The sequence below is a fragment of the Sander vitreus genome, chromosome 16, assembly GCF_031162955.1.
Source record: "Sander vitreus isolate 19-12246 chromosome 16, sanVit1, whole genome shotgun sequence".
NCBI lineage: Eukaryota > Metazoa > Chordata > Actinopteri > Perciformes > Percidae > Sander > Sander vitreus.
This window is the reverse complement of record NC_135870.1, coordinates 6,293,318-6,365,406: the sequence shown is the minus strand read 5'-3', so window position 1 is coordinate 6,365,406 and position 72,089 is coordinate 6,293,318. Positions and strand designations below refer to the sequence as shown.

Here is a 72,089-nt window from a genome sequence, read left to right as displayed (position 1 = left end):
CAGTCGCAAGATGGGCCGGCAAGAGTCTGTTGAGGAGCTTGACAAGGAAAAGCTTAAGTCTAAGATGGTTGTAAAGAGACAGGACTGGTCAGAGAGGAGGGAGTCTTTACAGAAGCAAGATGCCCTGCGTGAATCTGACTCATCCCCCTTGTGTGGTGATGACAGGGATGAAACTTTTCTGGTCCGAGGCCAAAACAAAACCCAGAGCATCCCAGACTCTGGCCCTAAGGAGGCCAAAGCTGCTAGCACAACCCTCAAAGATGTGCTATATAAGAAACTTAACACACGTGTCTCTGAGGGCATCGCTGAAACATCTGGCGGCTGCTGTGAAAGTGACGGAGGACTCAGATCAACTCTCTGCTCTATTCACCCCGAGTGGCAGCACTCCAGACAGGGTAAAGATAACATGAAGCCAGACAGATTGGACTTCAAAGCTCCCAACATTGAGTTCACTAGGAAGAGGCTGTCGTTTGAAGAACGAGAAGACTGCATGTGTCGGTTGTCCTCCAGCATCCACGAGAACCTGCACTTTGGCTCCACCAGGTCTAAGAGCCTCCAGCTGGACACGGCCATGTCTCATGAGCACATGAAAACAGGGCTGGGAAGTGTTCACTCCAGCCCGGAAGGTCTGTCCCCCAAGCTTTTCTCCGGTAGAGGAGAGAGCGCTGTGGAAAAACTACAGCTCATCTCCTCCGCAGAGTCTCCGCTTCGAAAGACATCTTCTGAATATAAACTTGAAGGACGTCACGTCTCCTCTCTCAAACCTCTGGAAGGCACCCTGGATATTGGTCTGCTCTCAGGGCCCAGAGTCTCGAAAACAGAAACCTGTTTATCTAAGATGGCGGAGAACACAAGCGACGGTGTTGCTTTGAGTCCTCCAATTTGGCTCCAGACCCCTGCTGAGAGACAAATAACCATCCCCCAACTGAAAACTACAGACAAGCTGAAGAGCCCCCTGACTTGTTCGACAAGCCCTGAAGCTGTTTCTTATCTAAATAGCATAGTTGCCTCCAAAGATCAGTCAAATAATGCTGCCACAGAGGTGAAAATCAGTACAACTAGTGAGAAAACACAGGATAGACATAGTGAATCAGTAAAGGCTCAAACCAGTAAAGTAGAGGCCTCAAGCTTTACTGTTAAACAAGAGAGCAGGACGGGTATAAAGTCCACTTCCTCACTGGCTCATGAACACAGAGGCCCTCGACACAGCTCCCACTTCTCCTCCTGTGGAAAAACACCCTCCATACGGGAAGTCAGCAATGAAGATCAGGAGGATGAAGTGGAGCAGGAAGTCACACCACACACTACATCACCATATACCGACAGCTGCAAGACAGTAGTCTCTTTGACTTCAGCAAAGCTGGAGGTGGACATTAAAACTGCAGAGACTCCGGCTACAGCTGCCAGCGAACCATTACCTGTGTCACCAAAGCAGAGTATAAACTGTGGTTTGGATACAAGTCAGCATCAGAGCTGTGAGAGAAAAACAGCTACTGCACAGAGCTCAAACCTGACCTCTGTTACTGAAGTGACTGTACAGAACAACTCTGCATCTGTACGCGTTTCAGAGAACAAGCTTTCTAAACAGCAGCCGTTGACCATCTGCTCTTCAAATACAGAAACGCAGGCTTCTATCACATCTGCTTATGTGCACGGAAATAAAACCTGCGGTTTAAAATCAGAAGATCGGGACTGCTCGGAAAGATCTGTTCGTAACGGTGTGCAATCTAACAGATTAGCTGTGAAAGTGGTCAGTGATACAGGCAGCTCAGGCTCAAAGGAGGACATCAACACCTGTGTCGCATTTGCTAAAGTGGAGGCAAACCCAAAAGTGGAGCAGAAGAGAGAAGTTTCTACAGTAAACATGGTCGCCTCATTAAATAATGTTACACTGAGCGTAAATCAAAAGGATGACGCTGTTGGTGCAATAGATAGTAGTAGCATGTTGCTGCAGAAAAAAGAGGATCCCATCTCACCAAAGACAAAGAATAAAGACAATGTGAAACATTCAGAGCAGCAATCAAAAAACTATCCAGCTGAAAAAGCACAACACAAATCATCTGATTCAGAATACTTCACCAATAAAAAAGATGAAACAGTTATCAGTGTGAAAGAAAACGCTGCAAAACAGAAATGTTCATCCTCAGCAAATGCAAATGAAAATGTGTGGATTCCCAAAAGTAAGTCAAGGCCTGACCCACAGCCTGTACCACACACCGCTGTGAAGACGGAGACAAAAGCGCTTGAAGTGAAATCTCAGAGTGCGGCTCCTCCTGTCCCAGCAGTCAAGGGCAGTCCAAATTCAAAACAAAGAGATCTGTCTAAAGAATCTGCACTCACCACTTCAAACATTCAAGTAACCCATGACTCTAAACTGAAAGAAGCCTCGTTGCCATCCAAGCTGGAGGAATCTGTGCAGCTGACACATTCTACCACTCTTGCTGACGTGAAGCAAAGAGAATCCCAGCTCAAAAGCTCTGTAGCAACCTCAGCTCATACAGTTAAAGAAAACACAGACTCAAAGCTAAAATCACCCTCTCCTAAAACTGCCCCTTCATCGTCAACTCTAAAAACTTCTGTAGCTCCAACGCCAGTTATTAAACAAAGTCTTGATGCCAGACATAAAGACCCCTCACCCAAAAATCAAGCCCCGGTCGTTGGAAACAACCATGGCTCAAAACCAAAAGAAGTTGCTTTATCTCTTACTGCACCTCAACATCTGCTGCCATCAGATGTTCCCTCCCAGCCTGATCCGCCACCAGTGCTGCCGAAACCTGCAGTGAAAAAAGAAACCCCGAGCAGTGGCGTCCTCTCAGGCAGGATCTCCAGCTGTGCACCCCAGGAGACTGTCGTCAAGGTATCCAAGGAAAACCCCAAGTCTGAAACGCTCAAAACGGACAGTCACAAGGGCCCGGATACCAAAACCACTACCCCTGATAAACAGGTGTCCTCCAGCAAGAAGGAGCCGGCTGAGAGGAAGAAAAAAGAGGCTGTTCAAGAGGTCACGTCTGCACAGAAAAACACAAAAAACGCATCCAGAGCTGCTGCCTCTGACAGAGACACTGGCAGGAAACAGCAGAAGGAGTCGCCACGTAGTTCTAGTAACAAAAAGTAAGGAGGGAAGTTAAAATAATGTCCGACATTGTCGCTCCAGAGAATCCACATGTAATATAATGAAAGAAAATGGTTTGTGCAAACATCATCATGCCTTCTTTTTTTTTTGAGGACCGGGCAAGCTGTTACATGCTGGTAGAGAGGTGTGTGTGTGTGTGTGTGTGTGTGTGTGTGTGTGTGTGTGTGTGTGTGTGTGTGTGTGTGTGTGTGTGTGTGTTTAATAAGATGACGTATGACAACACGTGTAGATGTTTCTAGGTCTGAATGTAGGCAATCATTTGCTGATAATTTCTGGTAGTTTTTACATCAAGAGGAATGTTTGGAAGTTTTGTTTCTGCTTTGTGCAATCAGTATGTCAGAGGCAGCAGGGAGGAGCCTTACACAGGTTGGGATGTACTGTAGAGTCAGTGCCATAAATAATTTTTAATTGCACTCTTACTTCTAGACTCGGAGGACCTAAAGTCTTTTAATGCAGAAGACCACTCAATTTTGCTCAGCAATTCAGTTCAGTGTAATCTGATTATTGTTATGTTGGGTTTTTGTGCAGTGGTACACAGAGGGAATGCCCTGTGCGTTTCACCTTAAACTTAACCTAAAATCCTCTCACGGTTCTAGAAATCATAAATTAGTGAAGGGGCCTTAAAATCATGGGAAATAAAAAACTTGCTGTTCTTAGCAAGGTGTGGTGTTTATTCACATTCCTCTGACATCTGTACATATATTTTTGATTTTTATGTAATATGGTGTAAATATGATAACACTGTAAAACTGGGATTCATGGGCTTCCATGATTGTCATTTGTATTATATGTATAGATTTTGCAATGCCATTTGTTTGTATGCTCAATATTAAGAGTATCTGCTTGATAACTCTGTGGTCTAAAGTAAGCTACTGTGATGTATCTCGTCAAAGACATCCTCTTCTTTGTGACATGTTCCAAAATGAACTTGTCAAGAGAGAAGAAAAGGCATCAGGGGGTAACTGGGCTTTTCTAAAAATGTAGCATTATATAAGAAAACTGTGAGGGCTGTCAGCTTTTCCCAAGAATGTCTTTATTGTTGATGTGTTTGCTGGCTGACCACAGTTTAAAGGGATAGTACACTTTTAAAGTGAGGTTGTATGAGTCAGTGTATTACTTACAGTAGATGGCGGTCAGCACGCCCCCAGTTTGAGACACTGGAAGCTAAGCAATGTAGTGCTGTGTACAGGGAGAGCAGCAAAACGTATTTCAAGACGCCCAAAAAAAAAGGACCACCTAAAAAAATCAATATTATTTAAGTGTACACTATATTTAGAATATTTTCAGTGCTTTACCTAGCCGTCAAACAGCGCATTTACGACAGGGAACTGAAGCTGTTACATCACTCTCTTCAAAGCCACCAGACTCCTTTGACAAAAACAGTAATTGTACCTCTGTAGTTGCTGGTCTACTGCTGCCTTGATCGGTTAGTTTGTGTTTTTGTTATTGTGTTTTAGAGGGTTAGGAACTAAGAAAACTAACTAACTAACTAAGGAAGCGGTAGACCAGCAACTCTATGCGAGGTAAAATGTTTTTTGTCAAAGAAGTCTGGTAGCTTTGAAAAGACCATAGATGTATACAACAGCTTCATTTCCCCGATGTTAAGGGCTGTCTGACAGCAAGGTAAAGCAGGGAAAGTAAGGTTCTAATATAATGCTCTTTTTAGGTGTCTTAATAAAATGTTTTGCTGTGTGGCCCTGTCCACAGCTTAGCTTCTGATAGACTATGGATGTGTAACTTATACAACCCCACTTCAAAACATCCAAACTATCCCTTTAGAGAGTGTACAATATGAACTATTGTGTTTGATTAATGAGATGAACCAGGTGTTCGGTTTGCCAGTAATTACTGCAGTAGGTTTCTGAAGGCTTTGGGCATCACCCTGGTTATGTCCACGTCTGTGCAGAGTGATGTAAGATCAATCTCGTGAGTAAGATAAGGTTACAAGTACACAGAGAGCTTCACCGTCAGGGTTTCAATGTCAGGTTTTAGGTCTCAGTGTTGTTTAAGTCGTGTGTGTGTGTGTGTGAGTGTTTCGATGTTTTAAAGGACTCATCATAATGAGCAGCAGCTGGCTTAAAGCTTCACCTGGATAAAGATTTTATACAATGAATCCTGATTATTCGCATTGCATAGTTCATGTGCACAACACACATTTGATGTTAAATACTTGGTACTATACATATAGTCGTATATCTGCATTCACTTTTTGCAATTTACTTGCACGCGCGCACACACACACACACACACACACACACACACACACACACACACACACACACACACACACGTGTTTCTATACGGTAGATGCCTTTAAATTGCAAACCCTAAATGACAACCAGGAGGTAGCCTAGGACATTAGGTAATGCAGTATTTTCTCTGTTGTGCTGGCTATGTAAAAACCATACTCTTGTCTACTACGTATACTCTTATGTTGATGAGTTAAACATGACACAGAATAAAGTTTATCTAAATAGCATACTGTATCCCAGAAGAAAACTGAAACGTGAGATTGATTGCAGAGATTTTAATGTTAAAGTAGTCTGTTTACTCGCATTAGATAGTTAATGTATTGCTAAAGTAATGTGAGAGAACAAATGCACCTTAATGTTTGCCAATATTCAGTTCAAAGGGTGAGAAGAAGAGTGAAAGTGGAACTGATAATGGTTTATGAATTCCCCTCTCATCCTGACTTCAGATTTAAATGAATCACTGAATTTTATTTGAACAAACTGAACTTACTTTTTCCCCCTGTGACAACTCAAAGCACATTCAATGTTTGTTTACAAAGCATCATGGATGTATATTTTGTATATTGTTGATTTGCCAAATCTATGTTCTGTGTCAACGATAATGTTTATAGTAATGTGAGACTTTGCTCCCTGCCTCCAGGATGTTTAATAAGAACATTTGTTTGAGCTGTAATCAGTGTCTTTTCACATGTCAGGTTCTTCTTTCTCTTTTCAGTTCTCTTTTTTCTTTCTTTCTCTGTGCAAAACTAGTATTAGATGAACTTGCTTTCTATGGTTTGTCTTTTAGAATATGTGCAATAAAAGTGTTTTGAGTTTTGTATTTTGCCCAAGGAAAGCTCTATGGATGTCATAGATGTTGTATATTAAAACAGATATTTATACTTCTAATGTTACGTAATACTGAAAATAAAATGGAATTATAAATTAATCTTTTCAGTCCTCTTTTGATACATGGCATGGTCTGCTTAGATTAACCTAAATTTGATATTTTGTCAAATGAAACCAAACAAAGATCAATGATAACTTTAATTTACAAGTCCATAATTTCTGAATGAAAACAAATTTTTATCAGTCAGCTTTTTTGGCCAAGTAACACGTGTGAACACGTACAAGGAATTTGACTCAGGCTTTTTGTTGCTCTAAGTGTACATACAGAGAAAGATATACAGCTAAAAACAAGGACAGCAGGCTGAACAAAGGTAAACATTTAACTACTATAAACATTTGACTACCGTGTACAGATATTCATTTGCATGTTGTACGAAAGGAATCATGTCATTTCGTACTAATTATATGCAAAAAATAAAAAGTATTTAAATGTATTTATTTATATTAATTGTATTTACTTTGATTTAAATGAAGCAGTTTTGTCATATAAATTCCTATTTTGCCTATAATAAATACTAAAATACACAGTTCCATTTAGAGAACTTTCTAGGAAATTGCATACCTGTGTTAAAAAAAAAAAAGCATTACCCAAATGACTTCCACTGAAATCTGAGCCACACTGAGATTCCTAGAAGGTCCAGAGGGCTGATAGATTTATTATCTGCATAGAGAGGATAACATGTCTCAAAGACATGGTGGTGCAGTGTACTGCCAACGGGGGGCAGTATCCTTCCATCTGTGTGGTGCAGCGCTTACTGCTCAAAGGTCCTCTGTTATGCAACATCTAAAATAGAGATACAGAGAACAAATGTGGTGTAGCGTACGGTATCCTCCCAAGATTAGAATGAATCTGATAAAGCTGCATATAGATACTATACTTTATACAGATTACTAGTTGTCACCTCCAAAGTAATACACAGGATATTAATCTGCATTACTGCGGTGTACTTTAAAGTAAAATTCTGAATATTCATGAGTAGAAATTGTATTCCTGTAAAAAATTATACTTATTACAGGTGTGTTATGTTGAAACTGGAATATTTTTTAATATCTTTGGTTTGATCAGATAAGCCTCAGAGAATCTCTGTTGATGTTCAGTAACTGTCTTTTAAAAACATGATTACAGTGTTAATGATACAGGTGGATCAGTGTCCTCACAGACTGGTTACTAAGCAAAATTATTAAATAGATGAATGAATCCTCTTAGGGTTTGGGAATGGGTGTAACAGTTGGGAGAGGGGGGGTGTTGCAGCAGCGAGAAGCTCCTTGGGCAAAAAAAGAACATTGTGACTAATTTATTATCATTAATTGGCCTTATGTTTCAGATTTAAGTTGTTTTTAAGCAGGGAGGAATTTCCTCTCCGCAAAGAAATCTGTCTGTCTCATGTTTCAGCGCAGCTGTAGGCCTGTAAAAAAATGTAACCATGTTCCACTAATCTATGGACTGTATATCAAAATACCAATTGTCTCCATTATTTATCTCACCTCCTAAGACTGACATAAGGGCACAGAAAAATGCCAAAACCCCTTTCCCATATGCCTTTGAAGCATGACAGTATATTTTATGTTTTAGAAGGAAGTTAATCCTCTCACTACAAACCATCCCTATTCCCTTTGTTGCCACCTTTCATTAGAGTGAGTCCGTGTGGATCATGGTCTCATGTGGAAGTTTTCAGCTTGTCCACCACTTGAACACTCCCACTCAACATTGACCCTTTTTAATTTCACTTAAAAATAAAAGTGTTATTGCAGAAATAATGGATTGTGAGGATAATAAAATGTATCTTCATTGTCCATCTGATTGCTTCCAGAGGGCGGAAGCTGGCTGGTTTGTAATCTATTTTAGAAAGACTGATCAATACTAATGATGTGACCAGCTGTGTGCAGTGTAATCAATAAGGTGTGTGCATATGAGTACACAGAGACACACGTGTATATTGTAGGGAGAAACCGCAAGAGAGAAACAAAACAAGGGGGCTAGCTGATGTTTAGTAGGTGTAATGTTTACCATGTTCACTGTCTTAGTTTAGCTTGTTAGCATGCTAATATTTGTTAATTCGCACTAGACACAAAGCACAGTTGAGGGTGCTGGGATTGCACTTTGTTTTGCAGGTATTTGGTTGTCGGACAAATGAACATTTTGACCTGATGGTGGTGCTAGATGAAAAGTTAAGAGATCACCAAAGTGAGTAGGATTCATCCTCTGGACACCCTGAATGTCAATTTCCACATATTTCCACAACTCTTAAACCAAAAGTGTTAACATCAAGGTGGCGCTAGAGGAAAAATCTGGGGATCACCGGAGTCACTAGAAAGCATCCTCTGGGGACCATGATTGTCTGTATTAAAATGTGTGCCTATCCATGTTGTAGATATAGAGATATTTTACTGGATAAGTGACTATTTTGACATGCTGGTGGCACTAAAGGGGAAAAAAAGGGGATCAGCAAAATAATTAAGATTCATCCTCTGGGTACCATGAATGTCTGCACCAAATGTCATGGCAATCCATCCAATAGTTATCAAGGACATTTCACTATGAAGTTAAAATGCCAACCACACGCTGGTGCCACAGGGCAAAGTCAGGATCTTTAAAGTCGGCAGGCTTCTCCCTCTGGGGACCATGAATGTCGGTACCAGATTTCATGCCAATCCATCCCATAGTTGTTATATTGGGATATTGTATTTAATTCAGGGTCAAAGTGTTGAACCAACAATGTTGACAGTATGTACTGTAGCTGTGGTAAATCTAACATCCGATTTTACTATTGTACTGTATGTGTCTTTAAGAAGTTTTTGGTATTTAGACAACAAGAGAGAAAAGTGAATCTTATAAGTAAAGAAGTTGAGACGTTGAAATCTGTGGTGGGAAGATTGCTTGTTCACATGCAATCTCAAACACACAGATAAATCCACTCTGGCCTGTATTAACTCTTGGTGCTGGAATTTGTTAAAGTACATTCTGTGACTTGGGGGGAAGCCAAACTCCAGCCCAGCTCTCATATCTCATGTTGCAACTAATGGCTTCTGGCCGAGTTTTAGTCCTCAAGCCACAGGCCCATCACGCACATGGGGAGAGGCAAGCTTATTGTGTACGAGAGGGTTCAATCTCGTGTTAGAAATGTATGAAAAAATACTACTTTAGTGTTATGGTTTCTGTTTTTCACTTTCTGTATTGTTACTTATTCCTGTTCTGCATTTTTTTTCCTGACATGAATTCCACTTTCCTGGCTTTGCTCATTAAAGCTGCTGTAAGACATGTAATCTTGTGGTTATAATTAAGGTATACGTCAGCTGCTTCCTTAAGTAGGAGAAACACAGCCACAGTGCAAACATCCTTGATGATTACGCAACTGTTCAAACTGTCATGTATGACCTGTAGCTAACCAGTCCACCATGCGACTTATTTACTGTTGTAACATATTTCACTGTGTTGACAAAGTCCTTTCTGCAAAGTTATATGAATGATGCAATGTAAACACAAGTAAAAGTGTGTGTTTGTGTGGGTGTGGGTGGATGGATGGCAGCTGGTTGAGTGTCGGTGAGTGAAAGTGCACAATATCGAGATTGTGAACAGTCTTGAATACCAATAACAGAATATTATTTTCAGAATTCATGGAATTGCTCGTCGTGTTGCAACGATAAAATAAACACTCGATTATTACTGAATCTCATGTGATGAAATGCTCAGTTTGAAATAGATTCTGTGACCTGAAAAGCTTCTTTAGAGACTCCTTGTGTGGCAAAAAAAACAAAAAGCACGTTGATTAAAACCTTCGAGGCCTGTATAGTTACAGCGAAATGAGAGGATGATGATGATGTATGACTGCATGACATTGTGGTTTTAGTGTATGCTGCTAAATGGTGGGTGTTCCAACTAACTATGTACTGTATATACAAAATTGTGCTGGGTCATCATTGTCTATAAGTTTATGTGCTTTGTGACTGTGCTTGTGTCGCTGGTTTAGTTGTTAGTTATATAATGACTTAATCTCTATAAACAGACATGAGATATTGCTGTTTGTTTTTTATGTGTGGACTAGAGGTGCTGCAGGAAAGAAGAAACAGTGCCAGACCTCTGTGAAATCCATTCAGTCACATTAAAACTGTACTTTTTATTGTTATTCATTCAGTCATTCCCGAAGATTTTCTCACAACTAAAAGAAAAAGTCTAAATCGATGCAGCAGAACAAGACATATCTTTTTTTATTCCATGCATTCTCCTTCGTCAAAGCCTGCTGCCTATATTACCCACAATGCAGCCTGACCGCTGACAGTTCTGTTGGAGATTGGAGGTGTTATGCTTGTAGCAACTAATGTAGCCTTGAGTCGCTAGCCTCCAACAGAGATGAAGAGCTACAGAGGTCTGGTAAACACTTCTTTCTCCACCCCAGATTTGTTTTTACTTTCAAACTTGTAGTCTTAAGCCCCAACCAACGCTGACTCAAGGGACATCATTTGAGGAAGATTATTGGACACGCAGCTCCGTCTGGAGCCACAAAAGGCTTCAAGAAACTATTTTCATATTTGCAGAAGTACTCCCCAAGACCTGGAAACAGGCTTTGATGTGTAAAATCAGTTGAGTTCCCCTTTAATTTACTCTTACTAGCTTTTTAAAGAGCTTTCAACCACATCTCACAGTCTCCATTAGTGAATTAAAGTAGGCTCAGTTGTCATGGATTTGGCTCAACTGTTAGATTGTTAGATGCGTTTTAAAGCTACCAAAAAAGCTAGTTAATGTACCGTAATTAAACTGATATTAAAGTTACTCTGTGGAGTTTTTGACCACCAGTAGTGAGTCCCTGGTTATATGGCTCTCAGATGATCAACAAGTTTATATTCTGCTCAGACTTTGTCAATCATCACTTGCTGCTTTATTTCTGTTTGTCATTCGTCATGATTAGATTTGAACTTTGCCTCTTACACAACTCTTGTGTCAGGACATCATTGTTTGAAATGGCAAGAAGAGAGGCGCACAAGGCAGTCATTTTAAACAGGCTGGTTCTGCTTTATAGATTTATTACTTTTCAAATCACGGTTGAATCCTAGGGACGTTGCGTAACACCAAATTACTGCAATCAGTAATTGCAAATAAAAAGAAACCAAATTGCAAGCTTGTCTGTGACCATCAAGGACAAGTGGGTTTAGTGAATGGATGGATGGGTAAAAAAAAAAGTTTTCATTCAGGCCAAGCATAACTCTAACCAAACTTTAAATGACCTTAACGAGGCAGTGGTGTAATATAACTGAGTACATTTACTCAAGTACTGTATTATAACATTTGTTATTCTGAAATGGTTTATTCAGCATGATGAGTACATTTACTTTTGGTACTTTAGTTATATTTTGATGCTAAAACTTGTTTTACTTTTAATTAAACGTAAAATAATCGAAGAATCGCAGACTCCACCTTTAAGTAAAAAATGTAATGCAGGACTTTTATTTGTAACAGATTATCTCACACTGTGATATTGCTACTTTAACTAATGTAAAAGATCTAAGTACTTCTACCACCGCCGAGTTTGAGTGACATTTGTAATAGGAGGTGTTATATATGTAATAATGCATTGATGTATTTGCAGTAAAAGTTGTGCTTTTCTCAGCATTTCTCCAGAACTGTATGTAACAAAGATCATCAGGACAACAAGTATGACAAATGATAGCAGAAGGATACAGACAAATACAAATGTAAGTGTACTTTTAAGTTATATACAACATCAAACTGCTGGTCTGTGTGAGTAAATAACTTTATATACAGCTGAACGATTATTGCTCTTCTCTGGATTTGTTCCTTTTGCTGTTATATTTACAGGTACCTGTGGAGGGGAAAAGGTCTAAAGGTAGCGGAGGAAGAGGGACAGCGGTTATAGAAGATATATGAAAGAGGATGAAGAGGAGGATGGGGGAGGAGAAGATCCCTCAGCCAGACACAGGTCTGGGGTCTGGGCTCAGGAGACTGACACAACGGCGGTGTGGTCCCACACCGAGCGCATTATTGAGCGTCTGAGAGGGATTTAAGCTTCAGGGCTTAACACAGATCAGGCGCTGAATCTCCGCCTCAGGAGAACAGGACTGGAGTCTGAGCCACCATTAATGAGGCAGCTGCACATGCTGGGGGAGACACGTTAACAGTGTCTCAAATGAAAGCAGTATATCTAAAGCTAATAGTAGGACATACTGTATATTGACTACTACACTGGAGTGGCACAATTAAAGTACAATTAAGCACAATTTTGAGGCACTTGTACTTGACTTGAGTATTTTTATTTTGATGCTTCTTTATGCTACATCTCAGATGGCAATATTCTACTTTTTACTGCACTACATTTATCTTACATGTGCAGTTACTAGTTGATTAAGAATTTTCAATTTGAAGTTGTTGAAATTGGCTCCATCTCAAATATTACAACAGTAAAATGCTGCTTTAACATCAAAGAGTAATTTCAGCAGTGGTTCTTAAAACTAGGCCATCTACGTGAGTGGAGAGCTGCAGTTATTTGATTGTCATAGTTATCATGGTCCTATGACTGTAGAAACTGAGCAAATGGCTGCAGTGTTCCCTATCGCTGCAAAAGGGAAAAATCGTACAAGAACCAGAATGCATTGTCAACCAAATTAAACTACAAAATGTGTTCTTTGTACATGCCCTCTAGAATGAAACACAAAAGTCTGATATGATAATAAAGGTATATTCTGTCTAAAGACGTCCCTTACTTTTGATACGTTAATAACATTTTGCTGATAATACCTCTGTAATTTGACTACAGCCAGAGTTGAAATTCCGGACTTTTACTTTTAATTTAGTATTCTTGCATGGAGGTGTTGCTACTTTACTTCACAAAAGCATCAGAATACTTCTTCCACTACTGATGAAAACAAGCTCTGTGTCTGAACCACTCGTTCTCTCTATCACTGCTCCCTATATTATAGACACTAAATAGTCTAGGGAGCAGTAAATAAAAATGATGATTCATCGTCATTCATAACATTAATTATTATAATTACCTTCACCAAGGAGGTCATGTTTTCGGCTTGTTTGTGTTTTTGTTGGTTTGCTTGTCTATCAGCAGGATTACTGAAAATGTACTGGCTAGATTTTCATGAAACCTGTTGGAAGCGTGTATCATGGGCTAATGGAGAACCAGGGGAGAGCCCATTAAAGTTTGGAGCGGATCCAAATTACAGGGCAGATACACTAGTTGTTTTTTTTTTCACTTTCGTTAACATCGTGAGATATGGCATTTGTGCTTCATGTGGTGTCGGAATAATCTGAAAAATGAGTTCCCGACTGGGAAAAATCACACTGCATTAACACTGAGATAGAACTTGCCTTGGCGGAGGTCTGCACTCTCCTAATTCAAATTATTTCCCTTTGTAAGTGCAAAAACAAAACAAACGCGGTCTCTGGGTTTAAAGTTTCTGAAACGTTTTGACCTGTCACGCATTGCTGCAATGGCCCTGCTCCAATAGAAACTTAAACTAGACTTTGAACTCCCCAATGAGCTGTTGTATTTACATGGACATGCTCATATTGAACATCTAAAAAGACACTATTACTGAACTGTTTCAATCCAAAGTCAGCGAAGGGTCAGAAAAATATTTTGCCAAAAATTCTCAGTGCCCTTAAAAACAGATAGTTAAAAAGTAAATAAATAAAAATAATTCTAACTTTACACTTTCTACTTTGTATAGGACCTGCTGAGTGAAGGGAACAAATGAGCGTTATGTAAACACATTCCCTGCACGCACAGCCCAAACCGCCACAGCTGGCTGAATTTGCGTAAGAGGCCCTGGCACAGACTGTGTATGCCATCCGGGTTTGTAGATCACTGGAAATCTGCTTTGGTTCAGTCCTGTGTCACAGGCACCAACTGCATGGTACTGCAACGGATGGATTAACATAAGTGCAGGATTGAGGTTGTCCCAGATCACTAGAGAATCATAAGAGACTTTTTGTCCCAAATTTCCAAAAGCATTCATGAAACTTTTAAGGGGTTGTCTAAAGGTTATGCGCTAGATTATAATATTAACTTACATTTTTCTAAACGAGAACCCAACTGATGCCATAAGGGTCTGCTGGACAAGGAGTATTTCATTTAAAACAGTATGTTTCCATTAAGGTCAGTGCGACTGTACTTTATGTAAAAGGATGAAAGCTACTGCATTTGTCAGAATGGGATACGAGAGGATACTTTTATAGTCAAAACAGATGAAAAACGTTTTTTTTTTTATTATATTTTTTACAATTAAAAGAAACATCAAGGATAATGTGTTTTTCATACTACAGGTAGGCTAACCTATGGAGTTTCTGTGAGCAAGTCACTGTAGGACCATATAGTTGTTACAGCTGCTTGAAGAGGTGCACTGGCTGGCCATGTAGAGGAAACTATAGCAATAGGTGGATGTACATTTAAAAAGTAAATATTACTGAAGCTCTCTCAGAACAAAGTTAAAGGAAAAGTTTAGTTTGGGAAATAATGTTATAGGTTTTCTTACAGAGAGGTAGATGAGAAGATCGATACTGCTCTAATCTCTCCAGCAGTTAGCTTAGCATAAACACTGGAAACAGGGGAAAACACCTAGCCTGGCTCTGTCTAAAGGTTATTCACCTCATTCAGTAACACTTTATATCTCATTTCACTGGCTAATAACTAGTTTCTGCAATAACATATCACCACAACTTTACATTTCAGTTTTTGTACAAATTAGGCTAGCCGTTTCTGTTTCCTGTCTGCTTAGCTAAGCTAATCGTCTGCTGGCTCTAGCTACAGTTAGCCTAGCGCACAGACATGAGAGTGGCATTGATGTTCTAAGCTAACTTTTAGCAAAAAGCAAATAAGCGTATTCCCCATGTCAAAGTATTCTTTTAATGATGCTGTCACGTTTCACTAGAGCGGAACTCAGAAGCAGACCAGGACAAGGTGAGTTGAATAAAGGTGAGTATTTATTGAGAGACTTAAATGTGGAAACCGGAGAATCCAGGTGACGGAGCAGGCAGTGGAGGTGAGTAGGTGGGAGGGAATTAGCAGATCCAATGTTGTTTCTGAAGCAACAGATGACCAAGCAGAGGTGGCGTGAATATCCCGGGAGAGTAATGTTCATGGCTAACGATCCGGCAGGGAATGGATGTCAGGTCAGAGCTTAAGAAGTGGAGAGGTGATGATCAGGACCAGGTATGCAGGTAGCTGATGAGATGCAGGTGTGGGTAGTTGAGAGATCTCCCGCCTTGCTTCGTCACCAGGCAACCAAACGGTGCGTTCAGGAAACTCAGGAAAACAGAATACAGGCAACTCAGACAGAAAATAGACAGTGGGATTCATGACAGCACCCCCCCTCCGACGAACGCCACTGGGCAGACTACCCGGAGCGCCAGGATGGAGGCGGTAGAAGTCACGAAGGAGGTCATCATCAAGGATTTGACGCCGAGGAATCCAACTCCTCTGCTCAGGACCATAACCCTCCCAGTCCACGAGATACTGGAAACCCCGACCCCGCCATCTGGAATCCATGATGCGGCGCACCGTGTAGACAGGACCACCTCTGATCATCCGAGGAGGACGAGGAGGAGGCAACAGAGGACTGAGGAGGCAGGAGACATGAAAGGCGGGATGGACTCTGAGCGTCTTGGGCAATTTGAGTCTAACCACAGCAGGATTAATGACCTTCTCCACCACAAAACGGACCAATGAACTTAGGTGCCAGTTTTCTTGACTCTGTCCGCAGAGGAAGATCCCGTGTAGCCAACCAGACCTTATCTCCGACGGCATAAGCGGGAGCTGGGATACGGCGACGATTAGCCTGGAGCTGATACCGGTCAGAAACTCTAAGGAGGGCCTTTCTGGCCCGATGCCAGGTCCGGTGGCAACGTCGAATGTTGGCTTGGACAGAGGGAACCGAGAGATCCTTTTCCTGAGAAGGGAACGAGGGAGGTTGGTAGCCGTAAAGGCACTGGAAGGGAGACATCCCAGTGGCAGATGTGGGGAGAGTATTATGGGCATACTTGACCCATGGCAACTGAGAGGCCCAAGAGGTGGGGTTGGAGGAGACAAGGCAGAAAAGCGTGGACTCCATCTTCTGGTTGGCTCTTTCAGGCTGACCATTAGATTGGGGGTGAAATCCAGACGTGAGAATGACTGTAGCTCCAATGGCCAAGCATTTCCAGACAGCTGAGGTAAACTGAGGACCACGGTCGGAAACAATGTCACTGGGCAGACCCTGAAAACTTCCCTAACAAGGATTTCGGACGTCTCAGTGGCAGAGGGAAGTTTGGAGATGGGCACAAAGTGGGCAAACTTGCTGAATCTGTCCACAATAGTCAGAATGACAGTGTTCCCATCAGAAGAGGGCAACCCAGTGACAAAGTCCAAGGCCAGATGCGACCATGGGCACCGGGGAACAGGTAGGGGGTGAAGAAGTCCAGAGCTGGGCCAATTGGTACTCTTATTCTGTTCACAAACTGGACAGGCAGCAACAAACCTCCGGGTATCTTCTCCCATGGCAGGCCACCAAAATCGTCTGCATAGTGACGCCATAGTTCGCTGGGACAATATGGCGCCAACCCCCACATCAGATGCGTCCACTTCCACGACAAACTGACGGGAAGTGTCAGGTTGAGAGAGAATAGGGGCGTTGGTGAATCGGCTCTTCAACTCCAGGAATGCTCGGTCCGCCTCAGGATTCCAACAGAAGGTTCTGGTGCTAGAAGTCAGGGCAGTTAATGGAGCGGCCACACGGCTGTAATCACGGATGAATCTATGATAGAAATTCGCAAACCCCAGGAACCTCTGGAGCTGCAATCTCGTACCGGGCTGGGGCCAATCAAGAACCGCCCTAACCTTCTCTTGGTCCATCTTAATCTCTCCCTTGGAGATGATGTATCTGAGGAAGGATGTGGTGTGGGCATGAAAGTCACACTTCTCTGCTTTCACAAACAGGTGGTTCTCCAATAATCGCTGCAGGACCTGCTTGACATGCTGGATGTGGCTGGAAAGCTCCTTGGAGAAAATAAGAATGTCATCCAGGTAAACAAACACAAAACAACCGATCATATCTCTCAGAACGTCATTCACCATACTCTGGAACACTGCTGGAGCATTGGTCAGTCCAAACGGTATCACTTGGTATTCGAAATGTCCCATAGGTGTATTGAACCCCGTCAACCACTCGTCCCCCTCTCTGATACGGACCAGATGATAAGCATCGCGTAAATCAAGCTTAGTGAACACAGTAGCACCCTGCAAGGAGTCAAAAGCAGAGTTCATCAAGGGCAGGGGATACTTGTTTTTGACAGTGATATCAATCAATACAAGGTTGAAGAGAGCCATCATTTTTACTCACGCAAAAGAATCTAGCTCACAGGGGTGATGACGAGGGACGAATGAGACCGGCAGCTAGAGACTCCGTTATGTAGGTCTCCATGGCTTCACGTTCAGGTTGAGAGATACTGTATAAACGTCCCTTGGGATAGGCAGCTCCAGGGATCAGATTTATAGCACAGTCATATGTCGGTGGGGAGGAAGTGACAGAGCCCTCTGCTTGCTGAACACTTCACCCAATTCGTGATAGGTTTCAGGAACTAGGGACAAGTCTGGGGAAGCAGAATCAATGACATTCAATACTCCAACTAGTTACCTTGCCAGTCACCCAATCGAACGTGGGACTGTGTTCCCTCAGCCAGGGGTAACCAAGAACCAGGGGGGCACGGGGAGATGGCAGAATGAAGAAGGAGATGAGCTCTGAATGATTACCTGACAGTAGCATTTTAACAGGTTCAGTCCTCATAGTGATACGTGCCAGAAGTCTGCCGTTAAGAGTGGTAGCTTTTATTGCTTCTGGTAATTGCTCTTTGGAAAGCCCCAGCTGTTCCACCAAGTCGGCATCCATTCCTCCCAAACTTAGCGAGTCAGGCAGTTTAACGGGTGCTGGGGACAAGCGGAGATGTAATGCCCCGAGTTACCACAGTAGAGGCAGCTGTTGGTCTCACGTCTACGTTGGCGCTCCTCCTTGGTTAACCCATGCCGCCCCACTTGCATGGGTTGAGGATCAGAAGGCAGAAACTCCTTTAATCTCGTGTGGTGAAGAATGATCAGCTCGTTCTGGTCTATTCCCCGACTTGGATGGTAACAAAGTAGATGATAGGTTGGAAGAACCCCATCGCTTCTCCCTCCTTCTCGCTCGGATTCTGTTATCCACCCGAATAGATAACGCTATCAAACTGTCCAGGTCACTAGGCTCAGGATAAGAAATCAGTTCATCTTTAACTTGCTCCGACAACCCCTGATAAAAATCCGCTTGTAGTGATGCCTCATTCCACCCACTCTCCACAGCCAATGTTCTGAATTCAATTACAAACTCTGCTACACTGCGGGCTCCTTGGCGAAGAGAAAACAGACGATTAGCTGCGTCCTTACCTCGGACTGGATGGTCAAACAGCTTCCTCATCTCTGCCGTGAACTCCTGGTAAGACGGCATACAGGTGTCCTGTCGTTCCCATAAGGCTGAAGCCCAATCCAGAGCTCTTCCACGCAGCAGTTCAATTACAAAGGCTATCCTGGCCTTGTCTGTGGCGTAAGAGTTGGGCTGCAGGTCAAAAACTAATCCACACTGCATGAGAAATGAACGACATCTTCCCAAATCCCCCTCATACTTATCTGGTGTCGGAACCTTGGGGTCACGGAAGGAAACAGCTCCAGAAGCGGCAGGCGAGGGGGGTGAAACAGGTGGTGGATTATCAGCCGGCAAACTGAGCTGAGCCTGGATACTCAGACTGGCAGAAAGGTTCCGAACTGAAGACACTATCTCCTGTAGCGCCGTGCTGTGTTGTCCCAACATATTCCCTTGTTGGGAAATGGCATGGCGAACGGAGTCCAGGTCCGCTGGGTTCATCTTTGGCCGGATCGTTCTGTCACTTTTCACTAGAGCGGAACCCAGAAGCAGACCAGGACAAGGTGAGTTGAATAAAGGTGAGTATTTATTGAGAGACTTAAATGTGGAAGCAGGAGAATCCAGGTGACGGAGCAGGCAGTGGAGGTGAGTAGGTGGGAGGGAATGAGCAGATCCAATGTTGTTTCTGAAGCAACAGATGACCAGGCAGAGGTGGCGTGAATATCCCGGGAGAGTAATGTTCATGGCTAACGATCCGGGAGGAAGGGCGCAGAAGTACAGCAGTAGCTCAGTCCGTAGGGACTTGGTTTGGGAACTGGAGGGTAGCCAGTTCAAGTGACGAGCTCGTGAACACAGTGGCGCATTTAGCAGCTAAAGAGACAGCTATTTCCCTGATACCAAAAAAAGAGCTAAAAGAGAGTAAATATTGAAGTTACATCCACCAGGTGACCACAAACACGTCTCCAATTGTTGTAAATATGGTACATTCCATTCTGTAAAAACTCTGAACAAAGCGTCTTAAATTGTAACACTATTTTGTTTCCTTAAGATTTATCTGCGTGAACCAACCTTGAACCAATCCTACTTTCCTTTGGAGCCTCTTTCTTATTTTTCTATTCTCACGTCATCTAAGTGAATGGAGCGATTGTTAGAAAGTGCAAATATATCCATAAGTGTCTCATTAAACTGTTACAACATTGTGAACTGAAGCCAGTAGATGATAGGATTCCAACCACAAAACAATCGTGATCAGATTGTTTTCCTAACACCAAATGAATGAAAATGTTGCTCCGCATTTGCTCGAAGTGCAAATAAGCAACTTTGCCAACAAGTTTGTCATATCAACTTAAAAGATGAGGATGTGTCAATGTTGTGTTCAGGTTTAAGGATACAAACACTGTGTTTCCATTAGAAAGAGTAAATGTAAACAGAGTACCTTAAACTTATGTTTGTTTTACAGCAGAGTATATGCAAATGTGTGTTGGTTGCTGGAGAGAGTAAAAAAATTCTGCTTTGCACATAATTAGGAGAATTCACTGTGATGAGGAAATAAGAGCTAATTTACCAGAAGCACTCACCTTGGCATGAATATGAGGGAAAGTCATGCTCTAACAGGTACAGGCAGGCACTGATTAGTGGGTAATGTACTTATTTCAGTAAGTGGAGTAAAGCGCTTCACTGTATAATTGGAATAGACTAGATTTGTCTCACTTGGTCTGCCAGCACAGCACCGCATTAACAGTCACAGGAACACGTAGCTTACAGCTGCTCGTTGCATCAACTCAGGATGTAGAATCCACGCAACAATGAGCTACTGTTAGGAACCTGTGGGAAAATACAGCAAATGAAACACCTTTGTATGATTTACAGTCACATTTGTGTTGAGCTGGTGTTTTATATTGTGTGGTTTGTTGGTTGTGTTTGATAAAGTGGTTTCTTGATTCCAATCTTCTAGAAGCATGGCATGTTTAAAAACTCTATAGAGATGTTGGGATAGTTGACATCGCTTCTTCTAATGGCTTTTTTGTCTCTTTGAGTCCTTGAGTATGTTTTGCTGGTTGTAGAAGTTTTCAGATCCTTTACCTAAATAATAGCCATATCACAATGTAAAAATACTTAAATTATACTATGATCCCTGCATTCAACATTTTCAAGTATTAGCTCAAAAATGTATTGTATTAAATATTGATCATTGGATTGTTGATACTATTTTATAAGGTCAAATGTTTTGTATGTAAAATCTTAATCTGCAAAGTAACTTTTAACTGTCAGTTTAATGTAGTGGAGTAACATGTAAAATATATTCCTCTGAAGTGTTGTGGAGTAGAAGTGTGAAGTGACAGAACAGTATGGTTTGTATGTATGCCAAGCATTATCATACATTTTTACATCCAAGTCCCACTTGTTCTGTGTGTCAGAGATTATCTAGAATTAAAATGGCTTTCTGTCTGTGTACCGATATTGAGCAAGACCGAACTGAAGTGATTCTTTAAAGCGAAAGTGGGCAAATCTGCTGTTGGCAGATTTCTCTCACTGTGGAGACTAGTGTTGACGGCCTAGTCAAGCTGCAGATGTTCACAGATTATAAGCTTGTGCAATAATCAGCTTGGTGGAGACGTGTACACTCTCTCATTACTAGTGGCCCAGTGTGACAGACAGAGATGCAAAGATCTTTGTCCTTATTCTTTGGAAGCTCTACAAGTGTACTTTTTTTTTTTTTTTTTTTAAATCTACTGTGTAAAAGAAAGCAAAGTAGAGGAAAATAAGTGCAGTTTTGTAAACACACAGATCAAAAGCAAACATTGAGCCATTTCCAATGGATCATTTCAACACATCTCATGCTTGTAGAATCACCAGAAGCAAGCAGGTCACAAGTGAGTGCCAGACAAATATGACTTCACAAAGAGCCTTATTCAAAAAGACCAGAGGGAATTTCCCTCTAGAATAAGGACACTAGACCTCTGGAGCCACATATTGGAGTAGTCAAAACAGGAAGCGGGCTGGTGCTTGGTAAGGGTCAATAGCTCAATAATTTAGCTGGACACATTCTGAATAAAGCAATGTTGGACATAAGGTGCAAGCTTAGGTCTTTGCAAGACCAAAGGAGACAGGTGCACCACACCATGCCAACTACCATTACTCATCAAAAACTAAATGAATGCATTGGAGATTGCATAATGTAAAATAGTTCCTATTTTTGGACTTCTTTTTCATTTTGTGATAGGGATAGAGACATACAATTTCTTTGCCTGTATCGGTCTCTGAGGCCTAAATTCAGCTGAGGAGATGTGAAATTGAGGTCATGATTGGACCCAGAGAGCGAGCTGCTATATTTTTTATATCACTTCCTAGAGTGATAAAATGCCTCTGAGTGATGTTCACAAATGTCAGTCACCCTGGCAGAAGACTGCACTGCTGAATTAATATTACATGTTAAACAATGCTTGGATTTTATGGGTGCACACTCAGTCTGAGCCTCCAGTCATGTAGGCCTGTCCTGGCCTGCATGCTGAAGCCAGGCTACACACTAACTGAGCTTTCTAGTATGAGACCATGAGCATGAGGTACAAGCTTTTGTCTTTGCAAGCCCAAAGGAGACAGGTTGAAAACTATCATAACTCAATAAAAATTGAGCTGACACAGTGTAGATTGCATAATACTGTAAACGAGTTTCTGTTTTTGCATTCATCCCTTAAAAGTGAAGCTTTACAAATCTGCAAGAGGACTATTATTACCAATTCCTCCTGTGCCAGTGAACGTCCAGGGAATCAACATTGAGATGGTGAAATCCTACAAGTTCTTTGGACAGCTCAGACTCTATCTGCTGAGGAGACTCAGGTATTTTGGAAAGCAGTGAGCACTCCTGAGGACCTTTTATCACTCTGTGGTGGCATCAGCCATCTTTTATGGAGTGGTCTGACAGGTAGAGAATTGTTGTCCAGATGTTTCATTAACGGGTTAACAAATGTAAACTAACATTAGCAAACATGATGTTACGTTTAACGGCAAGTTACCTGGACAATTGAATGTACTGATTTCAAATGCCAAACATTACTATGCAAACAAAAAATTACCCTATTTCTGGTGTCAGAGAAGCAGGTATCTTTTTGGTGCTCAAAGCAATACTATGTAACTTTTCCGTCTTCGGTCCCCCTACAGGTTGTCTCATTGGAACTACAGCTCACGCCTCCCGCCGCTTCGGTCCCCCTACAGGTTGTTTCATTGGAACTATAGCCGCGTGAGCTGTTGTTCCAATGAGACAACCTGTAGGGGGACCAAAGTGGTAAAAGTTACATAGTGTTGCTTTAAGAAGGCAAGTTCTGGGGCGCCCAGGGAGCTCAGTTGGTAGAGCGCCTGCCCATGTCTACAGGTTTATTCCTCGACGCAGAGGCCCAGGGTTTGAATTGACCTGCGGCAATTTCCTGCATGTCTTCCCCCCCTCTTTCCCCTTTCATATCTAAGCTGTCCTTGTGATTTTGATTAAGGATTAAAGGTGGAAATGCCCAAAAAATGATCTTAAAAAAAAAGAAAAAAGGCCACCTCTGTCCTGTGATGCCCCCTTGATTCAGCAGAGGTGGTGGGAGAAGGGAGAATGATGGCTAAGCTATCATCCCTGATGGAGAACATGTCCCACTACATGCAGCAGGACACTCTGACAGCACTGAGCAGCATCTTCAGCAACAGGCGGCTTCACACGCGCTGTGTGAAGGAGAGATACCGCAGGTCCTTCCTTCCTGCTGCGTTCAGACTTTACAATCAACACTGCTCCAAGTAGACCACACATCCCATAATTGACAATTCACAAATGTGCAATATCAATATTTACCCTGCACAGTTTTGTGAACTCAACCTTTCAGTCTGTTTACTTATTATATTTAGCTTTTTACTGTTGGCATATTTAATATATCTGACATTTTTACTGATACTTTTGTTATTGCACAATCCCCTTCATTGCTGTAACTCTGCAAATGTCCCCGCTGAGGGACTAATCTTAATAGATAGTAAATTGATGATTAATTATGAAAGTGGCATGTGATGCAGGAACAAATCCAAAACAAATTTGGAGGGCGGGCTATGGAGCACTACATGAACCAAATTAGCTGCAAGCATTTCTAAATACTTAATGCAAGGTTACTTTCCTGAGCTATTATTGGAGAGCAGGGAAAAAGCATGAAATTGGTGATCTAATACGAAACGGATGGACAGCAGGAATAGAAGCCAGAGGTTATTATGCCTTTTAAAACATATCCTTTCATTCTAATGTGTGAATAATCTGAACATGGAGGCATCCTCAAAATATACAACCTGCAAGCAAGGGCACAATATCCTTTGGTCTTTAAGAAAGATGAAGCTAATGTATGGCAGCTAGATACAGTATGTTTAGATGGTACAATATGTTTTTTAAAGCATTTATTTTAAAAGCTTGCATTAAAAGCCGTGAATGAATAGTAAAGGTTACATCTGTAATGCCACAGTCTATTTTAGATTCACCCTCAGATTGCAGGAAGCACTTTTCTTTAATGGATGACTCATGCTGCTACTTGTTGACAAGAACATGGTGCAATTCTCCCAGAGGAGTTGTACTGAAAAGCCTCCCACTCACATTATCCATGTTAGGGTTCAATCAATGACCAGGTAATCAAATAAGGTAAATGCCATTCTTGCCCTCCCGTGCACATATTCTTTTTGTTATGTTTTTAATACAAACCCCAATTCCAATGTTCACCAGCAAGCCAGTAGTCTGGATCAAAGGAAGTACATTTCCAGGATAATTACCTGACGTGTCCCTGAGATGTCCCTCACCTTCCGCGCTGTGTGTGGCCGTTCTCAAAATCCCTTCGCTTCAGGAAACAACTACCATCTTCGAGCTAGCATTTGGATTGTGCAACAAGGCTGGCCTGCTTGGTTCATTCAGGGAATGATTGTAAAGATTTACAAAGAATATGTTTACGGCAGTTACTATCTAACTGCGACGTTTTGGGGCTGATATGAGAGAATTGCTGTTGACGAAGTACACACTGCACTGAGTGTTTAACCATGTATCCAGCTAGTTTAAAAAGCTCACCATACTGTTTTGTGTGAACAGTTAACTTCATTTAATATTTTATGAGGCGATTTCCTTTGCGGGGTCCAAATGTTCCACCAAAACAAGTTCCTTCCCGAGACTATTTTGCAGAGCCACCGCTGCTGCATTCGGAGCTTTGCGCCACCCAAGACGATTGTGATTGGTTTAAAGAAATGCAAACAACCCAGAGCATATTTTTCTCCTATCCTCAAATGTATGTGTGTATGTGGGTTTATGGGAGCTATTTGGCTGAAAACAGCTGCCTACTCCATCTGGAAATGACACTGCGGGGAGAGTGAACCAAATAAAGTTATGGACCGTAAAACCAAAACAGTAAACTGAAAGACTCTAAAACACTTTGTAGAGCTGAGGGGAACTGTATTGCCCCCATTTTTACAGACTAAGCATGAAAGTAACATTAACATGCACTTTTGAAAGCTGTGCAGTTCAAAAGTATAACATATTGTAATGAATGTTGTGCTAAGATCAAATAACAGAGAGCACAGTTCCAGAGGAGAGATAAGATATAATCATGTGGAGTTGAGGAGGTCTTAATATTAGAATTTGGCAGATAGAGGGCTGAAGAAACAGGATGTCTGATTCTAAACAGGGACTGAAACCCCTCAACAAACCCATACCACACCAAATCAGATATGGTGCTGTCCCAAGAGAGGAGCCAATCAGAGGCAGTTACCATGGCCATGGGTCTTTTAAAGCACAAAAACTAAATGTGTTTGTAAACACTGAGTTGGCCTTAGGGGTCCAAAAAATCAAGAAAACTCCAGGCCATGTAAAGGGAAGGGATTAATCATAGATATTATGTGAATGTATATTTCATATTTAATTTGGTTCAGTTTATTAGTTTATCAGTATTAAAGCCATTCCCTAGCCTGACAAGCCAGACCCACATCAAGATGTTGGGTCTGGGAACTCACCATCGGCAGGGCTCAATCCGAGGGGCGAGAAAAACGGTTGCCTTTCAAATTCCCTTTGCAATCATAGCCAACCAGAGCAACGCTAGTTGATAGATTAAACTTTTGCCGTATCCGGTCGGCAAAACTTCAAACACATCTTCCTTTTTTAAGAATGATTTCAGTGCTTAACTCCAAGTCTTCCAGAGTCACGGCCAAAGCCGATTCAAAAGACCGCTGTTTGCCAGCAGCAGCAGCCATCTTCTTTCTTTTCAAGTAGCAGGGAATTCACGCAGAACCGTCGCAACTCTGCCGTCCTTATGTTAAGCCCGCCCACCAACTCTATACATAATGTGACTGGCCTGACCAGAATTTGTTTTTTCCAGCTCTCAAGCCAACGGAGCTAGACTGTGCTAGACTGACCCTGGCTGCCGCTAGGGTGCGTCTAGATTTCAAGGCTAGCCATTCCCCGCACTACAGACACATTAAAATGTACAACTTTGTTTTGTTTATGTTAAAGTGTTTAACAAATGCAAGCAGAAAAGAATAATCTGATGTAGTCACGACACAATTAGATTCCAAAACAAAATGACTGACTTCTTTCTCATTATGCGGTAGGGATAGAGACATACAATGTCTTTGCCTGCAGCGGTCTCAGAGGCCTAAACTTACCTGGGGAGATGTGAAATTGGTGTCATGATCAGACCCAGAGAGAGATATTTTTATGTCACTTCCCAGAGTGATAAAATGCCTCCGAGCGTTGTTCATAAATGTCAGTCATGGCAGAAGACTGCAAAGCTGAATTAATATTACATGTCAAACTGTGTTCAGATTTGATGGGTTTGCACACTCTGTCTGAGCCTCCAGGTATATAGGCTTGTCCTGGCCTGCACACTGACGCCAGACTACACACTAAGTGAGCTTACTAGTATTAGATATTTAGTACATTTATTTTAGTTCAGAGCATGTTTAATGGATGGCATTACTTGAGCTTGCAATTTTGTCCACAGAGCACAATGTTTTTGCAAATTATGATAACATTTTAGCTGTCTTTAGTTTATTTCACATGAAAAATCTTAGTTTTTCTAACTATCAGGAACTAATTTGACAAAATCCAACCTCAGATGTAACAAACCAACTTCTTTGCAAATATGTTAATGTCATGGAGGTAGGGACTTTCTGAACTTGTTCATGTTTCTTGTAATGACGCCAATGATAATTTATTTAATTTCATTTAATTAATAACTCTCACAATTTCCCAGATACCTAGGGGATTTCTTCCCATTGTTTGTTTCGCCGGACAAACAGTCCAAAACCCCAAATAATATTCAATTTACAATCAAATACAACAGAGAAAAGCAACATATGCTCACATTTTAAAAGCAGAAACTAGAAGCTGAAACACGTTCTATAGGTTCTAACTAATATTGAGACAAGAAGCGCTCTGTGGGGCCTCTCTGCTCACAGCTTTTTTATGATGCCAGATGGTCTGCCTTATACACAATGCAGCACCCTCTCCATCATCTTGTCCTGCACACTGATACCAAAGCTTGTGATGGGAACTGGATGTGTAGTCCAGATGAAAGTAGCAGGTCATTTCTCAGACTGTTGCTTTAACTGGTCTCTAGAGCCCAGACCCTCTCTTTCAGTGCTGCATTCAAAGCCTTGCTTCTCTGTTCAGTTGTTCGTCCTTCTGCCATCTTCTTGAGGTGTTTTGAGTCTCTTGCCATCTGCTGTCCAAGTCAGGCCAAATGTATGTTAAAGCCCCTTTTGCCTTCTTGTGTCATAAAATATAGGACTGTATAGCGAGAGAGGTTGTATTCCTTTAAACAGAAGATAGTATGGGTGTAACAGATGATAAATACTACGGTTATCTCTGACCTTGGACTCAGCATATTTATTATCTTGACTCTCAAGCAGCAACATTAGAACCTACCTTTCAGATCATATTAATGTCACCTTCATCAGATATTTCCATGTTGAATACACACGGTATTAGATGCAAGCGTGTGCTTTAATTTGATTGTGAAACAAGAACGTTTCTGATTAAACTATAAATGTAAAATTAGTGTTTAGTGTGAGTAGTAAAGGACTGTTTTGCAATACTGTCAAAAGTGCCCTGGAGGGATTTGCCCATTCTTTATTCCTCTTGTCAGCATTTGTCTCTGAATTTTCTTCATTCTAAAAAAAAATATGTGATGCTGTGTATTACTCTTACCTTCTCCTGGCTAATTAACTATTAATTTTACATCACCCTTGAAATAAACTAAAACTAAGCACAAGTCAGTAATCTCCATGTTTTTTATGCTATAAAACATCCGTGACATTGACCTGTGGGGATAAACATCACAACAGCAGAATGTAAGAGATGATACCATAATTCTGCTGCTTTCTGTCTTTCACTACCATATGTCCCATTTTTAATAAAATTTAAAATATTAGACTAGCATGCGTTGATTGCATAGGCTACATTATAATTTTAGTGTTGAATATTGACAGAACTTAACACAATTATTCACATAAAAAAACTGCAGAATAAGTCAATAAGAGTGCAGTCTTTCCAACAACGTATCTCACAATCTGACTGAAAATGTAACAGCGAACCTGCAGTGCCAGTGGCAGAGTAATGGATGAGCATCTACCAAGAAATTCAATTTGCAGCCAAATCTTACAGCCCCCCTCATGTAATTCAAATCAACACTTTAAAACCCTCGCTGTGTGTTGATGACGAATTTGAAACGCAGGTGAGAAATAGCTGGACGGATCAGCAGAACAGTGTCTGACCTGTGCTGAGGACATGATCCATAACAATGTTTATTGCTTTTGCTGACAACTTCATATTCTTCTTAATTGCAAAGCAATCTGCTAAAGCAATTCTAAACGGTCAAATTGCCCCCTCAAGGTTCCGAGCAGTGTTGTGCTTTTAACGCTTGTCCAAGGCTGACTGGCAATTGCAGAAACTAATATAACTGTAAAAGACCTTATTAAAGGAGTCTACAGCCATGCTAGTGGCTCTGTGAGGCTGTACTTAGGGACAGCAGTGCTTTGAGCTGAATGGTAATGTCAGCATGATAACAGGCTTTCAATGACATTGTTAACATGCTATTTAACAGGTAAATACCTTGTTCAGTATTTACTGAAAAGAGAAACATGGGACTCTTCCAGATGATGTAACAATCTTCTAGGTTTCTGAGAAATTCTTATGTCTGTAATTTTTGGTGTGGTGGCTTGGAGAAGAGGCCAGTCAGAGGCGCGAATCAGAGTGGTAGTTGTCGTTACAGTTTGGAACAAAACACAACGCCATAGTTGCTGAATTGACCCTGGATTTCATTTTTCTCAACATTGTCGTCTTTAGTTCCCATCGGCAGTTAGAATTTTAAGCTCTGTGGATGGATGTTTCTTGCCAAAATGCGTCTTGGAAGTCATAGTTAACACCTACATCTAAGTTTCCACAGGTCTATTAAAAAAAAAAAAAACTGATTATTTCAGTTTTAATTACAGAGATCTTAATCTTTTTTTACTGATGATCCAGTTGAGAGAGTTTCATGTCCATCCAAGCTGAGATACATTTGTCTGGACCAAAATGAACCGACATTTCACTAAAAATCTAAAATATCAACCTCATGGTGGCGCTAGAGGAAAAGTGAGGAGATTACCAAAGTCATTAGGCTCTCTGGTGATCATGAATGTCTGTACGAACTTTCATAGCAATCCACCTGATAGTATAGATAGAGATTTCAGTCCGGACCAACTGTCAGAGATTTCCATGGCGTTGCTAAAAAATAGCCGTTATTATCAAATAGTCTTGACCATGAGGGATCATTGTGTTGGCCAGCTTTCTTATGACAGTAAAGAGATTTCAACCAAATGAATCGCTAGTGAACAAAAAGATTAAGAGCTAAATTGTTTCTTAAGGCCAAGCCAATCATATGAAATTATCATCCGCGGTGGTTTTGTAACTGTATTATTAATGTCAAAAGGAAAAGCTCATACTGGGACAAAGTGTCTTTCCCATTCTCTGACCGATGGTATGACAGGGTAACACAGTGGGATCACTCTTTTCTGCCCTTTATTCATCCAATCTCTGTGAATTATTTCCTCCCTCACAGGGAGAGCGTCGTGGCAAGCACATCAAACAACATTACGCTTTTAGAGCAAGCCAAGGGTATATTTACTCTCCTCGGAGACATATTTAATTTGCCTTGTTGCCCTGGTAACGTGAATCTCACAAAGAGTGGCTGTGGCGTTGCCTGTAATTACAGAACAGGCCTTTTCATCTGAGGCTTTAATCTGAAAAATGAATACACTCAGGCTGTCAGGCGGGCCCTGTGGCAACTCTCACATGGCCTTGGACACCATGAAATAGCAGCCAGAGGAATAAGGACTCATTATTGCTCTTGAACCTGTGAACTTGTGAATTGAGCATTAAGTATGATTTTAAAATAACGAGCAATAGGGCAATTGATGTCACTATTTCCTGTGGGGTAATAGAGAAAACACAACATTTTGACAAGAAAAGTAAATGAGCAACTGAAGGGTTGCTGGAAGCAAACAGCTGTATTTGTCTCACATTGGAGGGAAAAATAAATAATTCAAGCCAGGAGAGGCACCGTAAGCATGCTAACATGCTCACAATAGCAACGCTAAGCAGGTATATTTATTATGTTCAACATTTTAGTTAAGTCTGTTGGCATGTACAGTAATAATTTTCTAATTACTGTAGCACTAAACACAAAGTACAGCTGATGGGAATAGCACTAGTTTTGGACATAGATCACAGTATTGGTCAAAGTGAAATTTTGACCTGATGATGGCACTAAAAGAAAAGTTAAGAGATCACCAACATTATTAAAATTCATCTTGAGGGGAACATGAATGTGTTTACCAAAGTTTGTGCAAACATATGCAGTAAGATGTTAAGAACACTTTGACCTTCTGGTAGCGCTAAAGACAAAAATTGGAGGATCACCAAATTAGAGATTCGTCCTCTCAGCACCAAATGTTCAGTCAGTTGTATTCATTTTATGGAAATCAAGCTAGCAGTTGTTCAGATGTTTCAGTCTAGACCAAAGTGGTGGACCGACCGACCGGCTAAAGAGACAGACATTGCCGCAAGCATGGCTAAAACTGTAAGAGAGGTAAAGAAAGAGACAGATACACAGAGAAAGCAAGAGAAGACACAGGGTCAGGCATGTAGGAGGAGTATTTAGATTCCACCCAACAAGAAGCATGTCTCGTCTCTTGGAATGGTTTCAAGCCCAAGTGCTCTAAATGAGAGGGCCCTGGAGCAAGGTTTCAATCTCTGCAAGCGAAATCACTGGCCTGTGCTCATCAGCCATAAACATGTCATTGCTGAACTAGGTCACTGTTCTCTGTGCGCGCACATCAAACTGGGGGGGCCTCCAGAGCAACGTTAGCTGGCACAATGACTTTTTCTGTGCTGTACCTCCACATGATGTGGCCCATTTTTTTCCTCTTTTGTTTATGTGACATGTCAGCGCCTCTTGCTCCCACAGCATGCGGTAAAGATGGGGGAGACGTGGACTAAAAAGCGCTCCAGACAGTCAAGCATTAACAAGGGAGGGGAAGAGGCAGAAAAAGAGAGGGAATAAAAGAGAAAGAGAGGAAGTGTGTGTGTATATGATGGCGAGAATAAAAAGAGAAGTTCAGTGGAACTGCCACAGGAAGTCTTGAGGTTTTAAATGTTTCTCTAAATGAAAAGTCCTTACTAAATGAATGTCTCTACATCCAAAAGACTGTAAGATGACCAGCAACATAAACCTGTTCTACATGATGGACTAATCAATTGATCTTTTGGTTAAAGAGGGACGTCTCTAAACAGAAGGCTACCCTGATGCAAAGGAAAAATAAGAAAGAAAGACAGAATAAGAGAAAAATAAACATATCCAAACACTCACTTTAGATGACAGTTATTTGTGTCACTGATTTACCAGAAGTTTCCTCTACAGCTTGCCAACATTATTCATTAATCACCTTGCAGTGCTTTGTTCCAAGACGTCTTGTTAATGCAAGGCAGAAGTTACTGGATTTTTGGACAGTGTTCAGCTGACATGTGGCAGTCGACAAACCTGTTTTCGTCTTTACTCCTTTTTTTAGTTGAGAGCAGTTTTTTTGTGAATTATTTACATGAATATTAAATATTTAAGTGCTATGTATTGAAGGAATAGTGACGTTTATTTTCGGATAGGACAAGATAAGAGCGATACCTACTTTACATTTCTTTAAACTGCAAAAAACATAAAAATAAGCAAATTTCCCAAATGATGCACCATTCCTTTAAGCTTTGCAACATTAAAATATCTTCTATACAATAACGCATTCCTGCAGAGTGTCAACCTTTGGAATCATTACAGCACATTTAATGTGGATGCTGTGGTTGTCATACAGTATTTGACTTCTATGCACTAATCTATCACAGTGCATTAGTGTTAACCGCAGATAACATCATCAGTAAAAAAATAATCTTCTGGATGCACTTACCGTTGTACTGTTGTGGTCAAAACCCGACTAATCTACAATATGTTCTTTAAAACATGTAGGAATTCTTAGGCCAGAACAACACTTGAACTGTGGCTAATATTGAAAATGAATGATTGATCGACTAGTCCAGAGAAGAGGGTGATTGTCCGCTGCATCTGATGAGTTAATGGTTGAGTAGAGAGTTCTTTCATATTAGAGGAATGTTGTTACTGACGAGCACACAAGCAAGCCTGTGCCCCGTGTCAAAGAAACTGAAGAGGATTCTTTGAATTGCAGGATGTGGAATTAGAAGCAGGAAATCATCAAGCAGAGAGAAATGTTGCACTAATGAAGACTAATTCTCAACAATGTGAATTACTCTTTGTGAGTGACGATGAGTGGAAACCACAGATTGATAGAATCAAGCGTTTAAAGTTGGAATCATTTTAGAATATCCTATCTAAAGCTATAACATTACTATTATTCATGCATATGTTTGATATGCAAAGAATATACAAGAATTCCAATGTTGTGGAGTTGATTCAATGAAGCATGCGGTGGAGGAAAAAGTATTCAGATCCTTTACTTGAGTAAAAGTACTAATACCACACTGTGAAAATACTCCACTACAAGTAAAACACCTGCATTCAAAACCTTACTGAAGTAAACGTAGGAATCAGGAAAATGTATGAAAAGTAAAAGTACTCATTGTGCAGTAAAATGTTCCTTGTTCCTTGGTCATTGTTTTACTATTATATCTGATGTTTTTGGACAGTGTAGTTTAATCTACAGCAATGCATCATATTCTATAAGATCACCATATGTTTGTATCCTGTGAGAACCACGTATCTCTAAAAAGTGAACTTTTCATGGTGTCAGAAAAACAGTCCTGTATTTAGCTTTGTGACGATGCATTTTCCAGCTGATCCAAGAGGCTTTTTAGAGACTTTATTTGGCTTAAGAAGTAGGGGAATTTTCTCAACACATAAAGGAATACTTCATCCTTCAGTTTATCACAAACATTCAGCATCAACACATTTGGAGATACAGGGTTTTCAGGACAGGAAAGGGATGAAAAAAGTACCTAAACTAAAGCTGTCAGACAAATGTAGTCCTATAGCGTAAAAAGTACCATATTTTCCTCTGATGTGTAGTGGAGTAGAAGTATAAAGTTGCATAAAAGTGAAATACTTAAGTAAGTAAAGTAACTCATCGCTCATTAATATCTAAATAACACATATTTAATGCATGCTGATGCAAAATATGCCATTATAAATAGGTAATTACTAGTTACTATACATATTTCTGCCCACTAGGTTGAGATGAGATGCTTAAGTCTGCATTTATGTTAACTCCAAGATATAAGGTATTGAGAGGGTTTTCATCGCATTCCTTTCATTGGATAATGGGCACTTCTATATAAACGTATAATGAAATACGGAACACGCAAGTGAGCAATGCAGCGGAAAGGTTTCTAGAGTATTCATGTGGCGATGGGGAACCAAAGCATGAGGAGGAAGTATCTTTTTTTCCTTTTTGGTTTTGTTTAAATATGCGTTGGTGGGTGATGCATTTCACAACTTCATCTTATGTTAGTGAGCATTATGGGGTTACCCATGTGAAAATTCTCAGCTTGCTCACAAAAGTAAAAGAATCAGTGAATAGAGAAAGAGAGAGAGGGGATAAAGCGCTGGGAGCCGGAGAGCTCTACACACTAAAGTTAGCCATTATTAAAGCCTTGAAATCACTGCATAGATTAATGGTTTAAGGGGCCCAATCCACGCAGAATGAATTCTTTAAAAGTAGGTCCCACTGTTATAACATGAAAGGAACCCTCTGGTATGTACCTGGAGCTTTAATTCGGCGTCTGAGAGCACATACTGTACACTCCTTAACGCCCCAAAGCAAAACCATTTTGACAGGTGTAATTTTTTATTTGTTTTGCACTAGACTTTCATCTTAACATGTTACAAATTATCAAAGAACTTCTACATGCTTACACATATGAAGTAATATTGCTCATATTAAATTTATGTTTGTATTCATGTAACCCTGTGACGTTTACTTTTTTACATAGGCTATTACTATAATTTATCTCTGTGCTGGATTTTAAATACATTTGCAATATTATTCTGCATTGCTGACCTATTTCAGACTGTTTAGGAATGCTGTAGCGTGGTCTGAAACCACTTCACACTTTATCTAATTAACATGATAAAAGCCAAGGACGTCTGAGAGTATGTTGGACCTCAAGTACGGTTCATTGAAATGTATGTCAACTAATGCCGCGTTCTATTTAACTCGGAACTCGGAAGCCGGAGCTGGGAATGACGTCATACCCGAGTTGAATGCGTTCTATTTAAAAGTCGGATTTTCATTGTTTTCATTAGCTCTACCCCGGTTAGCTATTGTTAGCAATACCAGTTGATAACAACGCATTACGCAGTTTTTTGTGCATGCAAACAGCGTAACAACATGTCCACAGATAGAAGTTGGACATGCCTGTGTGAACGACTGATTTAGTGACACAAATAAGACAGAAGTGCTTTTAACTTTATGTTACTGCAGCTTTTCACAACTGTTGATACAGGGGGAAGCCATGTTGGATTTTGAACTCGGGCTACTGCGAGGTTGTCCGAGTTCCGAGCTCGTAAATCCGAGGTCAGGGGGCGTGTTTACGACTTTGACCTCGTTAAAACCGAGTTCCGAGGTAAATAGAACGCGGCATAATAGTACTTTTCTACTAAATTATTCAAGTAACCTACTAAAACAGTTTAAGAAAAGTTATTAAAAAAGAAAATTATTAGGATTTCTACAATCAACTTGAAGCAATACTTTGACATTTTGGGAAATTCCCTTAACTGTATTCACTTTTTGCCAAGAGTTAGATGGGAGGAACAATACTACTCTCACATATCTGTCTGCTAAATGTGAAGTTACAGTCAGCACTGGTTAGCTTAGTTTAGCTTAGCATAGAGACTGGTAACAGAGGGAAACAACTAGCCTGGCTCTCTCTCCAAAGGTAACAAAATCCACCTAGTAGCACATCTAAAGCTCAATAATTAACACAGTATTTCTCATTTGTTTTTACTGTTATGTTATATTTTGTTGTTGAATCTGAACAAAGGCTGGCTGTTCCCCCCTTGTTTCTAGTCTTTTTGCTAGGATAAGCTAACTGGCTGCTGGCTGTATCAATATTCTTATACAACTCGCAGCAAGAAGGGGAATATTTCATTTTCCAAAATGTCAAACTATTCCTTTAAGCTCTGTTTTCTCCCCCCAATAAATCAGTGAATAAAGCTGCTCCTTAGAACAGGACCCTGGATTTCCAATCATGATCAGATGGCAAGCCCCCCTAAAAAGCCATCTTAAATTCAAGCAACAGTAGAATGTAAGCTTTCAAATTGCGGATTTACTGTGAGTAGAAAATAAATCCTCCAGAATCCTTGCTTGTGCAGTTACAGTATAAAGTTGGCTTATAAGTCCACATTTCCTCTCACTTGTGCTAAAAAGTACAAAAGGAAACCTGACCACAAAATGTTCTTAGCATAAACAAATCCAGTGTCCAATTACCCAGTATTCAGTCCAGCAAGAGAGCAGTAACCTACATCATGGATGGATACTGACTTTCACTTGTTAAGGAAGATTAAAACAAACCTTAATAAGTTACTTTCTGATTGAAGAACTTTATAACAACTCACCAAGTATTGACACAACTTGCCTGTTTGTGCAATATTCTATCTCACCCTGATATGTCTGCTAGAAAATATAAACAAAGTCTAATCCAATAAATGTTCTGTGTGGGTAGAGTGAGAGATCCTACCAGAGGTGTAGTTTGGGTATCTGCAGGGCAGCAGATGGGTCAGCAGAGCAAGACTATTTAATCAGGGGGGTTAGGTGTAGTGATGGCAGAGTGGGGGATTATATAGTCTGGTGGTTCAAATATTAATTTCCATCATCCGCAGCAGTAATATAATTCCTGACTATAATATCCAGTTAATATCTAGGCCTACTGCACACAGATTGGTCTGGAATTGAAGAGGGAGAAAAAATAGATCTTCTATCCATGCCAACACATAAGTGGAGTAATGATAGAATAAATGCAGTTAACTGTGAGGTTATTGTGGTAGATGAAAATTGCAACATCTGTGCAATTTTTTTTAATTTTTATTTCATTTAAGTTTCCAGTGGCAGCAGTTTGAAGTTCCTAGTTACTATTGATTTCAACACTGTTTTCTATACTCCTTCCTCTTTTCTCAGTGGTGATGGCCACTTTGCCATCTGACTGCAGAACATTTAAAGGGGCCGGTCCTTGTACAAAGCTGCTTATAGCCTCTTTTAGCACAGCCGGGACTGTAGGGTTTAGATTGATAGGGGATTTCTGTCAGCAGTCAGGCCTCTTTCGCGACCATAATTAGGCCACCCACATTCACAGTCATGTGCCTCATGGTGACTCTGTAAGATTATGGGACCTTCCAACTTTGAGGACATGTAATGATTTATAAAAAGAAACAAAACAAGTGAAAACTATTAACTGAATAAATAACCTCAAACATGCTACGTGCTTTCCTGGGTGTTGCAGAAAACTAATTTTTATGTTTAATTTCCTGCTGTGTTCTGTTATGGATACTATGTTATTTCACACATAATTTAATATTCCAGTTATAGTTGTATTTGTAGAGTTAATTGCATTAAAAAGCAAAGACATGAAGAGTAGGCTATTACACATGTGTTTCCGTTCTTCAGATATCCTCTGGAGTGCTTGTCTAGGGCATCACACATAGTGTAAAGTAATATATTTACATTGCATTACTTTGGATACTGGAAAAATAATCCCCTTCAAGTATGAGGACAGATGCTGATGTAAAAACCAATGGGACTTAGTAACATTGCGTGCAGAAAAGCATGTAATTTCCATAGGTGTTTCATCTTGCGTGCAGGAGTACAGTCACGGGGGAGTGTCCGCCATTAGCGAGAATCCAATTGGTTCGATTGAATGACGTTAATGATTGACAGAGACACGGGCCAATGACCGACCGTGCTTTGTCTTGCCCCTTGTTGGCCGCAGAGGCGATGTTCATGGGAGGAGCATTTTGTTCTGGACAGGGGAACTGTGCCGTTATGTCGAAAAGCTGTGGCTTTTAACAGTTTATACTACTCATTAAACCGGATTTAAACGCAAGTTCAGGATTTTGGTTTTCAACCGTACTGGTAAAGGAACTGTTTAGGGTTGCGTTTTGTTGATAGTACCCCACAACTGTGAAGTTAAACGAAGTGGAAGCGTGGGACTCGTTGGAATCGCCTGTGGATCCATGCAGACTCGGTATGTGTGGACTCCAGTCCAAGCTCGCTAATTTAGCTAGCACATGTTAACGTTAAAAAAAGTGCTAATTTAAGAAGTTTTTCCTGGCATTGTGGGGTAAGGTCTGGCAATGCGAGACTAACGTCACCCTGACAGTAACTGTTAGTTAGGTTAAACTTAAGTTACTTTTTTAGCTTTGCGTTACTTGCTAATGTTTTTATTTGTTCTAAAACCAACTTTACCATCTGTTGTTTGCTTCTGTTTATAAAAGGCAACGCACATTGGAAACGTTTTGTTAACTTTTATCGTAATTAATATCTTCTAGCAGATCGGTAATTAACTAGCCGATAATGTTAGCAAGCTACTTAGCTAGCTAAGTTAACTGTCAACCTTCCTGCTCCCTCAACATTTTATTTCAATAACGTTAACGTTTAGGGCTGGGTATCGTTCCAACACTTTCGGTACCGATACCGTGAATTCCATACTGAACTTCGATCTGAATGATACGTTTTTTTCGATAGCAATTTTATAAAACTCATTTTAGCAAAAATAAATTACAACATTAGCATACACAATATGGGACAAATATTCATTTTCAGCTCAACTCAACACACACACACACACACACACACACACAAAACAGTGATGCCTTGAACAACCAGCTGTGTGTGCAAGCGCACTCCCTTTTTATTACCACAGGTTTACAATCACTTTACTGCTGATTGGGTAACATCTCTGACACACCCACCAAAACAAGAAAACATACCTCGTTTCACACCAGGGACATGGGCCCGGTTCCGAGTGACCCTTGACCCGAACATCTATCTTGTTTCATTAGTGTGAACACTGTATACTGTACCGGGGCATGGTTGGTCGATCCGTGACTTATCCCATTAGTGCTAGCTTCACAGCGGAGCATTCAGGTCCAGTCAAAACAATGCAGCTTAGCTGCTTTATCAGCACCAGCCGCACGTGTAAATTATATCAACTGTGGATTAGAGGGGAGTTGACGCCAAAAATTCCTCTATGCAGGAAAAAAATCTGCACACGTTTAGCCCCGTCTCTGTGTGTAACATAGAGTTTTTCCTGCATGCCTCTACTCTACTGCGCTAGACTAAGTATTACAATATGTTGCAACCATGCTTTCCAAATCCGCAGGTTTGCTGCTGTTGTGAATTTAAAGGGATATTTCACCGCTGGAAAGCTGAATATATCTTTAAATTGGTTCACTTATGTAGTATAAATGTGAAATCTTTTTTGAAATTGGTGCCTTCTAGGCCGAGAAAAGCCAGGAAATGTGTTTTATTGCTAATGTGGATGAAAGACACCAAATCCCAGAATGCACTTGCTTTGCTGCTCTGAGTCCACTCCCAAGCCACGCCTACCGTTTACAGACAGACAGTGAGACGATCAACTACTCAACTGTGTTTTATTGTCATTTCAACCATATAGACGAAACAGCGTTTCACCGTGGCTCAAGTGGTTACACAATTAAAATATATAAAAACGACATACGAAACAGGATACATTTAGTGCACACACATTAGCTATATGCTCCGTAAAGTTCAGCTCAACACATACTAGCATTAGTGCTTGGTAGGCTGTAAACAGAGCCGTAAAATTGCGTGGAATGTAGAATGGTCGGCATCTAACAGTCACAAACTCCACCAGCAGTTAGCAGTTAGTTGGATACAAGCATCCCATTTCTGCAACAGTCTGTGTTAAAAAAGCCCACCTCCACTAGTGCTGGTCTCCGTAGCACGCAAAGGCTGTCAAGTATTCCGGCTAGCGGCACCGCAGGCTAAAGTTCTGGTCTCCGTAGCAGGCGAAGCCTGGCACAGGTGGCTGGCTATCGTTAGCTTCCACCTAGCTCCAACTCCTACCCTCGTCCTGCTTTCCGCACACCACTGAGTATGTCCCCTTACCGGCTAGCAATGTATCCCGGTGGTACATGTGTGCAGTAGTTTGTATGCACATAATTGTTGTTCTAAAACATGAATTGCTTTTTGGAATTCTATGATGATTGATTTTGAACCGGTAGAGCTTGAATTGCGATACGAATGTGAATCGATTTTTTTTTTTTTTTTTTTTTGCACACCCCTAGTACTTGCACTATCCCAAATGTTTCCAACGATTTTCAAACCCAGAGAAATCTCTCATTTTATTTTTGACACGCGGCATTTCTTTAGTCGCCTGTCAGTGGCGTCATATAACCTTTGACCCCTCTGGTCTCTCTAACTTCCGTCAAAACACAGGCACCCAGATGATACGTTCGAAAGTACTTGTAAATCATACAATGTCACAGAAAGTTATACAGTAACGTAATACTGCATTTTTTCATTGATTACATGCCACTTTGCAGTAATACAGCAGAGACCTTATTTATTGATATTGATTGATTTCAAAATCAATCGATCCAGCTTAATGTTAGGCTACTACAATGTGCTGGTTGACAAGTAGCTAATGCTTGGTGGATAACATAAGGTTACGACATCGTTCAACAGGCTCATAAAGTTATTTTTAATATGATTGTTTTGACCACTGTTGATCAGCACTGGGCTAACGCATTAATAAGTTCACCAGGGTTAGTTGTATAGAAAGACGACTTATCTAATGCTAATTTAGCCAGCTAGCACACCCCGATCTGTTTGCCTTACTCCCGCGGCGCTAAAAGACTTCAGTTGGGATGAGAGCTAACAACAGCTCCGGGACATATAGTTAACGTTAGCCCCCAGCCAGCTAGCAGCCAGCCACTATCATTACAACAATCCAAACCTGGCCAGCACTTAACTCCAGCGCCGGGTGCTTACGACGCTAATGGCAGTTTAATGAACCGTCGGGAAAATTACATATTGTACATTTAAAATGATGAATAACTAAATATTTAATAAAAGGATTTAATGTTACAGTTCATTAAAAACAATATAAATGTTCTACAAAGGAAATGTGATCTGCCACCAACTTACCATGTGACATAGTATAGTTGCAAAGGTAGTATGAAGTCATAATATACTTTGTGCTTAAATACTATTTAAAAAAAATATATATATGCTGGAGTTGTTTCAAGTATTAAGTAGGCTGAGTTGAGATGAGTATTCTCACTGTAAATATAAATATAAATTCTGCCCATACGATAAAAAATCCACAATGGCTTTTCTGCAGATCTATCAGCATTTTATATATGATCTTATTTGTAGTTGTTTAGAGATTTGTAGAGTGTGAGTTATGCTGTAATTGTCCTATGCAATGTGTTGTGAATGGCCTCTGCTCTCGTCTTACAGGTCTGGATATCATTCTCAAGATCTCAGCTGCAGACCATTTACTGATGGGTACATAATGTGAGGGAACACACCAGGAGAACTGTAAATTATTCGGAAGACAGAGGAATTGTGAAAGAATGAAGACAAGCTAGAAAGTGTTGTCTCCAAAGGACGTCAGACGTTTACCCATACTGCTATTTGAAGTAGCAAATGTGTACCTGGACTAAACGCATACTCAGAGAAACCTGAAAACTTTGCTGGTTGAATCTCCAAAAGAACACCTTGACACAAAGTGATCAAAATGAATGCTGAAGGATATCAGTACAGGGCTCTTTACGACTACAAGAAGGAGAGGGAGGAGGACATTAGTCTGCATGTGGGGGATATACTGTTGGTAAGCAAAGGAGCTCTAGTGGCTCTTGGGTACACTGATGGGCTGGAACAGAGGCCAGATGAGATTGGCTGGCTGCCAGGCTTCAATGAAACCACTCAGGAAAAAGGGGACTTCCCTGGGACATATGTCGAGTACATCGGAAAGAAGTGGATCTCTCCCCCAACACCCAAGCCTAGGCCCCTCCGACCCTTACCTGTAGCTCCAGGTGTCTTCATGGCGGAGACGGACTCAGACTCAGAGCAAGGTGAGTTTAACACCACTCCACAGCCACAACTGAATAACTAGTAGAGCATGGGAGAGACGGGAGGAAATCATGCGAGGAGAGAGAATACGAGGAAATGTGCTTTTAGAGGGATATGTTCTTTCCTCTGAAACGTCACCTGAATTTGTCAGCTGTATGGGCGGAGTTAGCAACGGCCTCCAGCTGCATGGCTTCCGGGAGGGCTGCTCTTGTGTATCCTCGCTCATAGCTCCTCAGAGATCCCTCCTCGATCCTTGCTCCTCGCTCGCTCCAGGATATGTCAGAGACCAGACAAGTGTGTCGTAGGGCTTTGAGCAATTATGTTGTGTAGTAGTCGATAAGTAACCAATTTTTCCCCCCAACATTTTTTACCCATCCAAACACTCCGGTGACTACTAAAGATGTGTCTCTGGCGTCCAGTCGTCCACTGACTCCCTGTTGATGATTCATTAATTATTGAATGAAAACAGCTTACACATTTGGATTCTGGTTAATATAGTGTGAGAAAGATGCTGATTTTGCAGAACAGTTTCAGTCTTTGCCAACAAGGGGCTCTGCCCTGAGCTGTACAGCTGCACTGGATGTGAACCAAGCTCAGTCCTAGAGGACAATGCTGGCGTTCATCCAGGCTATAGTACACCAGATATCCAGTGGATATCATCTGTGTTTCTCCACAAAGACACATTTTAAGGGAATATATTCCCTTATCAGTGTTGTTGAGAAAGATGATTAGATCACTTACTGGTGATTAAGGCAAATTGCTCTGAAAGCCTGGGGGGAACAGTTAAGCTAGCTCCATCAAACCTGAAAAAAAATGGCCTTCCTACATCCTCAAAGCTGTCTTATTTACTTTTTAGTTTGTTGGCTGGTCATCAACGTCTTTGAGTTACCTGTTTTATTTTTTCTTCATGTTAACGTTAGAACTAATTTAACATTTCAGGAGCACAGGACTTCAGCTCGAAAACATAACTGCTCCTAAACCTGCAGTGCCTAATTTTTACATACCTATTTACATGATTTAAACAATAAACAGTGTGTAAATAAAACAACTTTCTGATGTATCTGGGCGAGCAGTTAACAGTTAAGCAGACACAAAAATCTATCTTTTATTTTAAGTGCTTTAATTTACTGAAGTGTTTTAAGTGGCATCTAGAAGCAATAACCGTATTGGCTTACTGTAGTTAAAGTTTGTAGTTGTATATAACTTTTAGCAAGTAAAATGAAGTAAGATGTATTTTGCATGTTTCATTCAAGTTTTGTGAATTTCAAGATGGTTGTGTACAAAAATGACCCTTTCGAAATCGTAATCAGTTTTACTGCTGAGGCCACAACTATGCAGTTAAAACTTGCATCTTTTTTAAGACACTGCAGCTTGCACCAATGTGTGCTTAAGGCTTTCTGCTCACTTAAAGAGCAGCTATAGCTGCCAGGTTTCTAGTTTCTGCCCTTTGTGGTACGATTGTGAAATTCTTTGCTGTGGTTTGCAGGGTGAGCGAGGAGCTGTATGAAGGGGGCATGTGTTGAATGGCTGTGTTGTGGTTGAGTGGCAGCGCTGAGCCTGGAGCGAGTGTGAATGTAGCACCAGGAGAAGAAAAGTCTCTGTGTCCTGGTCTGTGGGAGATACAGAGAGAGGGGGGAGAGAGAAGGGGCCCTGAGGTTGTGGGTGAGGGAGAAAGGGGGGGAGAGAGAGAGACCCTGTGCTTGCTAAAGGGTCTGTGCAAAGAATAGTTTGCAAAGGGATCAGGACTGAAGACGGGCCGCAGGCTTGTGGTGCAAGGGGGAGGCATGGGGAAGGACTCGGGTTGTGCATGCTCAAGGGGGCTTTGAAGAGGGGCTCTGCGATGGAGGCGGGGCTCTTTTTGCTCCCAGAGTGTTTGTGATTTATTGCCCGCCACTAGGGGATCTCACTCCCTTCCTCCTCCTTTTATAAATGTTTTGATAGTTCCTACAGTCAGCTCTGGTAAGGGGGAATAGAGGTGAAGAATGGAGGGGCCTCTTCTCTCTGAGCCACAGGGGTTTACATGAGTGCAGCAGATGTGGAGAGGGTGAGGGAGAAAGAAAAGAGGACCAGGCTGGGAAACTATTCCGCCTCATTCCAGCTCTCAACCTTTTTTTTTTTTTAAACAAAATGTTGCTCATATTCTGGGCCTCTCAGTTGAGAGAATATACACATGTTAATGCCCGCCAAGAGGAAGGAACTCGGAGATTGAAACACACAGAACAAACCCCTCTTATAGCTCCAATTTGCTTATTTGATTGCATAGAGAAATGCACGATAGATTTTAACCTTGTTTTATCAAAGTAACAAAGACAGAAATACAAAAATGGAAAGTGATGCTTTTTCAATTTCTCAAACATTTAGTGAAGTAACGATGGTGAAGTTCAGTCACCATGTGGGATATTTAGATTGCTAAGACGATGGCTCTGCATGGTTAAATCTTCACTGTTTTTGTTGATCTTCCAACAGCCAGTCTGAGTGAACGTTCTTCCAAATGTTCGAGATAAAAGTGTGAATAACTGGTTGTTACTCTACATGCTACCACAAGGTTCAGCCTTACATGCTCAGTCTTGTTCAAGAAAATATTTGATGCCATCTTCTCTTCTCTGTTTGAGGCTTATCCTCATGTTTTTGTTCTCATGTAACATATTACATTACATGATTGGGGAAAAAAATATTTTAAAGATTCCTGGTAAATATGAATATAGAACATTTCAAAAGCAAATTCCTTTGTGTAAACAAGCTGACTTTTTACAAAATGTAAATTTTCTGATCATACACTACCAGTCAAAAATTTGGGGTCACTTAGAAATTTCCATTCCGCTCCATTACAGACAGAATACAAGCTGAGATCAGTTGCATTGTTTTTTAATGAATTTTCAGATTATATTATGTGCTTGCATAATTGCAAAAGGATTCTCGACTGTTGTAGAAAGAAGTGGCTGATCTTTAATGCAATATCTACATTGCCCATTATCAGCAATCATTCATCCAATGCTCCAAAGGCACATTCTGTTTACTAATCTGATATCATTTTAAAAGGCTAACTGGGAAAACATTGGAGAACCCTTTTGCAATTATGTAAGCACATAATGTAATCTGAAAACTGCTGCCCTGGTTAAAAAATCAATGCAACTGATCTCCGCTGTTATTCTGTCTGTAATGGAGTGGAATGGAAATTTCTAAGTGACCCCAAACTTTTGACCGGTAGTGTATATTCGTGCAATAGACATACTATATGGAACACTTGGGTTGATGTAGTGGTTGGACATTTTATAAAGGGCTACTGGACGGAAGAGAACAAAAGGAGAAAGTTGCAGGGAGAGTACTCTGCATAGCTGGAGATTGAGATAATGTAGTTCTCCTTCTCTGGGCCTCTCTTGTACTCAGACTGACGTGCTGTATTGAACACTCTTTCTGTCAGTACTGTTGATCTTTCTCGGCTAAGAATTCACTTCTCTCTTAAAGTGGGCTTGTGGCAACTTAAGTTTCAGGTTGGTATACACGTTTGCTTTTTTCCCCAGAAAGGGCAGTTGCATATCACTAAATCCATCCAAAGCAGTGAAAGAATGAACACAGCAGCACAGAAGTTTTTTTTAATGCATAATTTGCTTGTATTTGCTCTGATGTTCCTCTTTGGGGCTAATGGCAGCTGGGGCCAGGAATGTGTTGGCGCACAGACTGCATGGTAGACTGATTTGTAGCTTTGTGATGAATCAGTATTGTGCTAAGTGCTGATTGCACTAACTTGGTTCACAATGCAAGTGGACAATAAATGTTTTGCACACTGAATAGGACCCCAGCGATTGCTGTTTTACTGTGTTAACAGTGTACAAGTTGTGGCGTGAGGCTAATTTGACTAATTTAGGTTTATTTGAATTTTTGAATTAGTTTATTTGAATTACCAGGTTTAGATACCGTGGTGAACAATGTTTATCACATTTCTGTTGCTTAACAGCTTGTAATGTTGCCGGCATTAGTCGGGGATGAGGAGAGCAGGGCTTAAAGTAATCTGGCGTGGTGCCAGATTACCGGCATATGACTATTTATTTATAAAAAATAAAAATAAAAAAATAAAGTCTGCATTGGATTTGTTTTTGGTTTAACCAATCATCATAGTTCCACCTACCAATGGTATGAGGCCGACCAACGAGTTCTACCCAATCAGAGGCAAAGTAGGGCGGGTCTTTGCCAAGAAATGTTAGTGCGCTGTGGTAACCGTGGTAACACGGCTAAAATGGAACCAAAGTTTATCAAATCTGGCGAAGACGGCTTCAGTTGAGAAAGGAGTTAAAAACAAATGGCGCTGGGCATGGAGAGAGGAAAAGGGTGGAGATGGGAAGCAATTCAACACTCCATTTCCAAGTTGGTGGCACAAATTGAGGGAGCAGGATGCTTGCTTCTGCAACGTATGTTCGAGGAAGATACTGTACGGCAGCAGCGGTAAGAAAGTGCTTGCTCGTCATGACTTAGATGCTAGTCACAAAGCTTTGATCCGTGCTCTCTGTCATACGAGTAATGTTATGTTACCGCCAATGGCTACCGTAGCCACTGCACCTTTAATGACCGACCCGTGTTTGTGATAAAAAAAAATGTGTGCATGTTCATAGCGGAACACGATTTGTCATTCACAATGGCCTAGCCACTGTTCGGGGGCATTTTCGGCCTTTATTTTGATAGGACAGCTGAAGACATGAAAGGTGAGCAGTTAAAGAGTGTGCTAAAAAATCATTCTGTTTTTGATACTGCACTTAAATTGGCAATTGACAAACTCCATTTCTCTAGAGACTGAAGCTATAGCTGCAGCATGTTGACTGACATGTTTTAATTATGTAAAGACATGTTCATGGAGTTCAGATAGAGCCTGTATCAGGGCCATATTTAGTTCAATGTGTTATATGTCACTATTTCTGGTAGCCTACTGTACTTAAATGGCCAGTAGTACTTTATTTTCTTTATTCATTTAAGCCTCTTATGTTTACAGGCTTGTGGTGATGCGCAATGTGCTATAGGTGCCAAAAAAAGCTATGTTTGGTACTGCCAATTTGTTTTGTTTTGTCATGGTTCGTGTGTGCAATAAACATTACACTTTGTGAGAAAAAAATCGTGGCAGAGAATCGTGATATCAATTCTACGCTAAAAAAATCATGATTCATATTCTTCCCCGAATCGTGCAGGCCTAAGTGGGAGCAACAATACTGAACTGAAACATTTTACACCTACTTCATTTCTTTTGTACAATTTAAAGTCAGTGGTCTGGGGCTATGTGAGAATTGTAAAATAGATCCAAAACAAAACTTTTTTTTAAATTATATATATATGTAATGTCGGAAGGCCTTTGACTCTTTTGCCAGTCAAATTCACTTTAATGAATGCAATAATATTGTGCAATTCATCGACACCCCCACTTTCCAGCCCTAATAATGACAACACAGACTCATCCTTCTCTTTAGTTTTTTGTTGATTTACTAACCAGTTAATCAGCTAATTGTTACAGCTCTACCTGAAATTCTACGAAACATGGTTTAACATGTCCAAATATAGACATAGACCACCTTTTAACCTTAGCGCAACTGACCTACGCTAAGCTAGTTTGAGTATCTACGTTAGGTTTTCCTGAAAAATAGTGACACATCCTCAACTGCTGTAAATAAACACATTTTGAAAAAAAGTTGCTATTCCGTGATGTGACATAGAAAGGATAAGTAATCCTTTTTTTCCCTTTTTTTTCTTCAAACTGCGTTAGTGTATGAATCCAGTAAGACTTGTGTTAATGAATAAGGGTTTCATTACTCGATTTTATGCAGACTGAAATCTAAATTGGCAAATCTTCTTTACCAGAGTCAAAGCATGTCAGAGAGAGAGAGAGAGAGAGACTTGAAGAAATGGTGCAATAAGACAAGAGGTGAGATTAGAAAGAAGCACATAGTCAAGGGCCCAGAATAGGTATTTCAAATATGTAATGAATATGACAGGGAGAGAGACAAGGTGGACTAGCTTGTGTTGCTAGGTACTGTGTGTAAGCCTTGTGCTGTGGAGGTGTGGTGTTACATAATACTTTGAACAAGATAGATAGTTCACTAAAGAGTCCTCTTGTGCCTCTCACTGTGCTGAGACTGCTACGCCAAATTGGACAACCTGGAGATAGCAATACAATGTGACTGATAATTTGCAGAAAGGGAAATATTTTTGGTGCTTTGACTGTTTGCTTGCATAGACTGCTGCAAATTCAATATACTTGACATTGTGACAACATTTTCATTCAAATCAATCTGCATTGTGGCAAAAGTTAGGAAAATAACACTGCATGTCTCAATTTTGAATGTGACACACGTCTGTCATAGTTCAGCCATTAAATGTGTTCTCTTTGAGTAGTAATTACCTAGTATACGTGTGGGTGTGTGGCCTGAGAGTATACTGATTCACAGTTAATTGCATGTTGGGAAACTGGGGTTATTTGTGTGGTTGTTGTGATTCATTGATGGTCTGCACTTGATAGGGTTAATTGTCAGGCTGTAGCAACAGTCTCCTCATTGGCTGTGACTTAGCTTTTGCACTGCATCTTCCACCCTGCAGGAGGAGACATTGCCTGCCCTTTTTTCTTTACTTCAGCTCAAAGCTGTATCTGTCATTGACTTCTAGGAGGCATGTTAGAGCTTCACTTGGAAATGTGTTAATGAGAAAGCTCTGCTTTTTGTAGCTATATTGATGAGTGTCTGAATAATGCTTTTGTTTCTCAGCTACTCCCTGCATAAATGCTACTGTACAGTCAAATCCACTTTTATAATAAATGAAATATATTTTGTATTATAATGCACATGTTGCTCAATAATGTGCAGACGTGTGGCGTGGTGTGATGTACATCTCCTGGTTTATTAGTTTTTACTGCCGTGCCTCAGCTCAACCTTTTTCAGACAAGAAGAAATGGTATGACCTGAAAATGCTGGTTACTTGAGTAGACACTCTAAGTTTATCCAAAGTGTGTGCTATCTTTAGTGTGTCGGTGCTGCCCCACGCCTGTCCTGCCCACAGTCTGCAGTTTGTTCGGTTCAGACATACCGTTTCAGCCGGGGAGATTGTACCCCCCATACCACAGCAGCACCAGTGGCAGCTGCATCGACTTCCTCAACCTGCGGTTGACTAACTGACTACTGGCTGGCTGAGGCCTTTTAGGATATCATGAGAAGGTCTGCCAAACATGCAGACTTGTAGAGACACATCCAAGGGGCCCCTGTCTCCTTACTCTCCTTTCCGAAGTTGCCACAAAAACCAACTTCCATTGAAAATGTGAACAGAGTCTCGTTATGTGTGTAGACCCTAGGGCTGTGTATTGACAAGAATATGGCGATACGATGCGTATCACGATACATGGGTCACGATTCAATATATTGCGATATATTTTGATACTGTGCGTAAGGCGATATATTGGGATTTTTTTAAAGTATTTTTAGAAACACTAATATTTAAAAAAAAAAAAAAAAAAGACATGATGTGCATAAAAGTCAAAGAAGTTTACTTTAGGTAAACCATTCAGTACACAGAAAATCAAACTGCCAGTTTGGGATTGTGGTTCACAGGTTCTTAGTGAGCAAATTTGTGTATGCTAAAGTAGGCCAAAGTTCAGCATTGTTAGCTTCTAGCGAAAAGTCAGGCACTGCTAGGCAAGGACACTAGTGGTGCGTCTCAGCATAGCCATCTAGCGGTATTTATTTATTTTTTTTTTTTTTTTTTTAAATCAATATTACGTTTTTGAAAATCAATACAGTATTGCTAAATAAAATATCGCGATACTTAAGTGTTCTTACACCCCTAGTAGACCCTTAGCTGTTCTAAACTGAGCAAGACAACAATAATGCATTGTGTGATTACTGTAGTAATACTGCAGTAATAAAAAGGATAATTTAGTGTGTTTATATAATTCTGCTACTAATGCAGTGAATCAGAGTTTCAGCTACACTTAGGTACTTGCAGAGTATTTATCGAATGCAACTTTTGTACACGGTTTTGTAAGATTTGATAAAATCAGCTATTTAGTTTTTGCCAGCATTATTAACATTGCTTAAATGAATTAAGCAAACATTTCTAAATTATACATGTGTATATTTGTATGTGTTTCCATGGTTATTGGCTCTAGCCAGGAGGGACATGTTGACCGCTTGATCTCATGCCAAGGCATCTCAGAAATCATCACTGATAGTTCCAAACATTTCTGCCATATTTTGTCTGCTACTTGATACAATTCCATCGGTGCCGAAACTATCACATCGTTGACACTACCAAGAAGTAACTCTATCTCCATGCAGCGTCACTCAGCCACAGATCGACAGTAAATAAACAAAAACCTTTGTAGCGCCGCGTATGCCGGTACATACTTAGAGATCCTTGGGCAGAGGTCTTTTGTCTGTTCCAGAGGCCCGGCTGAGAACTAAAGGGCACAGAGCATTTGCAGTAAGGGCCCCAAGGCTCTGGCACAATCTGCCCTAGGAAATCAGGTCAGGAATTCTTTGGTCAGCTCCTTTTGAACTGTCTTTTATTTCTTTTAAAAATGTTTTTCCTATTCTTACCTACACTGTACAATGTTTTTATACACCAGATAGTTTGTTTTCTTTAAAACCTGATGATTTTATGACTTTTTTGTGAAGCACTTTGTAATGTGGATTTTGGAAAGTGCTCTGTAAATAAATATTATCACTTTGACTGGTCTTCTTGGTATAGGGGTCATCACTAAGCTACTGGAGACATGCAGTAGCAATGTATGTTGATATTTAGTCCTAATAAATGTGTTAAAAAGTGTTAACAATTTACAAAATGCCATATTTAAAACCTTTCATAAAGACTAACAGAAATGTTATCGTTGATAAAACTAGCCTTATATAGATATTGCAGTCCGGCAATTTTCATAGATATGAACATTGGGTGGGTTGGTGTGTTGGGGGTTTAAATTTAACCTCAGTTTGTGTATTGAGTTTCTCGGAAAAAGGTTGGCTGTAGAATGGCAGCTGTGTTAGATATCTTGTCTGGGAGAAAGGTTACACTTCCAAGGTGTGCGATGGCAGCACTGCCTGTCTCTGAAAGGCTGTCTCGATCTCTATTTAGGGAAACTCTGGCGTTCCATCTCAGAGTTCACTGCTTCTGAGAAAATCCCTTCCTGCTTTGCAGTTCCAATAATGTCTTCCAGATGATCAGTTATCCTATATGGAGTTTTGTGTGTGCTGTGGTTAGGACTTTGGTAGCCCAGTTTCTTCACACGCAACATGCCAGCCTGTGTGCTGCGCTGGCCAAAGAGGATGTGGATTTGGATGAAGTGGTTACTTATTTGCTTGATTGAACACTGTGGTGGAAGAGGGTAGTTCCGTGGTCATGACATAGCATGCATGCATAAGTGGGACCAGTAGATGCCCGATTCAAAAAAATTATTAATTTTTAAGGTAGAAAGAAAGAAAAATATGGTTAGTAGAAAGGTTTCCATTCATAGTTTCTGAGCATTTCGAAACTGCAGACTTGGTGTTGAACAGTTGAGCCTTTCAGAAAAGTGCCCTTTCAAAATGCCTCTGCAAATCCAAATAAAATCCTTGCAAACCCCTTCATCCTTTCATGTCCACACCTGGGTGCAAAGTTCTGAAGGAAAAAACCCAAACCTGGCTTAACTCATATCACGGGGTATTTGTTTAGTTCCACCAAACCCTAACTTGAGTGCTCAGCACCTCCTGTTCTTGAATCACTCTGTTGTAGTACTCACCTTTTACTTTTGAAGGCAGTCTTTTGGTCTCGTACCTGCTTCCTTTTTGAAGTTCTGAGTAGTTTGTAAGTCATGCACCTAATCAACCTTTGCTGGTCCAGATATATTGCAGCCCTCGCCACATTCAATGTCGCATGAATACTCATCACAACTTCTGATGAGATGAGTAGCAGACCATTTAATTTGTGTATATTGGGCCACATTTACTTTCTATTTTTTTCTTTATTTCTGTCCCCTGAATTTACTGATATAACGTATCTAAACTGTGTACTAAATCAGGGGTCTTCAACGTTTTTTTTAAGCCAAGGAACCCTTAACTGAGAGAGAGACAGATGAGGGACCCCCTACTACATAGGCCTATTGTGTGAAATTAAGTTGCATATTAAACTCGGCCTACAATAATGTGTGGGCGGCCTAAAGCCTTTATACATATCTTTTTAGTGCTATTAAAATATTTGTTGGCATGATTTTATAAATCATGTTTTAATGTTAAAAATACATGTGGCACAGTGAATCCTTAGGATTAACTGAATCTGTGGATGGCTACCTTAGTGACTACCTTACCTATAGGCCAGTAAGCCCATCATCAATATGTTGGGTTTTTTTTTTCACAAAGAGGCTGATTTATATTTGCTAATAATATGTAGGGCTTTGACTCCGAACTTCGTTATTTGAATATAATTTGAATATTTAAAAATAATAATGATATTCGAACGAATATTAGGCAGCCCTTAATATTTGAATTTCGAACCTGTTAGGGGCATTATTTTTTGTAAATGTATTGCTTGTAAACCTTGTTTTCAATTCAGATTCCGAGGCTTTTTCACGCATTTCAAAATGTAACTACACGTCGCGGCGACACACGTTGCTCGGCCGCGGCTTGGTAGCGCATTTGCCCCGACTCATTTCCTGGTTCTCCTTCTCCATAAACAACGTAAAATCAAGCAGAGGGTTAACTTTTCCTGCTCCAGATTTCCCACCGTGGTCAGAAAACACAGGGGAGACAATTTGGTTCTCTAATTATGTCTCTAGAGTCGCTTCTCGCTCTGAAGCTACTGGTAATCACTGTCACTCTCTCACAACACACACTCCCCACACACACACCGGCTCGATGCACACACCAACGCACAAGTATGAACATCAGACCACTTACGTAGGCTACGGTGAAAGCTCAGAAATTCCTGTCGAAAGCATACTGTTTGTGTTTAATCCAGGGTCTGACTTTTCATTAAAAAAAAAGAAAAAAGAAAACTGTTGCGGCAATGTGTTTTTCTTCTGAAAACATAATTGCCTGCCTATTGACATTGACTGATACACTGCCCTCTGGTGGACAGAACATATACAACGTATACCAGTATAGGTCTTACTGAAGGCATTTAATGGTCAAAATATTATTAATAAATATTTGAATATTAATAAACAAATGAACTTCGAATATGATTTTGGGGCAAAAGTCAAAGCCCTGATAATATGTTGGAATTATGTTAAGACAGGACCCCCTGTTGAAGATCTCTGTACTCATTGTAACCACTTGCCTCAAGAAATAAATGTGCCAAGTGAAATCCCCTTAGAGCTGTTGTGTTTCCAGAACAGCCAGAAGGATGAGACAACAGATTCTTAGTCATGATTAAGCCATTCAGACAAAGCACTTCTGTACTTTCACACTATTGAAGATATTTATGCATTTTTCATGTGTGAAAAAACCATTCTTAGGTGTGGAGACAGGAACAGTATTTCTTCTTGCATTGCATTTCTATCTGGGTCATCCATCAAAGAAATGCTTTAAAAATATATTGTGAAAGCCATACAGCCTTGTATTGTAAACTGTTAAGAATTAAATTACAGCTAAAACAAATTGGCAATTATTTTGATTATTGATAATTTAAGTAATTTCTCAAGTAAAAATACCAAACATTGCATAGTTCCAGCTTCTTAACTGTTAAAACTTGCTGTTTTTCTTTATCTCATGCGATAATAAACTAGTATCTTTAGGTTTTGAAGGGTTGTGATTTGCATGGGGGGGGGGTCGCCGACGCCAAAACTTTGTCTATGCAGGAAAAACTCTGACTGGGATTAAACATACCGGTATTTGCCACCAGGGGCGTTAGACAGACAGGCAGGAAGTGAAACAGTGAGAAAATTCAGTCAGTTTACCAGAACACCCCCCCAACCACAAATATCATATACGTCTCCTCTACAACATCATCACGGAAGACGCACGATTCATCTTCGAGGTGGAAAAACATAATATGACATCACAGATCGTTTTTATCAGGACAACGCCAGAAAAAAGAACGCATGGAGTTTAACTGTAGGAGTGCTTGGAGTGGAAGGTAGATACTAGTTTAATAAACATGTGATTGTTCTGCAAAGTACTTGTAGAGACAATACAATTTGCGAGTCAGGCAGCAAGACGCTCCGCTTCTGAGACGCTCCCGGTGTGGTATGGCGCATGGCGGAGGACGGATCAAAACCATGGCTGTTCGGTGTTAAATGCACTACTCTCCCATACAAAGTCATTTATTTCAGATGGGAGAACCTGTTATGACTGCATCATTTACATATGAACATAATATTCATCAAGAAAAAGCATTGGCAGAGTGAAGAATTGGTTGGAAGCACCCTTTACTCCTTTAAAATCACCTTGGATGACAATCTTTTGTTATCTCCTCCAGGCTTCTGTCTGCTGGACTTGACGGAGCAGTTCTCCCTTCCAGAGACCAGTCCACCCATGTTGGCCAGACTGCTGGAAGCTATTGAGAAGAAAGGTGAGCTTGACCGTGGAAACATTCAAGTCTTTCATCTTGACATGCAACTGCACTAACGCTGACTCTTTTTTGAGCCCCATTTGACTGTGCATGTGTGACCCGTTGCATAGAACCACATGAACCAAGTGGTGTTCGTTTTCTCAGTAAATACATGTAATGATTTGTGTTTCACTGATTATTTGCAGGCCTGGAAAACCCCACTTTATATCGAACATTTACTGCTGGTGGTGGACTTGAAGTCAGACAATATTTTGATTGTGGTAAGTAGATTTTTTTCTCAACCTATATGAGGCCAGTACGTTTCCAATAGTTGTGTGAGAGAGTCTCAAATAGAAACAGACGACTGACGTAAGTGTTGATCAGAGAACAGAGATGTGTGTGTGTGTGTGTGTGTGAGGTGACCAAAAAAGATTAGTATGTCTGCATATACAGTATGTGAAAAAGAACAGGATGTACCATGGTTTCTGAAGGCTTTATTGCATCAGCCATGGTTGCATCTACATATATGCATCAGATAGTTTTGCAGATTGAACACAAGCATGTAATTCAATATTTCGCTGTGCACAAAGCAGTATTAGTTTTTAAGCGTGTGTCTCTGTGTGGTATTGCACTTCAGATCCTCCCTCACCAGACCTGGATCAGGTGGAACTTCCCGTCCTGTGTGATGGTCTGCGCAGGTACCTGCAGGATCTTCCCCAGCCCGTCATCCCCACTGCAATATATGCTCAGATGGTCCACACTGCCAAAGGTGAGAGCAGATGACCCGACACAGAAACAATGATCACTTCTTTACTGTACAGTAAAACAGAAGTGCTGACGTGATGTACCCTGCTATTGAACATTCAGTACTTTGAACAGAAAAAAAACACATGACCTTGTCAGTTCCCTTTGTCCCTTTTAAAGAAGACTTTTATATTTGACTTTATGTGCCTTTTCCACTGTAACAATGAAGTATATAATTAGTGTATCTTGTCACTTTCTCTTAACTAAGTCTGTCTTACTTTCTCTGTTGCAAGCACAAACTTCTCACACCATACAATGTTCTGTAGCGCTGCATTCTCTTGCTGTCACATGGCCAGAAACAGGATATCTGTGGTTAATAGGAACTAAAACAGGCCTGAAAGTTTATCTCAAACATCTTTAAGCAGCCAATCACCTGTCAGTGTACCTTACGCTCATTGTCAACCACACAATCTGTGCGGTTTCCTTACCTAACTGCACATGGTGCTTTCTTTCCATCTCGTCATTTAAAGAAACATCTTTCATTTTACGCTCCTCTTCGACTCTGACAGGATCAGATTTTAAACATTTGTCTTACTGACCTCTCGGCCGTTCTCATCTGTTTCAACAGAGGTGGTGAATCCTGAGGAATGTGCCCAGCTGCTACGTTGCATCGCCATCGCCCCTAGCCTGCCTCCCCAATACTGGCTTACCCTCCACTGTCTGCTAAGGCATTTCTCTAGAGTGTGCCAAAACAGCTCCAAGAACCTGCTCAGTGCCAGAGCCCTGGCTGAGATCTTCAGTCCTGTGTTGTTCAGACAACAGGCCACCAGGTGGGTGTCAGAGCAGCCGGATCGTGTCAAAGATAGACTCAGGCAGCAGACAGACAAGTGTGTAGGCTCAGTCATGCAACACTGAGACACAGACTCTCAAGCATGTAAACTAGCAAACACTCACATTCACTACACATTGCTCACACATCTACCCACTGTCATCGCGCAGTATGTCAGGCACTCATGGGTTTTAGCTGCACACATATATAGGTTGGAGCTTTTCTACTTACCAACTGCTGCACAATTAAAGTAGCTAAGCCTGAATTACCATCCGATTAAAACCAACACAGAGTAACCAGAGCAGCAGTGACTGTCACTTGGGCTGTGAAACACAAACTTTATCTAACTTGCTCTTTTTCTTTTTTATGCCCCGCAGTTGTGAACCCAGCTTGGACGCTCACATCAAGATCATTGAGGTTCTGGTGTCCAGTGAATGCAGTGAAAGTCAGGCAGCTCCAGGTAGTTAACCATGTTTTACTTCTATCATCCACAACGTTTTAAATGCTGTTGGTCTATTGCTCATGGTAGAATATTGTGGATTTAATAAAGAAATGCAAGACTGTTTAGCATTGCATTGCTGCTGTTTGATATGTAGCATTTATTGTTGGATGCAGAACATGGTTGTATGTTCTGCAAAGACTAAAACACTGCAAAGCATGAACTGAACACCCTCAGACCCGAACTATTAATAGCTTGAAGAAAGGTGTTGAGACTTGCAGCGGCTGCAGTTGTAGAGGGCGTTGGGGTATACAGTTGATTTAAAATAGTGACATTGTAGGGCAAGTTGAGACTACTTTGTCATGTACTGGTCATACTCAAGTGTTATAGCTGAAACACATTTCCAGATAATCTTTGTTAAAGAACAGTGGAACTGTTTGAATAAGGCCTACACTGTTTCTAAGGCTTTAGCTGCAGAGAATGTTTCTGTTTTTTGAGATTGTAAATAACTTTTTACAGTTCATGAAATGGTACAAGGTTTCCATAGAAATGTGTTGGATACAGAGTACAGCTTAGTGTGATAGTGTTGATTTTCGTGTCTGTATGGCTTTTGAATTTAGCTGAATTCAATTTAATTATTTTTAACTAAGTAGATTAAGGTGATTGCTGGTGCATTTTCATTTAACATGACCGTGTAGGTCTCTGTTATTATTTTGCAATATGTTATTAGTTAGTTAGTAATAAACTCAGAACTGCACAAAGTCAGTTTTCATGGCTGGTGCAGCGGTTGTCTGCATAGATGAAGCTAGTCCGGTGGTGTGTGTGTGTGAGTGCAGTGCATTGCGTGGCACAGTTTTATTTTTACAGTGCTAGTTAAAAGCACTATCGTTGGCTGGCCTAGAGGCCCAGTACTGGCTGTGGCTGTTTAAACATTTTATTACCTGTTAGGTCTATTTATAATGTTCCTGTGCATTGGTCACTTTCAGCTGTCAGTAATTTGCACCTGCAGGAACACTTTGGCACTGGGATGGATTGAAGGGCGGCCAGGCAGGCAGGCAAGACACAAACCCTGAAATGCTTTATTTCTTTTTACACACGCATATATAATCACAAGACCTAGTCAAACATACGACGAAGTTCAGATGTGCCAAACTGGTTTCAGTCACATGTCTCATACAGATAACAGGGTCACAGGAAGAGGGAAGAAAAGCCTACTATGTAAACACACATTCTGTACTGTGTGTGTGTGTGTGTGTGTGTGTGTGTGTGTGTGTGTGTGTGTGTGTGTGTGTGTTCCCAGTAACTGCATGCCTATTTTAAGTAAGCGACAAAAGGCCCACTTAGATTTGGTTGGCTGGAAAGTCGGCCTGCTCCACAGAGCACTTCTTGTTAACTGAGGGCTGCTTCCAGTTTCTAGAGCCACTCTCCTCCCTCCCCTCAGTCCTCCTTCCACTTGGATCTCCACATGTCCTCCCTGCCTCAAAGTGCCCAGCTCAGCAAATATTTGAAACTTTGCAAGTTAATCATGAGACTGAACTCCCCCTGCCTCCTCGTTTACAAACAGAGAGAGGGAGGTAGTTACCAAAGAGACGGAAAGAGAGACTTGTGCGCACACACACACACACACACACACACACACAGTTGGTACGAGTGGCTGCTTTCAGAACAGGCAGCACTGGCACAGAGCAGCTATCGCTAATCATTAACTATCTGCCTCTGTGCGAGCAGAGCTCAGAAAGAGAAGGAGAGAGAGACTCAGCCCTTTGCCACACTTACAGCAGGAACTCAGTGAGTGAGCTGGACAGTCGCATGCTGCACCTGCCTCACGCCGAGCGGATTACCTGGATTTCATTAAGAGGCATATAAAGCTGTTACCTTTTATAAGAATAAAAAGTGGCCTAAACTATGAAATGGAGCTTTACTGGAGGACTTAAAAGTAACTCTGTTGGATTTAATTTACCTTTTGGGAATAAAAGAGAAGCTACAAAGAAGAGATTGTTGAATCACCAAAACATGCACAACTTGCAACGTAAGTTTGATGTTCTGCATCATTTTTTTTAAATTTTATTTTAAGATGATTTTTTTGGGGCTTTTTATGGCTTTTAATCAACAGGCTAGTTCGAAGACAGGAAAGGGGAGAGAGAGGGGGAACAACACGCAGCAAAGGGCTGCGGGTCGGATTCGAACCCGGGCCGCTGCTAAAGACTCAGCCTACATGGGGCACACACTCTACTGGGTGAGCTAGAGGTCAACCCATGTAACTTTTTTTTTTTAATAGTTAATACAAAAGTGGAGCAGTGGGTTTCTACTGCTTCTGCCTTCAGGCTATAACGGTTATTCAGGTAGAATAAGACACAAATACCACAGCTTAAGAAAAGACTAGAACATAATAGGTTTTGTTTTCTTTAAACCTCCAGTCACAGCTGTCAGCAAACTGTTTTGCCTTGGGCTGCCACTTTTGATGTATAGTAATGAACTATTCTCACAGACTGCATATAAAACTCTGCAGTGCTCTTTTTAAACCCTACAGACAATAATTTTAATACACTAGATTCTTTACAATTCTTAAAGAAAGGGGCATTTAGGTCACAGACTTTGACATTAAAACATTTTTTCACATACACTGATTTGTAGTTTACACGCCAAGTTTAGTTACTTCTTAAGTTAAGAGTGTAGAGAGCCAACAACTGTTCCTCAGTTGAACCTAGCAGGACTGCGTTCCACTTGAATCCTTATTCCTTACCAAGAACTAGGTCCATTTTGATTTCACTTAGGAAATCAAGGGAGTTATCTCTGTCATGCCAAGTATCACGCTGTGGGATTACAGGCGTATTTCGGAGCTCTGGGTGCCGCTGACCGGGCGAAGCATTATAATTTAGCTGCGTACGTGCTGCTGCAGCATAGCTGGCTTTGTCTGAGTGCCAGCAGTGGGCCGGACTAAACCTCCGCACAACACATGCAGAGAGGAGGGGCTGAGCAACCTGCAGGAGAGCGAGCAGGCAAGCTCGACAGAGAGGGAGAGGATGACAGAGGAAAAGCATGGAAACAGGCTGCTGATCCTTTTTTTTTCTGCTAGTGGAGAGACGCTGCACATTTGCTTTTAAGATGGATGCATACTAGGATGAAACGCTGGATGCTGCAGAGAGAATTATGTTTTTTTCCCTCTGCATAGCTGTTAGTGCATAGTGTTGTAAAGAATTGAAGCAGGGAGGTAAAAGGTCATGCTTTCAGAATGACCTCATCACTCTAAGAAAATGAAAAATGCAGGAGTGGTTGGTGACAAACCCCCCTTGTGATTGGCTGTGGTAAGTGATGTAACACGTTACTGAGCAGGCTGCCCTAAATGGCTTTTTAAATGAATGTTTAGGTGATTGTATAAGAAACATTTTATCGTGTCCCTGTAGATATTTTTGCAGTCAATCAAATATGCAAACTGTCTATAGAAATGTGTCTGTGGAGCTGTTGCAAAGCAAAGACTTACTACTAGAATGTCCACATGAGTGAGTTTAAGAATTAGAAATTTCTAGTAATCAGGAGAGAAAATGTGATCCGGTTGGAAGGCAAATGTGCTGAGAAGTGCAGCGGAAACCATGAGCTGTGGTTTAGTTGGTAGGCTGCATTTTGCACAGATTGTAAAGCTTTGCATTTTCTGCCATGTCACAATTGTAGCTTTCTGTCAAGTGAACCGTGCTTGTAGTTTCAGTGAGCTGAGTCCTGCATGGTCCGTTATAGCAGAAAGGTTGTTAATGCAGAGGGAGTGAACAAAGGCAGTGCAGATTTATGGGTGAAAAATACCTCTCTACCTTAGCTCTGCTGCAGCTAGCTTCACTGTGAAACTATCAGCTTGTGAGCAGCCACTGCACGTTTAAGATGTCTTTTTTTAGATCCACAGCAGCGGTTAAAATGTTTCATCACTTGATTATCGTATAAAAATCAACATAGATAATGCAAATCTGACTCTTAGTACTGCCTTAAAGTTGCAATTGGAAAAGGAGATTGAAATAGTCTTGATTGTAAATGATAATTATCTAACAGGATCTGGTTATTTAACATTAAAGCTGGATATTTGCTGTGAGCAAACCATTGAATATGGTCATATGGGTGTTTGCATTAGGTTTTACAGTTTTATTATAAAATGTGCTTAATGCATTTTTAACCTTTTTTGTTTTCCTGTTGAAAGAACCATAATCCACAGTATACATGATTGACATAATTTTTTTCGGCATAAAAAAAAAAGTGTGTGTATATACATGCCACACTGCTCTATTTGCAGCTAGGAATATTTATAGAAAACCCCTTTTCCTGAATGAAATTTATTCTCCCTGACTCATGCTTTAATCCCCCCCCCCCCCTCCGCCCCACTGCCTTGCTGACACCGCCTCTCTGGTGGAGAGGGGCAGCATTTTCCCATCCCTATTTAATCAATGGAAAAAAAGAAAATGAGTGAGTCACAGAGCTTATGTGATTTCCAGCATGTGCAAAATGCTGGACTGGATTCAATGTAGTGGATCTCAAATTTAGTATCCAGTTGTATTTTCTGCAGCTTTTAAAAAAGGGCAAATACATGTTTTCGATGCAGATCAAGTGCCCCATTAACGGAGTCGTAATTAATGTAAACATGAGCACATACAGGCTCCTTTTCAGTACATTTATTTACATTCTGTATTCACTCCTCTTGTTCTCACAGCTCTACCTCCAAAGCCACCCAAGCCCACACCTGTGACTAACAACGGTATGAACAACAACATGGCGCTACAAGACGCCGAATGGTACTGGGGAGACATCTCAAGGGAGGAGGTCAATGAGAAACTGAGGGACACTGCAGATGGTACGTTTTTGGTGCGAGACGCCTCTACAAAAATGCACGGAGACTACACTCTGACTCTGAGGTAAGTTTGAAATCATTTCCTCTTATCGCCCATCTTTTATTTATTTTTGGCAGTTAGTTTAACAGGTTTCGCTTTTTTGTTTTGTCTACAGGAAAGGAGGAAACAACAAACTTATCAAGATATTCCATCGGGATGGGAAGTACGGCTTCTCAGACCCACTGACCTTTAGCTCAGTTGTTGAGCTCATCAACCACTATCGCAACGAGTCACTGGCTCAGTACAACCCCAAGTTAGACGTCAAGCTGCTGTATCCAGTCTCCAAACACCAGCAGGTAAGACGTCAGTTCAGCTCAGAGTCTAAACTAGCAATGCTTGAAATGCTTATGTTCAAGCAATTTAACCGCAACTTTTTGTCTTGGTTATGAATCTTTTCTCAGGATCAGGTGGTGAAAGAAGACAACATTGAAGCTGTGGGGAGAAAGCTCTGCGAGTACCACCAGCAGTACCAGGAGAAGAACAAAGAGTACGACCGTCTGTATGAAGAATACACCAGAACATCACAAGTGAGTACCATCCAGAGTCAAAGTACGATCAAGTCTTTACTGCGATATTTGTACAACATACACTAATACTGTGCCTCTGCTTCCAGGAAATCCAAATGAAAAGGACAGCTATTGAGGCTTTCAATGAAACTATTAAGATATTTGAGGAGCAATGCCAAACACAAGAGCGGTACAGCAAGGAGTATATTGAGAAATTCAGGAGAGAAGGCAACGACAAGGAGATCCAGAGGTAAGAATACAACACACAGTCACTTGAATAGAAGCAACAGTGGTAATAAAGAGGTAATAAAAGTTTTTGTTTGTTAATTATGTTGCAATTAAACTTCACTGTTGCTTTCAGGATTATGGGCAACTATGAGAAGTTGAAGTCCCGGATTAGTGAAATCGTAGACAGCAAGCGGCGACTGGAGGAAGACTTGAAGAAACAGGCGGCAGACTACAGAGAGATCGACAAGAGGATGAACAGCATCAAGCCCGACCTCATCCAGCTCCGTAAGACCAGAGACCAGTATCTCATGTAAGTACAGCTATTCATCAGTGCCTTTGTCTGCTTCTGAAACTTTAAGCTCCCTCTGGAGAGAATCAAATTGGATCTGCCCTGGTTTCTAATGTTTCCTCTCTTGTAGGTGGTTGACCCAGAAGGGAGTCAGACAGAAGAAACTCAACGAGTGGCTCGGAATCAAGAACGAGAACACAGAAGAGTGAGCAACTATTTTCATTTTATCAAATTAACCAACACTAAAATGTCTTTCACTCACAACTTATTTGTATATGTTATTGCTTTGTTTTTTTCAGTCAATATTCTATGGTGGACGATGATGAAGACCTTCCTCATCACGATGAGCGGTCCTGGAAACTGGGCAACATCAATCGACTACAGGCGGAGGCTCTCCTCCAGGGCAAGAGAGACGGAACATTCCTGGTTCGAGACAGCAGCAAAGCAGGATGCTACGCCTGCAGCGTTGTGTATGTATCAGTATACCTTTCTCAAACAGCTGTTAAAGGAGAGGTTCACAAACAATAGTCAGGTGCTCTGTATGAACATGGAAACATGATTTGTTCCTTCTTTACTTACTGAACATTAAGCGATCTCTCCCTCATGAGCTTTCAATGTAAAATCCAAAAATCCAAACCTTATCTGAAGCACATATAAGGCTTCAACAGTCTTTTGACAAATCCATAGTCTTTTAAGTACAACATTTCTTCTTATTGTTACTATCTAACGGGAAAACTGTCCGGAAATGCCAGGAGGAAATTGTATACTAAAAAGACTTTGAAAGATATTGACTATACTAGCTTGTCCACCATGTATGAACCGGAGGAATGATTACAGCAAGCAATATCTGTTCAAGTGAGCACCTGACTATTGTTTTAAGACTTTAATGGTTGATGTTTTTAAAATAGTGAGTGGTCAGAAAGAACACTTTTATTGCTTACAGACACAGAACAGATTGTGACCATTGTCCTCTCCTTGCAGCGTGGACGGTGAGGTGAAGCACTGCGTCATCAACAAGACCCCCTCAGGTTATGGCTTTGCTGAGCCGTACAACCTGTACGGCTCATTGAAAGAACTCGTACTTCACTACCAGCACACGTCTTTGGTCCAGCACAATGACTCTCTGAATGTGACGCTAGCTTACCCGGTGTATACCCAGCAGAGACGGTGAGAACCTGGATGTTTCCACATGGACACAAAGAAAAGGCCTCATTGGAGAGATGGAGATGTATGTCCTCGAACTCCATGATTTGAAAAAAGAGGCTTTTTGCCTGACTCAGACTTGAAATCAGAGGAAAAGACGCAATAAAGCCTGAAACATGTCAGTGACTTTGCCCAATCACGAGCCAGAGAGGCAAGTCTGAATGTAGATTTATTTCTCTTTTACTTATTGTGGGAGCACAGAATCGAGCGGAAACTGCTGAACTCTCCCGCAGAGGAGGACATTTGAGGCCTTTTCCTAATGGTGCTTGTTCCTTTTCAAAGCTTTACCAGCCGGGAATGTCTAATTGCAACAGATAAACTCTTCAAATGGAACTTTACTCACCGGCCACAACTTTGTTTTTCCACCTTTTTGTTTTTTCCTGTGTGTGTGTTTCTGCACAAGTGTTTCTGTGTATGTGTATGTGGCTGTGAGTGTGTGTGTGTGATTGTCCATGTGACCAAAACTCATAGAATCAGGAAAATGTTGTTGGGAGGGCTGTGTAACACATTTGCTTGTGTTAACTGTTCAGTAGCAGACCATGGATCAGCTGATAAATGTAGCAAAATGGCACTTTTTTAAGCAGAGTTTAATTTTTTTTTTTTTAAAGACTCCTATGGACTTTTATGAGAAGCGCAGAGAGGACGAGACGTCTGCATCCTGCCTTCTTACTGTTAAGCATTGTAGTGCAGACGCAAACTTGATCTCTACTGTGGGCAAGGTGAAACTAGAAATGGACTTATTATTTCATGTACATATGTGCAAAGTCATGAATCAAAGTGCACCATACCAAAAAGGGTCAGTTCCTATTATATTCTGATCTGCTATTCAATTCTTCCTCCATTATTTCTTCAGAAATTGGAACATGTTTTATTCTGTTGCAACCAACAATATAAGCTTGTTTTATTGCTTGAAAAGTATCTTTTCCTGTGTAAATATCCAAGAGGATATTTTGTGTCAAAATGCCAAGATAGAGTAAACAAATGCTTATGATTTTTATCGATAATAATAGCAACATACACTTTATTATAAATTACTTTAACTAACAACTGGTATAAAGATGAAAAGGATTGTTCTTTTTTTTGCTTCAAACTAATGTTCTCAGGCAGAGCCTTTTGAGTATTTGAGCTGCTTCGGTCACAAGTACTATTTCTTACAGAGCTACATGCAGTTCTTTGTTGAGATGGACAAAGAAAGCACTCAGAGAATGGGGTGATGGGATTGTATAACCCTGATCAAGCATCACCACAAAAACAGTATAGATTTATTTTGTAATAAAATATATATGTTCCCACATGAGAATATATCAAAGCAGACTGGTGTTTTCAACTCATGGATGTTATTAAAAGATCAAAATACATTGTCCACTTAGTATTTTTCTGTATCAGAAAATCACTGTGTTTACATGGGTGGATTGGCTCATTTCAGATAGTCTTTAATTTCATATTTTAAAAAGGGCAACATGCGCCAGTGGAATCCTTGACAGAAAAAAAAAAATAGTCAGAGCTCAACTACATTTATTCTCTCCCGCCATGAAAAATATTTTTAAATAAAGCAAGGACTACCAATGTATAGCCCTTGTTAAGTCTCATGTGAAAACATACAAATTAAATCACTCAAAATGAGAAAATGTCTGCCATTAATATTTTGCGATTATGTGATATTTTTATTCCCATCATGTACTCATGCTCAGCACAGCTGTCAAGTTAAACTGTTTAATATATATATTTGTGTAACAGATTAGTTGTATACAAATAAAAAACCTTAACCTTCACCTAATGTAATTTTGATTATTGCTTTTACAATTTCATTCAATTGTCTCAAACTTTGGCACAAATGTTTTGAGGAAAAAGGTAAACCAACGGCAAAGTCTCCACTTGTGTGGCCCGAGTGTCAAAATAAATGTAGACAAAAAATTATACATTGGACATGAAGATATTTGTCAGCATGGAAACATTTTATAATTTTAGTTTCATGCATATTATTCTCCCCTCAAGGCAGAACTGTTGAAGCTACTAAAATGTGTTTCAGATGTATTTAACCAGATTACTCATCCAAGATTCCTTTTTTAGCACATTGATAGTAACTGTCATTTATTCTATGTTTGTTTTCTTCAAAGGCGTCATGGATACTAGATCTGTGATAACGACATTTATTTTACTAGAGGATCTTATTTACCTCCCCAACAGCTGCTGGCATGAACTTTGCATGAACGTCAAAAATGTTTGTTTTATTTTATAGTTCTTGGACAACATGCACCATTATTTTCTTTGCCCCAATTCTGGGTTGTATGATTGTTTTAGGTGTCTTTTTTTATTTGAAGCTCATCTTTTTGTGGGTGCCCCAGACATGATGATTAGATTGAGATTTACAAATGTTTCCCAAATTTTGCTTCCTATCTGTATTGAGCTTTGTTAAAAAGGAAATAAAACACTTCTTGTAAAAAAAACTTGTTTGTCTTATTATTGAAGCTAATGCAATTAACATTTGTTTTTGACAGTCATATTCCCCACATGATGAATCCCTAATGACTTTGCTAATCCCCTGACTTTTCTCTCGCGCCACCATAACATTGACATTTGTGACTTTTAGGCAGCTAACAATTAGTTTCATTATTGATTTATCTGACAGTTATTTTTTAAATTAATACATTTTTCTATATCTTAAGTTAAAGGCTTAAACATGACGTTAGTAATTCAATTCAATTTTATTTACAGTATCAAATCATAACGAGTTATCGCAAGACATTTTACAGAAAGAGTAGGTCTAGACCACACTATAATTTACAAAGACCCAACAATTCCAGTAATTCCCCCAAGAACAAGCATTTTGTGGTGAGGAAAAACTCCCTTTTAGGGAGAAACCTTGGACAGACCCAGGCTCTTGGTAGGTGGTGTCTGACGGTGCCGGTTGGGGGTGTGTTTTCAATAGTATAGTATGCCATAAAAAGTCATAGTTTATGTTTAAAAATAATATATGAATAAAAAAAAGTCATCGTCTGTTATGTCGAAAAGAGTCATAATATATATAGTATGCCGGACAATAAAAAGTCATAGTGTATAGCATGTCGAAAAAAAGTCAGTATAGTATGTCGAAAAATTCATTAAAAAAAGTCATAGTATAATATGTCGAAAATTCCTACAAAAGGTTATAGTATAGTATAAAAGGTCTTTGTAAGATATTTTGAAAAAGGACAAAAAGTCCTACTATAGTATATCATAAAAAGTCATGAAAACCCCTAATATAGTATGTCATAAAAAAAATCATAGTACAGTATGTTGAAAAAAATTAGTGTGGCATGTCGGGAAAAGTCATGAAAGAGTAAAGCGTGAATTATACTGGACGCAGCCCAGCTGGCGCGTACAAATGTGACGCCATGGGATCGCCGTGACTATTTATACCCATGCTGGTGCTCGTGACACTAGTTGCAGTCTTCTCCTGAACAGCGTTGGCGATGATGAGCAAAGGCTACCGACGTTGCTCTTTCTATGGACTAGAAAAAGAAGAAAAAAGTAAACAAAGTCACAGTATATAAAAAAAAGTCACAGTATAGTATGTTGAAAAAGTAGAAAAAAGTCATAGTACAGTATGTCAAAAATTTTTTAAAAAGTCACAGTATATCGAAAAAAAGTCATAATATAGCATGTTGAAAAAGTCAAAAAAAGTCATATTATAGCATGTCGAAAAAAAAGTCATAGTATAGCACGTCAGAAAAAGTGAGAAAAAAGTCATTTTATAGCATGTCAAAAAAATATGAGGAAAAAAGTCATAGTATAGCGTGTCGAAAAAAGTAGAAAAAAGTCATGGTATAGTATGTCGAAATAGTCGAAAAAAAATCATAGTATAGCATGTCAAAAAAAGTCATAGTATAGTATGTCGAAAAAGTCGAAAAAAAATCATAGCATAGCATGTCGAAAAAAGTCATAGTATAGTATGTTGAAAAAGTTATAGTATAGTATTTTGAAAAAGTTATAGTATGTCGAAAGAAAGTCATAGTATAGCATGTCGAAAAAAATCATAGTATAGTATGTTGAAAAAGTTATAGTATAGTATGTTGAAAAAGTTATAGTATGTCGAAAGAAAGTCATAGTATAGCATGTCGAAAAAAGTCATAGTATAGTATGTCGGAAAAAAAAGAAAGTCACAGTATAGTATGTCGAAAAAGTTATAGTATGTTGAAAGCAAGTCATAGTATAGCATGTCGAAAAAATATGAGGAAAAAACTCATAGTATAGTATGTCAAAACAGTCGAAAAAGTCATAGTATAGTATGTCGGAAAAAAAAGAGAAAAGTCATAATATAGCATATCGAAAAAATATGAGGAAAAAAGTCATAGTATAGCATGTCGAAAAAACTCACAGTATAGCACGTCAGAAAAAGTGAGAAAAAAGTCATATTATAGCATGTTGAGAAAAGTCGAAAAAAAGTCATGGTATAGTATGTTGAAAAAAGTTGAAAATAAGTCATAGTATAGTATGTTTGAAAAAGTCAAAAGAAGTCATAGTATAGTATGTTGAAAAAAGTGAGGAAAAAGTCATAGTATGTCGAAAAAAACTCACAGTGAAGCACGTCAGAAAAAGTGAGAAAAAAGTCATATTATAGCATGTCGAAAAAAGTCATACTATAGTATGTTGAAAAAAAAAAAAAGTCATAGTATAGTATATCGAAAAAAGTTGAAAAAAAGTCACAGTATAGTATATCGAAAAAAGTCATAGTGTAGCATGTCGAAAAAAGTCACAGTATAGTATGTCGAAAAAGTCAAAAGAAGTAATGGTATAGTATGTCGAAAAACAGTGAGGAAAAAGTCATAGTATAGCATGTCGGAAAAAGTGAGAAAAAAGTCATTGCAAAGGATGTCGAAAAAAGTAGAAAATAATCATAGTATATTATGTCGAAAAAAGTGAGAGAAAAGTCATAGTATAGCATGTCAAAAAAAGTCATAGTATAGTATGTTGAAAAAAGTTGAAAAAAGTCATAGTATAGTATATCGGAAAAAGTCAAAAGAAGTCATAGTATAGTATGTCGAAAAAAGTGAGGAAAAAGTCATAGCATAGTATGTCGAAAAAAGTCATTGTATAGCATATCGAAAAAAGTCATAGTATAGTATGTTGAAAAAGTTATAGTATGGTATGTTGAAAAAGTTATAGTATGTCGAAAGAAAGTCATAGTATAGCATGTCGAAAAAAGTCATAGTATAGCATGTCGAAAAAAGTCACAGTATAGTATGTCGAAAAAGTTATAGTATGTCGAAAGAAAGTCATAGTATAGCATGTCGAAAAAAGTCACAGTATAGTATGTCGAAAAAGTTATAGTATGTTGAAAGCAAGTCATAGTATAGCATGTCGAAAAAATATGAGGAAAAAAGTCATAGTATAGTATGTCGAAACAGTCCAAAAAGTCATAGTATAGCATGTCGAAAAAAGTCATAGTATAGTATGTCGGAAAAAAGTAGAAAATAGTCATAGTATACTATGTCGAAAAAAGTGAGAGAAAAGTCATAGTATATTATATCAAAAAAAGTCATAGTATAGCATGTCGAAAAAAGTAGAAAAAGTCATGGTATACTATGTCGAAAAAAGTGAGAGAAAAGTCATAGTATATTATATCAAAAAAAGTCATAGTATAGCGTGTCGAAAGAAGTCATAGTATAGCATGTCAAAAAAAGTCATAGTATAGTATGTTGAAAAAAGTTGAAAAAAGTCATAGTATAGTATGTCGGAAAAAGTCAAAAGAAAGTCATAGTATAGTATGTCAAAAAAAGTGAGGAAAAAGTCATAGCATAGTATGTCGAAAAAAGTCATAGTATAGCATGTCGAAAAAAGTCATAGTATAGTATGTTGAAAAAGTTATAGTATGGTATGTTGAAAAAGTTATAGTATGTCGAAAGAAAGTCATAGTATAGCATGTCGAAAAAAGTCACAGTATAGTATGTCGAAAAAAGTCACAGTATAGTATGTCGAAAAAGTTATAGTATGTCGAAAGAAAGTCATAGTATAGCATGTCGAAAAAAGTCACAGTATAGTATGTCGAAAGAAATAGTATGATGAAAAAAGTCATAGTATAGCATGTCGAAAAAAGTATGAGGAAAAAAGTCATAGTATAGTATGTCGAAAAAAGTCGAAAAAGTCATAGTATAGTATGTCGAAAAAGTCATATTATAGCACATCCAAAAAAAATCATAGTATAGCACGTCAGAAAAAGTGAGAAAAAAGTCATATTATAGCATGTCAAAAAAGTCATGTTATAGTATGTTGAAAAAAGTCATGGTATAGTATGTCAAAAAAAGTTGAAAAAAAAGTCATAGTATAGTATGTCGAAAAAAAAATGAGAAAAAAGTCATAGTATAGCATGTCGAAAAAAGTCACAGTATAGTATGTCGAAAAAAGTCACATTATAGCACGTCGAAAAAAAGTCATAGTATAGCACGTCAGTAAAAGTGAGAAAAAAGTCATATTATAGCATGTCAAAAAAAGTAGAAAAAAGTCATGGTATAGCATGTCGAAAAAGTCATAGCATAGTATGTTGAAAAAAAAAAGTCACAGTATATCAAAAAAAGTCATAGTATAGTATGTCGAAAAGAGTTGAAAAAAATTCGTAGTATAGCACGTCAGAAAAAGTGAGAAAAAAGTCATATTATCGAAAAAAAGTGATAGTATAGTTTGTCGAAGAAATATGTGGAAAAAAGTCATATTATCGAAAAAAGTGATAGTATAGTTTGTCGAAGAAATATGAGGAAAAAAGTCATAGTATAGCATGTCGGAAAAAGTCGAAAAAAGTCATGGTATAGTATGTCGAAAAAGTCATATTATAGCACATCCAAAAAAAGTCATAGTATAGCACGTCAGAAAAAGTGAGAAAAAAGTCATATTATCGAAAAAAGTGATAGTATAGTTTGTCGAAGAAATCATGAGGAAAAAAGTCATATTATCGAAAAAAAGTCATAGTATAGTTTGTCGAAAGAAATATGAGGAAAAGAAAGTCATAGTATAGCATGTCGGAAAAAAGTCGAAAAAAAGTCATGGTATAGTATGTCGAAAAAAAGTCAGAAAAAAGTCATAGTATAGTATGTCGAAAAAAAGTCATATTATAGCATGTCGAAAGAAGTCATAGTATAGCATGTCGAAAAAAGTGAGAAAAAAGTCATAGTATAGTATGTCGAAAAAAAAATGTATGAAAAAAGTCATAGTATAGTATGTCGAAAAAAGTCAAAAAAAAGTCATAGTATAGCATGTCGAAAAGAAAGTCATAGTATAGCATGTCGAAAAAAAGTCATAGTATAGTATGTCGAAAAAAGTGATGAAAAAGTCATAGTATAGCATGTCGAAAAAAAGTCATAGTATAGTATGTCGAAAAAAAGTCATAGTATAGTATGTAGAAAAGTCATAGTTATAGTATGTCGAAAGAAAGTCATAGTATAGCATGTCGAAAAAAAGTCATAGTATAGCATGTCGAAAAAAAGTCATAGTATAGTATGTCGAAAAAGTTATAGTATGTCGAAAGAAAGTCATAGTATAGCATGTCGAAAAAAGTCACAGTATAGTATGTCGAAAAAGTTATAGTATGTTGAAAGCAAGTCATAGTATAGCATGTCGAAAAAATATGAGGAAAAAAAGTCATAGTATAGTATGTCGAAAAAAAGTCATAGTATAGCATGTCGAAAAAAGTCATAGTATAGTATGTCGGAAAAAAAAGTCAAAAAGTCACAGTATAGTATGTCGAAAAAAGTCATAGTATAGCATGTCGAAAAAAAGTCATAGTATAGCATGTCGAAAAAAAGTGAGAAAAAAAGTCATAGTATAGCATGTCGAAAAAAGTAGTCATAGTATAGTATGTCGAAAAAAAGTTGAAAAAAAAGTCATAGTATAGTATGTCGAAAAAAAGTCATAGTATAGTATGTCGAAAAAAAAGTCAGAAAAAAAGTCATAGTATAGTATGTCGAAAAAGTCATATTATAGCATGTCAAAAAAAGTCAGTATAGCATGTCGAAAAAAGTCATAGTATAGCATGTTGAAAAAAGCAATGGTATAGTATGTCGATAAAAGTGAAAAAAAAGTCATATTATAGCATGTTGAAAAAAAGTCATAGTACAGCACGTCAGAAAAAGTGAGAAAAAAGTCATATTATAGCATGTCAAAAAGAAGTCATGGTATAGTATGTTGAAAAAGTCGGAGCAAAAGTCATAGTATAGTATGTTGATAAAAGTCATAGTATGTCGAAGAAATTCATGAAAAAGTCTTAGTATGGTGTCAAAAAAGTCATAGTATAGTATATTTAAAAAATCCTATTCATAGTATGTCAGAAAAAAGTCATAGTATAGTTTGTCGAAGAAATATGAGGAAAAAGTCACAGTATAGCATGTCGAAAAAAATAGAAAAAAGTCATGGTTTAGTATGTCGAAAAAGTCGGAAAAGTCATGGTATAGCATGTTGAAAAAAGTCGAAAAAAATCACAGTATAGTATGTCGAAAAAGTCGGAAAAGTCATAGTATAGCATGTTGAAAAAAGTAATGGTATAGTATGTCAATAAAAGTGAGAAAAAAGTCATAGTATAGGATGTCGAAAAAAAGTCATAGTACAGCACATCAGAAAAAGTGAGAAAAACGTCATATTATAGCATGTCAAAAAAAGTCATGTTATAGTATGTCCAAAAAAGTTGAAAAAAATATCATAGTATAGTATGTTGAAAAAAGTGAGAAAAAAGTCAGTATAGCATGTCGAAAAAAGTCACAGTATAGTATGTCGAAAAAGTCATATTATAGCACGTCGAAAAAAAGTCATAGTATAGCACGTCAGTAAAAGTGAGAAAAAAGTCATAGTATAGCATGTCAAAAAAAGTAGAAAAAAGTCATGGTATAGCATGTCGAAAAAGTCATAGCATAGTATGTTGAAAAAAAAAAGTCACAGTATATCAAAAAGAGTCATAGTATAGTATGTCGAAAAAAAGTTGAAAAAAAGTCATAGTATAGCATGTCGAGAAAAAGTATGAGAAAAAAAGTCATATTATCGAAAAAAAGTCATAGTATAGTTTGTCGAAGAAATATGAGGAAAAAAGTCAGTATAGCATGTCGGAAAAAGTCGAAAAAAGTCATGGTATAGTATGTCGAAAAAGTATGTCGAAAAAGTCATATTATAGCACATCCAAAAAAAATCATAGTATAGCACGTCAGAAAAAGTGAGAAAAAAGTCATATTATAGC

General features: G+C 39.7%; 2 protein-coding genes across 10 annotated transcripts in view; both read left to right on the top strand.

Moving 5' to 3' along the window:
• Positions 1-6,313, top strand: part of mast4 (microtubule associated serine/threonine kinase family member 4) — a 94,929-nt gene extending 88,616 nt beyond the window's left edge. For all 5 annotated transcript variants that reach the window (XM_078270686.1, XM_078270685.1, XM_078270687.1 and 2 more), the window contains one exon: positions 1-6,313. This exon is cut by the window's left edge and continues 580 nt beyond it. In XM_078270686.1, coding sequence (XP_078126812.1) covers positions 1-3,115 — 3,115 coding nt within the window. In that variant the 3' untranslated portion in view covers positions 3,116-6,313.
• Positions 6,314-37,198: 30,885 nt separating this feature from the next.
• pik3r1 (phosphoinositide-3-kinase, regulatory subunit 1 (alpha)) lies at positions 37,199-64,254 on the top strand. 5 transcript variants are annotated; one of them, XM_078270778.1, is made up of 15 exons: positions 37,199-37,435; positions 40,696-41,312; positions 53,722-53,814; positions 54,000-54,074; positions 54,431-54,562; positions 55,166-55,367; positions 55,744-55,826; positions 60,493-60,694; positions 60,786-60,966; positions 61,072-61,197; positions 61,284-61,426; positions 61,538-61,714; positions 61,824-61,898; positions 61,993-62,163; positions 62,675-64,254. In XM_078270778.1, exons 2-15 carry the CDS (start codon positions 40,976-40,978, stop codon positions 62,862-62,864), a joined length of 2,187 nt encoding a protein of 728 aa, XP_078126904.1. In that variant the 5' UTR covers positions 37,199-37,435; positions 40,696-40,975; the 3' UTR covers positions 62,865-64,254. The 5 variants fall into 5 exon arrangements, with proteins under 5 accessions (XP_078126904.1, XP_078126905.1, XP_078126908.1 ...); XM_078270779.1 differs by lacking the exons at positions 37,199-37,435; positions 40,696-41,312 and adding an exon at positions 53,271-53,379; XM_078270782.1 differs by lacking the exons at positions 37,199-37,435; positions 40,696-41,312; positions 53,722-53,814; ... (1 more) ...; positions 54,431-54,562; positions 55,166-55,367 and adding an exon at positions 55,502-55,577.
• The last annotated feature ends 7,835 nt before the right edge of the window (positions 64,255-72,089 follow it).

Bases quoted from the DNA above. Each gene is read 5' to 3' on its own strand.
- pik3r1 (XM_078270778.1), top strand. From the start codon at position 40,976: ATGAATGCTGAAGGATATCAGTACAGGGCTCTTTACGACTACAAGAAG. The intron at 54,563-55,165 runs GTGAGAGCAGAT...CTGTTTCAACAG, and splicing joins GATGGTCCACACTGCCAAAG to AGGTGGTGAATCCTGAGGAA. The intron at 55,368-55,743 runs GTGGGTGTCAGA...TATGCCCCGCAG, and splicing joins TTCAGACAACAGGCCACCAG to TTGTGAACCCAGCTTGGACG.